This window comes from Bactrocera neohumeralis, chromosome 3, assembly GCF_024586455.1.
Source record: "Bactrocera neohumeralis isolate Rockhampton chromosome 3, APGP_CSIRO_Bneo_wtdbg2-racon-allhic-juicebox.fasta_v2, whole genome shotgun sequence".
Taxonomy (NCBI): Eukaryota; Metazoa; Arthropoda; class Insecta; order Diptera; family Tephritidae; genus Bactrocera; species Bactrocera neohumeralis.
The window spans coordinates 74,459,538-74,531,626 of record NC_065920.1 but is presented as its reverse complement, the minus strand read 5'-3'; the positions used below and the strand labels follow the sequence as shown (position 1 = coordinate 74,531,626).

Sequence of the window (72,089 nt, the reverse complement as noted above, 5' to 3'; positions counted from 1 at the left end):
GCGCCTACAAATATGCCAAAGTGCAGCACGACAGCGGCTGCACCGCGGATGGCTCATCGAAAAAATAGGAGCGAATTGAATAAATGACCAACTAAAACGGAATTATGCTAGCACACCCACACACACACGAACACACAGAAGGATCGTGGAGGGGTATTGAAAAAATTGTAGGCCAATTTTGTGGCGGTGTATGTGTGCGGCATAGCGGGAGTGACGCGGTCAGGTGGCGCTCACTAGAAAATGTGTCGTAGCTGTGCCCGAGTGCCAGCGCTGATGCGTTGCGGTGCACCCAATTCAATTAAAAATATTTCCCACTCGCCCTTTTTGGCAGCGCGCAGCGGCGCTGCTGTCGCCATTGTCGCTCAAACGAAAATTCCATATCGGTAAAGGTGCGCGGCCGATACAACACCAGCAATATTTGAAAACGCAAATGCAGGCGGATACACGCGCCGCTACACAAAAATTGTGGCAGCGCGGACTCACCCGTACACACGCGCGTATTTTTGCAGTAGCGGAATTTGAATATCAGCAAAACTAAAACTCAGCGCAAAAAAAGATAACAACAAAGCGCGCGTTAAAACACACACACACATGCGCGCATACATCCACACACGCATGCACTCGGCGGCACTAAAATGCCATTTGCCAAGTGATGTGTCCAACCATATTTATTTATTTCATTTTTTTGTTGTTGTTATTAGCATTTACTCGCGTTTTTGTTGTTGTAATTGTATTTTAATTTTTTGTGCGCGCTCTTTGTTTTTATTTGCCTGCCATTTTATTTGCATTTTATTTTATATTTTTTGCATGCACATTTAATGCGTGCACTAATACACAGGCAAATGAGCGCATGCCAGTGCACACAATCAACAGCAGTTGCAATAAATTATATCTCTGTATGTGTGTGTGTGTAAATGTTGTAGATTCCACCAACACGCGCGCGCTCGACCAGCTCGCACAATTAGAGCGTGTTGGAGGTGCCGGCGCCGCGCAGCAATGAGGCAAAGAACAAAAAAGTCAGTAGGCGTGAAACGAGCCAACACACACAGAGGCACACAAACAGGACTTTTTTGCTGCAATTCACACAGAGGGACGAACGCGCGCAATGGCAGTCAGCAATTTGGCATACATGCAAGCACCTAAGCATCCGCGTATGCACTATTACCCCCCAATGTCCGCGCAGATTTGCGCGATGGGTCACATGGCGTGCTGTTTTGGTAGCTGGAGTCGCGATTTGTGTGCCAAGCAAACATTTGGTCGGAATACTATAGAGGAGAAAGTACATTTGGAAATTCCACTAGCTGAAAAGGCTTAATTTGTCTCTTGTCGTTTGAGAGATCAACTTATAATACATCTGGAAGTGTTTATGAGATTTAATTGTGGTTTTAGGTTGAATAAACCTGAAGCCCCGTCTTTTTTTTCGAATACGTATTTTTCACAGGAAAGTTGATGCACTGAGTAAAGATTACAATCAGAGACACTTCAGAAATTCAGAAATCAGAAGTTTCTTTATTGAAAATTGTTTCAAACAAACCTGGAAAGAGCTGAGAGCCAACTCTGATTTTTGTTTCCTTCTATCTTTACACGATTGGGTATCCAAGTTGTAATACTCTGAAGAAAAAGTCGAAGAGCCAAAAAATATATGCATATGTAAATAATCAGCGTGACGAGCTGAGCCGATATCGACATGTCCGTCAGTATATACGCGAATTGGTTTCTCAGGTTTTGAGATATCGATCTGAAATTAGCCAAACGTTCTTTTCTTCCTTTATAGTATAACATATAGCTGCAATACAAACTGACCGATCAAAGTCAAGACAAACCATTTATGTTATAAGAAATGCACCTTTAAAGGGCATTATAGCTTCCGTACAGCCGAAAATCTGTCGAAAACTCTTGAACTGAAATGTCGCTAAATCGTAAAAACAACTTTTGGGGGAATATAAGAAAATCGGCTAACTAGCTTTCATAGAAAATAGATCACATGAGAATCAGCCAGAGAGCCTAACTAAAACTAATTTAAATGATTAAGGACAATTTTTCCAAAGTCTGGTTAGCAGCCACCGTCACTTAAGTTTTGATTATAAAGAAGGTTCTTTACCGAAATAAGAAGTCTTGGCTTAGTTAACCAGAACTTAACTGATAGATGGATGCTAATCAGATATTTAGGAAGCGGACATAAGTGAACGGCGTTAGATTTATGTCAGACGCTTGGTTCTTACAATGAACACAATGCTGCTGGCTGTAAGTTTTCCACCAAACTTTAAACAAATTGCTGATTGGGCACACATATCAAATTCAATATATATAGATAAGTGCATGTGGGCATGTGTGCTTGCAACAAATGCAACGCCAAAAAAAGACAAATGCAAAAATTGCAAAACGAAATAAAAACGAATGCGCGCATAGACCTATGATGCACTAGCCCAGATTGCCATTGGCGCGCCGTGTTGGGGTAGGTTAGAAGTTGGGTTTTATGATCAGGTTTGCAAACCCAAACACACACACCCACACATATGCATGCTGACATTGCCACATAAATACAATGGAGGCCTACTCATGTAAGCATAATAAATAATAAAGTGCATTGAAACTGGCGAGCAACAACACTGACTCACTTATACACACAAACAAACATGGAAATTTACAAATTTTCATAAAAGTGCGCGCATATGTATATGTATGTATGTGTGCATGAAGTGGCTACAATTTGTTCGCACATTTTATGGCTGATCGGCAAATACGCAATAGGATTGGGAAAGCGCGAGCTAGAGCAACGTGTGGCTGCATTCGTGTGTGTGTGTGTTGGTGTAATGAGTGTAGTTGAAGCCATTTGATGTGCAATGTGAATAAAAATTTTGGGTTCAAAGCTGTAAGTGCTGGGCATGGCGTGATTGGAAATGAAATAAATGAAAAAGCGCTGCACAAATAAAAAGGCGCACGTTGCAGGCGGCGAGCAGCAAGCGGGCGGCGGGTGGCCACATAGATGGCAGCGGTGCAAACAAAATGTGTTTGCGCGCATAAAAAATAGTAGGTATATATACAAAAATGTGAAGCACCTAAGCGCACATGTAATTGTAGTGAAGTGCATTTCGCGCGCGACACACACACATACATATATATTTAAGCAAATGTGACTGCCTGGTGTGGCATCAGTTTGGTGCACCACTCACGCGCGTGTGTGTGCGTGCGCCCAGTTTGGCTTGATTTGGCTGGGTTTGGCATGACAGGCCCACAAAAAATCAACGCTGATAAATAAAATAAGCAAATAATTGCGAAAGCATTAAAAGGCAGGCGAAAAAAGTTGAAATAATATAAAAACAGGCTGCACAAATGTATTTCGACATACAAGCATATGTATGCATGCAGCAGAGTCACATTCAAAACGCACTCGAACCTAAGCGTTTAGCCGCAAATTGGTGTATGTTAAGCGCCCACACACTCACACTCACACTCGCACACACACACACAGCGGCCGGAGCACAAAATGTGTCCGTTTTTTGTTGCGTGCGTCCCAAGCATCGAGGGAGGAGCCTAAAGGTACACTACAAATCACAAAATGAGATGGCACTATAGCGTGCGAGTGGGACACACAACACTTGACCATGCCTGCCGCGTGCATGTACGGGCGTGTGTTTGCGCGACTGTGCCTATTCCTGTGGCTGTATTGGTGGCCCCGTTTCGCATAGGTGTCGTGCTTTCGTTATACACAATTTTTAATTAATAGACCACGTAACTGATCTACCGCAATCTATCGCTCAACTGAGTATCAGTTGCTTTTTTCTAAATTATATTACGCAAGAAGGTTTGCAAAAATCGTCGCTAATTGCTTCTGATGCCTATTAATGCGCGTGTGCCTTAAGAATCAGTATTTGTTGATCAGAAGACAATTTGTCGACTTAAAAAGTCACAGTTGTGGATTGTGTTGAAAGGGTTGAACACCCTGATTTTGTGGCAAAATATGATCAAGTTATTTAAGAATTTTAGAGACCATCGCGAGCTTTAGAATTTTTAGCCCAAAAGTATGCTTCTCTTTTAGTTACTGTGGTCATTAAAGGAAAGAAATACGTAAATACGTTGGAGACTCTGAAACATTTCTCCTGCCTATAACTTACAGTGTATGTGGGAAGATATTCATGCTAAGTGACTTTCCAAAAAAAACCACTTCTATTTTTATAGATAATATATTGGCAGTACGATTGATAGTCAAAAGGTTTGTAAGGAAACTTCAGGTTCATATAAAAAAATGTTTTCTGGTAAAAAAATCCGTTTTTTTAGGTTTGAAGGTTTCATGGAGGCCAAATATTGAAGAGAGAACAAGAAAGGCCGCGGTTGCCTTATAATGCTGTAAAAGAGCTATAGAGAAAAGGTATTTTGGTCCTACGAAAGCATAGTCTAGCCAGTAATGTTCTGTGATGTATTTGTCTGAACCTTCAACATATTCAAAGAACGGATCTCACCGGCATCTTTTCCTTATAAAGAGCTAGCCGTCAATCTCAGCTTTAGGTTCTTGGACCATTGTAATGAATGTTCTTAAGGTTGCACTGCGGCTACTACCATTAAGTGCGGCTTCTTTCAGGGAGGTGAGTATTCACTTCGACGGCAGAGCGACAATACCAGTGCTGAGCTCGATAACTGAGCGCTTAAAGCTAGTCAAGGCATTAATGAACTTTACCAACTGCATAGCCGATGAGCTAGGGGGAACACTATTCCTCCGCTCACATCGGAACGGGAACAAGTTGGATCTTCTTTTTGTAGCTTTTTGTTCCAATGGACTTTAAGTTCTCTTAGCAGGGGCTGGTCGACCTTATGGCATAGAGTAGAACACAGGAGATATACATTCGGTACCCAGAAGACATAGCCGAAACTAACATTAACCATCTTAACAAGTTTGTCGATTTGTAAAGGTCTTATGATCTATTATACAAGTATAGAAGTTCAAGGTACCACAAGTGATCGACGTTCTAAGCTGTTCAAGTGAGATCCCTGTTAGATTTGAACTTTTATATTTAGCATAGTTAGAATGATCCAAGTTTAGAATGAGCCAGTTTTATACGAAAGGTTGTTGCCATTTCGGAGGCAGTTTCATAAAACTACTTTCATTGAAACCTTTGGAACCTGGAACCACTGATTTGCCCAAACTTCTCTTCAGACGAATTTTCCATAAGTAAAAGTATTCAGCGTAAACAGGAACAAATACTAGACATATAGGTCCAGGCCCGAACGATAAGGAGGATGAATACTAATCTCTCAACTAAGCTCTCGAAGTTCCCAGCGAATCACTATCGAGGCGTGTGAACTTTGCGTGCGAACTTTATCATGGCGGAGTCCTCTACTACTCTTAGCAGGGTTGGTTTGGCCACAATGAAAGGTGTCCCAATTGGTGTCTAGCACAGGTTCAAACCAATTAACTAATTTTAATTCTAACTGCTTGCAGAGGGTGCTTCTTAAGTATTATTTAGAACATACGCTTTATGTCAACCTTGCAGAGGTAAAATGATGGATTATTTGAAAACAGAGTATGACTGAAATTCTCGGATCAGTGAGAAGCTCAATTCCCACTGTGATGCAATAAGTTATGTAAAAGGCCGCAAAATTGCCAGAAGATCTGTTTTCTTTCTTTGCTTTTCAAATATACTACAGGAAAATTACGAAGAGATCATATATGTTATAACTCTTTGTAAAGAGTTGATTTGTCCATGATCTACACATTATATTGTGCTTCAGCGATCCTTACTTTACAGTACTACATCATCGGTTCGCTAATTCTTCCGAGAATTGATCAGTAATAACAGCTAAAACTGGGCACTCCATATTGTGATATTGTGGGTGTTTAAATTTCGTATAAGGCCGTGCCGAATTGCATTACTAAAAAGAATCCAGCAATTACTGTTAAAAAAAAAATATTTTTCATTTTTTGAGGAAGAATTTGAATCTTCTGTTTCGTGTTTCTCTCTAACTTTTTGTAGAAGATGTTTTCTGTACTAGTAGATTCCAGCACTAGGAAATTCTTCAAATGGCTGTCTTCGGATCGAAAATTTCGAAACCAAATGGATCATGTTGTTATAGATAAACGACATGTATCCAATGTCCCCGACGTGCGTACGCTCCGAGAACCTAACATCGACTCGGACTATTATCTTGTTGTAGCGAAGATACGCGCCCACCTCTGTACAGCAAAGCACGCCCGTCAACAAACACAAGGTAGGTGCAACGTCGAAAAGCTACTATCACAACCGACAGCGAAACGCTTTTCTGTTCGACTTGCACTCCTGCTCTCTGAGTTATGGAGGGAAAACTTATTCTGTCTGCTAAACGGTAGTTAAAGAGTAACATCTGAAGATGGCGAACGCGATTCCTCAATCGATGACGATGGAATAGATGTTCCATTGCCCGATTATGATGAAGTTTGGAAGCAATTATCCGCCTGAAGAACAGCTATTCTTCGCAATCAGCTTCTTCGCAATATATGGTCGGACGAAAGCATCTTCAATGATTGCAACCTAAGGGTGCTCAATCCACAAAAATGATCTACTTCAACTACCGTGGAATAAACCTACTTAACATCGCATATAAGGTGTTATCGAGCGTATTGTGTGAAACACTGAAGCCCACCGTCAATAAACTGATTGGATCTTATGAGTGTGACTTTAGACCCTGACATCTACTATCGACCAGGTTTTCACCATGCGCCAAAAATTGGAAAAGACCTTCGAAAGGAAGATCGACATACACCACCTTTTCGTCGCTTTTAAAGCCGTCTACGACAGCACGAAAAGGAATTGCCTCTATACCGCTATGTCTGAAAAGCTAATACGGCTGTGTAAACTGACGTTGAGCAACACCAAAATCACCGCCAGCCAACAAAATATTAGCGTCAAAATCCAACGCAAAATCATTTTTACCAACAGGTGCTGCTTTGGAATGAGTAAGCTATTGAAAAGTAAAGTCCTCTCCCGACGAACAAAGACCAAACTCTCCAAGTCATCATCATTCCAGTCCTGCAATATAGTGCGGAGGCATGGACAATGACATCATCTGATGAGTTGGTCTAAGGAGTGTTCGAGACAAAGGTTTTGCGGAAGATGTACGAGATATACGGTGACATTAGACTTAGTTCAGCGCATCAAGGACAGCGGCAGGGCTGGCTAGGTCATGTTAGCCGGACGGATGGGACACTCCAACTGTGAATCTGTTTTATTCAGTAACCGCCGGTGGAAGCAAAGGAAGAGGAAAACATCACTTCCGTTGGAGAGATTATCTAATTGGCGCCGAACAGCGAAAATTAAGAACGACAGGCGCGTTGTTTCTAAAATCGGCTATAACCGCGGAAGAAGAAAAATATATCAAAAATCAGTCTAAGTGGTCAGCTTTTCTTTGTCACAAAATTTCTTACAAAATGGCATTACTTCATCGGTTCGACAAAACCGCACTTTCTTCATCTTTTAATTTCTTTTTCTCCCTGATTTTAACCTTAAACATACCAATAACGCCTCAATCATTGTTAATGCTTTTCGAAGATATTTTTGGATATAGTACCTGTATATTTCTTGAACATCCTAAAATACGTGCGTTATAAATTTGCAAGCCAGCTGTTTGTCAATTTGTGATATTTGGTAGCTTCGGTTCACTGCTTGTAACGTCAATTGGACCCTGACGTGACATGATGGCGCAATTTACCTTCATTAGTACGTTTCGACCAATTTACGGATAGCTTGTACACCCACTACCTATTCTGATGGTTATCAAAACCTAAATATTCTATCCTATACGACTATTTGTGTGAGCGTCTTCTCGGTTATGATAGTTTTTTTTGGTTAGAAGTTGAGGCAGTACGACTTGTAACTACACAATCCGTGTCATATCTATGGAGTCGTGCTAAGTTAGCCGTTAATAACACAACTCTTCGAAGCATTTTAAATTGGGTGGAGAACGCTTCTGAATCGCCTTATTTTGCTTCAGTATACTCTAATAAGAGCGGACAACTAACCATATTTCATGATGAAAACAATATTATTTCCCCAAATAAAAAAATCCCCCTTTATTAAAAAGAAAATTCTAAGAATACCTGACTTTGCTACTACGAAGATAAGGTTCAAAAGCGTTGACGATGCATTCACCAACGAAGTCATAACCGATCTCATAGAGTATTCGATAGAAAGATTCTTCTGAAGGTTTATGGAACTTTAACATCTGAAACTGTGAATAAGGTTGAACGGGGTTGAACTGTTTTTGGTATACAAATTTACTGGAGCTCCGATATTTTTAAATGATCTGACCACATCAATTAGATATATTTCGGTCCTTTAAAGAAAACCGTATTCATCATGCAATTATGCTGCTGCTGTAACACTTTATAGTTGGATACAAATGCTTATTTTGGCTTTGAAGAGAGAGTACTGTAAATTCACTGAATTCTAAAACAGTCTATTGTATGTAATCAGATCGGACCCGTATTTTTATTTGGCCAAGGGCTCTAAACTTGGCAGCACTAGATTGATTTCTGTCTCTACACTAACTACTTTACCCTGCAAGTCAAAACTGGCGTGGCTATAACAACACTGTAGAGGTTGTGTTTATTTTAGCAGTTATCATTAACCGTCTGCATCTGCGTCTCGTTCATAATATACGCCGTACACGCCATGGATTCATTGTTTACTTGGTTCATCTTCAACATTGTCGCACACTTTCGCGCGCTGCAGAGTGTACTGGACACTGTGGCTGCGGCCATGTTCAGTGCAGAAGGCTACGATAGCAGAATCACTCGAACTTTGCGCTATCAAGGTCGCATCATTGAGTTATCAGTGGAATTTGACGAATTCTACACGCCCAAAGTGTCCATTGAAATCTTCGTTAGCTATTTGAAACTCTGCTTCAGCGTTTATAATCTCATCAATCTTAGTGACATATCTAGTTTCCCGCGAAGGTTTTTGTTGCAACGTAACCTTAGAGAATCTCTTTTACGCAGATTTTTATCAGTAGTGAGTTGTATTTCCGGCTATTTATGGAAGATAATAGGTGGGCGAGCGAATCGATTTAAATACAGTTGGACGAACCTACAATCTAACGTTGTATAAGCATTCATTAAGCATTTTATAATACTGGAGTTAGAAGGTGGTGTATTTTAGAGAGAAGTTAGAGAGAGACCATTTTGGAAACTTAAATCTCTTCATATTGTGTGGAAGAGATGAACAGGTTTGAAAAGAAATCACCTGACTCTAAGATGTTCTCTCTGAATCATTGTGTTGCTGGAGAAGTTTATCGAAGTTCAAAAGTCATTAAAAATATGTGCAACTTCCGAAATATCGCCAAGAAACTATCGACCGATAGTTGCCATTTTTTTCTTATACAAAATCCTTTAGAAGTTGTTCTACAATATCTTCTTCATCTACCTCTTTACTACTTCTATAATACAAAGTAAACAGGACTTCCTGGTGCCGCCCTCGCCATCTCTATGTCGACTGGTGCGTTAGAATCTGCTATCTTTATTGATTGTCCAGTGAGAATTTCATGACACTTCATTGATTGGAAGTTAAGTTATTGCGTTTTAAGTGTCAGTATGTTTCTGTTATCGTTGCGAAAATGAGCTTCGAACAAAGAGCCAACCTTAAATTTTGTTTTGAAATAGCAGAGTGCACGCGTGGTTTCAACGTTTTGAAAGTGGCCGTGAAGACATAATTGACAATCAACATGTGGGCCAATCAAAATCCTTGATCACCGGAAATTCCATCGAAAATTGACTGACGAGCAAAAATTGCTCAGAATCCAACATTCGAAGGACGATTATTTGACCAAAAATCACATTTTGACCATTCCTTTTGGGAAAAATGCATTTGCCCATGAAAGGAAAGCGTTATGCAGACTGGCGACCATACCGGCCAACGAACAAAAACACTCGTTCGACATGATTTAGGACCGTGCAAAAAGCCGTATTGAAGCAGAAGGAGACTATTTTAAATAAAATAAACTGCTTTTGCAAAAAAAAAAACCATTTGTTCTGTTTCTGTTTTTTTTTTTTAATCCGGTTTACTTTGGAAAGCACCTTGTATTCATTATATGGTCCACTAGCATGTCTGCAAATTAGACAGGGATCTGTTTGCACTCTTGCCAGAGTTCTTGTGTGACTTCTTTTGATGTTCTGTATGTCTATGTGCGGCCATTCACTCCCGTTTCTCTGTTAAAAATTTTTTCATCGAGACTCAGCCATACGTAAAACACATTTAGCCATTAAATATCTACAAGTATACAGCGGCATTTGTGTTTAATTCCTCTCTACTGGAGTCTAATTGTGGGGTGGTGTCTTTTCTGGTTACTTCATTTGCTTCAGAGTTACCAGAATATCCCTATGTTCTGGAATCTCTTGCAGATACATCGTGAAACAAGTTGTTAGATCCACTAATAGATCAATACTTTATTTCACTACATTCGATGAAATCCTAAGAGAAAATTATAATCCGCTTTACTATCTATATGTATATATTTTTCTCGACACCTCCTTTGTCGGAACCAAAAGTTTTCTTTAGTCACTGATACCTACGTTTGGAACACACCGCAGTGGTCTGTGGTGCTTAGAGGGCGATTCTGGGATCTAATTTTGCTAAAAAAATATCTCACCTCCCACTTGATTATTGAACTCGTCCTACGGATACTTAACTCTTTATCCAGAGACCAAATTTCAATTTGGTTTTACTCATTATTTGTATAACAAAAAAATTTTTATATGAATTAAAATATGTATGTATGTTGAGACTCAGAATATAACAACCTGTTAAAATTACACTAAGAAAATAATGTCAGGAGAAGTAAGTTGAAAAGTCCCTGGCCTACCATAGTAAAACACTTTTGTAGGTAGAATTTTTTTTTTATTCAACATAGAAACCCTTGATAGGTAATACACTGATTTAAACGATTAGTACGATTTGTCTTTTGCTTCAAAAGAGACCTCAGTTTCGACGATAACCTCTTCACTTGACGAAAGTTTCTTCCCATCGGGCAGTCTTTCTGAGAATAGGAAACAGTCGCTGGGGGTCAGATCTGGAGAATCCTGTGAATGTGGAGGCAATTCAAAGCCCAATTCTTGAGTTTTTACCCATCGTTTTCACTGATTTGTGACTCGGTGCATTGTCTTCGTAAAACAGCACTTTCTTTTTTTCAAATGCGACCGCTTGCCGCCGATTTCGTCCTTCAGACAGTGCAATAACGCTACGTAATAGTCGCTGTTGATGGTTCTTCCTTTCTCAAGGTAGTCAATACAAATTATTCCATGCGCATCCCAAATGCCATAACCTTGCCATCCGACTTTTGCGTTGTTGCACGTTTATTACGTTTGAACGTCTTAAAACACTCCTTCCAATCATCAACTCGTGTTTGTTTTTGGTCAAAAGTTCACTTCACTTCACAAAAAGCCGTATTTTATGGACATGCGAAATTATTTTTTATCCAATTTTTTCACGATAACAAAAGCTGCTTCTCTCAAAATGATATAAGTCACAATCTAATGATCCGACATAGCTGTCAAATTAACTAAATATCGAATGGATTTAATTGTAGTAGCATCATCTTTGTGGCAGGCCGGGGACTTTTTACTCGACCTGTTATTCAGCACAGTATCTCAGCTTAATAAATGTGGTCGGACCAAAAATAGGTATGACAAGTTTCTCGATTCAGCTTGATTTCCCTTTGAATGTGGAGAAAAAAAGTTCCTGGTTCACAATTCTGATAGCCGACGGCATTTATTCAATTTGTCAAACCACTTTAAATACTTTTTCTATAATTTCGGAATATAAATATATATGTAGAAGGTAACATTTGAAATTATACAGCAAATAAAGAAAAAAAATTACAAATTACATCAGAACAAAAGTGGTAACATAACCGACCAAAGTTGGTATTAAAAAGCAGTTACAGTGGCAACGCGCACACACGTCAACACATAAACATCCACGCGCCTATTGTTCTTGCAGGCTACACATACGTACGCCTACGCACCGTGTACCAAAAACAAAAGCATAATTGAACGTCGCACCTCTATGCCTATGCTTAGCACGCCAATCGACGCGCTGCTTGGCGCAATGTTGCATGCAACACCATTGCTCTCTGTCTATTTGTTGCCACCGCGCTCACAAACTGCCCAACGACTTGCAACAGCCACCCATGCGGCATAAAATGCAAAGCAGCGGTCAGTCAGAAGCGCGCCGAAAATCAACAAACACAAAAACAAGAACAAGAACAAGAACAAAAGCAAAATAATATCAAAGCGTAAAAAACGCAAAAGCGAAAAAGCATGATTTTTCAAATAACAGCCTACAATTGAAGCGCTGCCCCCCGTAGTTGCAAGTTGCATAGCGACCCACAACTAACCCGAACTGCCACACAACCAAACATACAACTCACGCAAAGTAAAAAAAAAAAACAACAAACACACAACGACACAACAAAAAATCTATTTTTGCTAAACGAATTTATATGACGCGCCTGGGCCACACACAAACCCGCCGCGCGCTCTTGACCCATTCTCACATGCGGAATTGGAGCATGTCCCCACTTCACACCACAGGCAAACGGCCAGCAACTCGACAACAAACAACAAAAATTGCTAAGCGCTGCGGCATCATGAGCGCCAGCACGTGCTACATTTGATTCTCATCGTTATCTTCATCATCACTAGCGCAATCATGGTAATAGTTCGTCCTTTACGCCTTCGCACATAGTGCGCACCTTTCGTGGCGGCGTCAGCTGTTGGCTAACTCTCAACTAACCAACGTTAGCACAACATAGCGCACAAATGCCTAGCACACCACCTCACACCTTGCTCAGTGTGGCAGTGTTGCCACCTAAATCTGCTGCGCCGCGCTCACACGAACGCTGTGCTTGCTCATTTCCCCCGCGCTCATGCTAATGTGGTACTATTTTTTCCATTTGGCTTTTCCAATTTTATTTTCATTTTAAACATTTTCCACCCAAACTCCAACAACACATTGCCTGCATTGCCTATGCCCTATGTGCGTTGTTTTTTATCAAGCACGCAATCCTTTACTCATCATCAGTCACACTGGTGCCCGTGCGCCACAACTCTCTAACCCAAGCGTGAAAAAAGTGAGTATATCGACACCACCTTCCGTGCCGTGCTCATCACAAACGACGTCCATGGCGCGGTTGTCCGCCAAACGGCGCGCCAACAACACCAACTTTTTTCCATACTTTTTTCGTATCCGAAATGCCGACTCCGGCCCCAACCGTCGTGAGTTTTTGCTTTTATTTTTTATGCTCATATTTTCCACTTTTTATTCGGCGCTGCCGCCGCACGCACACGCAACTGTTTGTGCTTTATGCGATGCTCTACTCCACCTCCTTTTCATATGGCCGACCTCCTCTACGTTCGCTTAATCCAACCCTCGCAATTTCCCAGTCACTCTGTTTCGGCCGCGTACTCATACCACGGCTCTCACACACAACTACCTTCCCACTCCATGCATTTCACATTGTTCGACACAAACCCCGTACCATACTCGCCGTATCATCATCATCATCAACAACGTTCGCTAACTATCCGTGTGTTCGTTTCCTCATACCACTCACTGCCACATCAATTCCGCCCAGCTGTCCCAATGCTGACACAGCTCGTACGGCGCGCCAAACCTCATCGACATTACGCCGCATACACGCGGCGCACAAAACTCAGCTGTTTCGAGTGGTGCCATCGGCAGTTGCATAGTCGTCCCCAACTCTGCACAGCTGCAGCCCAACACTGGTGCTGGCATTGACTCAGCCGCAGCGTCGTTCGCGCTAACTGCCCGATCCGCACCAATTCGTGCCGATAACAGCAACCCTACGCCAGCTTTTGGCATAACGACGCGCACACAATACGCCTGCCTACCGTACCTACCCCAAAAGTCATACGCGCGTCAGTTGTCGCAGCAGTGGTCTACTACACCCCATCCGCCCAGCGCCACATACGGCGCGACCTACGTAGTCGCATCGTTTTGTCTGCCTTCCCACAAACAAAAATTTATGCTTTGCCGACGCACTGTTGCACGCACCAACATTTCGTCGTTTACACGAAAAACTGCCGTTTTGCCGTCCATGCTGTCGCCCATCAGTTCGCCAATGCGTTCGGTGCACAAATTTCATTAAACTGTTTTCACTTCACTTCGTTCGTCACTTTGACATTTTGTCGCTTATCGCCGTTTCTGTGTTTTTATCCAGCTGTACTTACCTCCATCGACACAGCGCTCGCCCGTCTTCGCTCTACAAAGGCAGCTTGCGTACCCCACATACCGCACGCTCGCCGCTCGACTCCACTTCGCAATGTTTACAACCACTTGGCGCGCGCCAACGACCAGCCTACTTCATTCATTGTTGCACATTTTTTCCGTTTCTCTTGTGCGTTTCTCATTCTCACGACGTCACACACAGGCCGCCTTATCGTCAATTTTCTTTTACGTTCATCCCACTCAGCCAGCATGCAGCGTCATCAACGGCACATACAGACAAATACATTACCGTTATGTTGTGGAGTCCTTAGCAAAACTCACTTCACACACATCACACTCGCTCTCTCGCTGCTGCGCCCGATCTTCGGTGTTTTTGGCGTCCTTCGCCCACTCTGTGCGCATGCCCATTACTACTGGTCGTCTCTTTCTGCTATATCCTTTCGCTTCTTCCTTTTTCGCAAGCGGCGCGGGGTAGACGACGACGACGACAGACACCACAGCTCAGCTATGCTCAGCTCGTTGCTAACTCTCATATGTTGTTGGGCCGGTTGGCGTGCTAGTTGGGGTTGACGTGCAGCAGCTAGGTAGTGCGACGGTGTGGTGCGGCTTTGGCGGCGGCACATTCCGTTTTATCAAAAGTTAAAACTCAATCGCTTGTTTCTGTTTTGGTCAGTCAGCAGTTGTTATCCGGTGGCGTTAGGTCTCTCGTCGTAGTCAGAACAGCGTCGTACACGAGGCGAGCAGAAAACGTGTGCTAACGGAGCATGACAAGCTAATTAGCAACCAAAAAAAAGTGGCGAAGTAACACCAAAGAAAATGTGAAAAAATATTTTATAAAATTAAAAAAAAAATTAAAAAAGTTTTGAAGAAACACCTAACTCAAAGTGAATGAATTTGTCTCAGAGACGCAAACAAAGTGTTGCCAAAAAGTGAACGCTGACAGTTGCTTGACAGTAGGAGTTCCAAAAACCGTTACTTTCGTTTACTTTTGAAAAAGTGGCAAATTTTTGCTAAAAATTTAAAAATAACAAATAAAATATAGCGCTTACAAAAACAACAAAGAGCAGTTCGTCAGTGTGTGTAGACAGTGTTTGTGCATTTACCGCTAATTGCAACAGTTCTTGCTCCAGCTACAGCCTTGCAGAGATTACCAACGCATCCAAAGGCATTAAAAATAAAAACTTCTAAGAATTGTGACACACGCACACGCGCGCACAATTCTTCGTACGCTTAGCGCAATTTAATTAGCACATCGTATTGCCAACGTTTAGCCGTTGCATTTTGTTTTTCCTTTAACGGTATTTCCTGTAGTCCAAAGCCGGCGTTCAGCGCATAAAAATTATCCAAAATTCCGAAGAATCCGAGAAAAACACCAAAACAGTCGACACGTACAGCGTCGTCAACCGGTACCGGTGGCAGCAGTGGTGGTGGCACCACTAAAATGGCATCGAAACGCAAAGCATCGGTGCTGCTGCATAAGGTAGGTGACTACTTGAACGCAATTTTCTAAAAAAGTCAAGAAAAAGTCGAGAAAATAATGCATGAAAGTTGGGGGGCTGTTAGAAAAGGCTTAAGGAAGTAACGGAGTTGCCATGACGGCGAAAAATTACTTTAAAATGAAAATATATACACTTTCCTTGTTGTTGTTGTTGTAGCGACAGAATTGATCATTATATGCGCTACAATATAATGTAGTTATCACGATTGGGTGGTCTACGTAATCGGATTTTTTTTTTCGGTCAAGAACTGGCAACTTGGTAGATTACTACCGCAGCACTTTCAATTCATGTGGTTTGGTTTGAACTTTGGTTATGCGAAGATTCTGTTAGAAGACTAGTTTTCCCTAGATTCTATTAGAAGAAACTTATATCTTAAAAGCTAAGTTGGCATGATCTGTGGTTTACGAAAAGAATTATGCCCGAAAAGACTACAAAAAATGAACTTAGTAACATTTTATGCTCCAATATGTCATTATCTCTTGAGATTAGTAAAGAAGCAAACAATTGTTTTGTTGTTGTTGTTATTGTTGTTGCAGCGGCAGAATTCTGCCGATTTGATAGTCTTTTGGCAGATAAAAATTCGGGTCCGTACCGATTACATAGACCCGAATGTCGTGGGTACAATTTTTGTCATAAATCGGTCACTCAACTTCAATAAGTATTCCACTCCTCAGATTAATACTAGTTTCTACTAACAATAATTGGAAAAACAAACCCACCACTGTAGAGAAATAATTTTTAATTGATCTATTAATGAATAGTATTTCACAGTTTTAATTAATGGATCAAACTTTCATATCAGTGCCTCTTATGATATCATATTGTCAAGAAAGGACTAAAAGAAATTATTTCTAGCGCATGAACTATAATTTCATGACCCAAATCATTGTACCATAACGCAAAAAAAATCATTTAAAATTTTCCAAAAAAGAACAAAATTTTGTATAGCAATCAAATCTGACAGTAAATCCAGTGACATCTATCTAAATTCTAAACCTTCCTTCATAGCGGAATGTAACCATGCAAAAATTTACATAGAAATCAATAGTCTTTGATAACAACAAAATAATATAATATTCTAGGACAGAAATATATATATTTATACCCTAGATTGAATACCCTGATTGATAAAACCAGTGAAATTAAATTTATTTGTCGGAAACATTAAACCAATTGAGCCCTTATTTCTATGAAAGCATAATAATCATCTTCTTATTCTTTCAAACCGGATAATAATCAGTGAAATTTATAAATATTTCCATTTGTTTTTCTTTTTAAATTAAATCGGCGAAATCTGGTAAAAATCTAAGTAAGAACTGTTGGCCTGCGGTACCAAACTCTATAGATTTTCTTTACGATTAATAGGAAGCTATTCTTATATGCTTAATTCTGAGAATTGGACAAATAATCGAAAAAAGATATAAATGAATTCCTTATTTTGAAATTTAATCGACAATATCTGGTAAAGTTTTAAGCAATATCGGTGGTTTTTCACGGACCAGAGAAGTTTTTTTAGGATTAATAAGTACATAGGATGCAATTCTTAGAAATTATGGCTGATTCCAAGAAGTTCTTAATTTTGCCCTTAGTTTTGACTTTAAAATAAATCCGACAAGATCTACTTGTAAAAAAAATCTTATCAAAGGTCTAAGAGCCCGGAAGATCAAAATCCAGACAGAAACTTTGTTTCCAGAGGACTTGAAATATAATCAAAGGAATATACCTATAATATCAACGAAAGTTATACATTTATATCCTAGATTGGCAGACCATATCATATAAGCAGTGAAATTCCATTTGTGTTTCTGAAATCTGAAATCTGAAATCTATCGAGACGTTATTTCTATAAACCTGATCCAAAGGATAGAAAAATTATTAATGGTTTATACTATATAACTCATTTTCTTATTTCTCATTTTGAAATTAAAACGAAAATATCTGATTAAAATCTAACCAAGATCTGTGGCCTGAAATCGAGTAATTTTGTTTAGGCTTAAAAAGTGCGACGTCATTCTTATATGTTCAATCCAAAGAATTTAAATATGAGTCGAAGAAATTCATTGTTATATTTATCCTTTATAATCCATTCTAAAATTAACCCGACAAGATTTGGTAAAAATCATATTAAAATTTGCGGTCAAGTAAGATCAGAATGGAGAGTTTTTTGTTCAGGATTAATAGGTGAGTTAATAGTTTTATATGTAAAGTATAGAGAAATGAAGAAGAATCGAAGTTACATATTAGTATTTACTTCATTTTTTATTTTATCATTACAATTAAGCCAAGAAGATCTGGTTAAAATATATTCAAGAATCAAGATGTAGGGAATTTAAACAGCAAAATGCAGCGATTTTGCTTCCAAAGAACTTGAAGAGGAATCGATGGAATATAACTAATTAATATTTACTTCAGTCTTTATTACGAGTCCCGAGAATACAAGAGCGTGCTAGTCGTTCTTCCTTTTCGCTTCTCCCAGCAGGTACTGCGTTAAATACTCCCTGAGCTGGAGTGTTTTCATCCATTCCGAGTCTACTATTTTCGGAAAATATTGAAACAAAGCCTTTCAATTGTGAAGTTCAAAATCCAAGGTATTTGGATTATTAGTTTCAATTGATTTTAGAGAGAAATAATTCGAATGGATTAATAACTCATAAGTATTAGGTGGACAGAAAGTTATTTTAAAAATTGGTTTCGATTTGAATACCAGAAAACTTTGGGTATCGTTGGAACATATTCAATGAATTTAAATTAAAAACTTTTCGTAGAAGAATTTTCGGTGCTAGCCGTGCTATCGGTTTATACCTCTTTTTTTACGTTCTATATACCATAACAGGTTATCTCATTGGGTCGAAAACGGTGTCACTAAAATTGCGCCGCTTCGTGGTTAGGTTATAAAAGGAAATCTCAATAAACCGAACCTCAGTGCTTCTTGATTTCTACTGCAATATTTCCGCTCTTATGCACACATTAGACATTTCTAGGTACTTTCCGGGTATTCTTGTGGTATTTAATTACCAATATCGCCTCAGGATGGGGCAACGATTTGAAGACAAATAACATATTTGCAAGCATTGAGCATATTTATGTCATTCTGGTTATTCTGTAGCAAGTTCTTCTAAAGGTATCTAAGAACTTGATTTTATACTAACTCTTTCAACATGATTGTATTCAAAAGCGAACTCACCCCCATATTTTTCTCGAAGTTTACCAGAAACTTTAGCCTCAGTTAAATTCGTGCACATTCCAGAAAGCTTCTGCTTAGAACTGTGCGCTCGTGCAAAAGGCACAAGCTAGTCCAGTGCCATAACTCTCGTACATTCCAAAACCTTAGGCCTACACAACATGTATTTTGACAGCAATTTCCAACAAAACTAATGCCTAATCAATTTCGTAGCAAGCGCTTCAAACCAACGCCACAAGCAACAAGAAAAACACTGAGTGAAAACAAAAACAAAACATCGAAAAATGAAAAATGGAAAGAAGTTATGAGGGGTAGCACCCCACTTGCCGATTCATGGTTTATTGTTTTTAGCAGAAACTTTTTTTGCGCCTCACACAGCAGTTACAGGAGACACAGAGACCGGCAACGGACGCAGGGGACGCTCGACGTACGAAAACTTACTAATTCCCTATGAAAAAGAGATGAACGAAATGCTGCCGGAGAAGGACTGCAAAGCATAACTTCTTCAATAGAATGTTTTCGGCTCCGCTCAAGACACGAAACAAGCAAAGCAAGTAAGGCGAGTAAGGCAAGCAATAGCAACAGCAACAGCAACAACACACGCACACACTTACACAGATAACTAGAATGTAGAAAGCGGCATAAACGAAATCAAAAAAGTTGCAAATAAGAAAAATGAAAGTACGCAGTGAAGGGTCCGTACGGCTGCTAGTAAGGCGAATAGAAGACCAAACAAGCAGCCAGGCAGAGGGGTGGCGGTCGAGCAGTGTGCTGGGGAGTGAGAAAAAAGTTAATCATGCCTTTTGCACAATAAATCCCATTTTGCAATGTACCAAATATAATGGATGGATAGATGACCCCATAGACGGACAGACAAAGTTGGTAGCGTTTGCCGAGCGGCAAGGCGAGTGTGCGGCGTGTGTGCACGGCATGAGCAGGAGCGAGGGCAGGATATGAGGAGGGCGGGTAAAAGACCATCAAACTTAGTAAAGTATGTACCCCAACACACACACACACACACATGCACACAAACACACTCGCAAACAGTGAGACCCACGACAAGACGTTGCAGCAACTAATGATACGAGCAGACGTATACACACGTGTTTGTATGTATGTATATATGGTGTCAGCATAGTGTTGGCACACTGACATACGCCTCCTTATATGCTTAGGTATATGCATATGTACTGAAGCGCGCTTTTAGGGGCTATACGTCCTGCTTTACAAATGCGCACACGTTTAGTGCGCTGAGTAATGGGGTTGTTGGGCTGATTAGGTTTCCAATTGCCAAGCGACGGGGGAGGTGTAGTAAGAACAGAAAGAAATAGCAACAAGAACAACAACAGCAAGCAATAAGGAGCGCACAACCGGACCGGCGAATGTGCCTTGTGCTTCTAAGTTGTGTAGATATATATTTATTTGGCTGCTGTTGTTGTTGCTTGTTCCTGTTACTTGCGGCTGCCCAACTCCGTTTTGCCCATTTTTCGCTTCTTCATCAAGAACTACGTTCTGCAGCTGGCGCTCCGGTGACTCGCAGGCGAACACGTTATGTCTTTGACGTAAGCTTTGCCGCCGCCAACTGTGGCGTCACTTGATTTGCGTTTGTTTCGAGCGATATGTGGCACAGTGGGCTATAGTTGATGAACATTTTTTTTCGAAAACAAATAAAAAATAATATATGTATTTTGTCAAAAAAAAATATTTTGTTTAGAAAAACGCTTCCACCAACTTTTTAATTTTCAATTTTTATTTATAAGAAAATTAATATTAAATTTTTGACAGAAATGTTTTATAAATACATAAAGATTGGTTATATATTCAAAATAACAAAAAAAAACTAAAAAAATATACTTTTTCAAAATTTTTCTAAAATGATTAAAATTTCTAATAAAAATTATTTATTTATATATTTTGAAATTCCAAAATAAATCAATTTAAATTTGTTTTTTAACGATTTTTCTAATAAAATTATATTTTTATTCTCAAAAATCACAAAAAAATACAAAAATGATTTATTAAATTTTTTTTACGATTTTTCTAGTAAGATTAACATTCCTATGAAAAATTTATTGTTTTTATAATAAAATTTTTTTTATAAAAAAAAAATGTTTTAATTTAAATATATTTTTCTTATATGATTAATAATGCTGTTAAAAATAATTATTTTTTGTTTATTTAAAAAATTTTTTTTTTAATTAAAAAAAATGCAAAAAAAAATTTGAAAGATTTTATCACCCTTCGCCTACTGTGCCATCACGAATGTGCCCGCCTCTAACGTGTTGTAAGTAATTCATCAAACTGGACATTGGCCAGAAAAGTTGATGACGATTGATGAAGGGTAGGGGCATGGTAGCAGCTTCTTGGGTGGCTTTGAGCGTAGCATTAGTGTGGGCTATGCTACTACTACAACCAGCCCCAAGAAGCTACACAAAAAGGAAATTTATTGGTTTTGTGTGGGGGTAGAATGGGTGGTAAGACAAGCTAAAGTGCCTTCGGTGCTGGTCATCGCGCATTCATTGAATACTTGGTGTAAGCGCGCCGGCAGCGAGGGAAATAAATTTACATATGTACTAAATATACACGTATATCAGCTATTGGGAGTATATAGCGCGGCACTGAGTTTATTCACACACGCCACAATGTATGCGTGTGGCTTGGGTCAGAAATTTATAAGGTAACGCTTAGAAAAGGGGGTAAGATGTTTGTGAGTGCGCTATGATATTGTATTGGTGGCATTGCTCAAAGCATTTGTACCCAAAAGTAATCTAATATATATAATTCTAATATATTTTTGTGTGACTATAAATATGACTGAATTTTAACTAAAGGTTTTGGGGCTCCATTGCTTTAATTAAGTATTCATTTATATATTTCGTTTATGAAGCGTAGGTTTTCATGATATATGTTTATATTGCAACAATTTTCTACAATTATAGAGCCTGGTACTGTAATGATTTTTGAGTTTTCGTAATTTTAGAAATGTGAAAACTAGTTCTTTTCTTCACTTTTGTTGGTATTTCAGAGAATATTCCATTACACCACAAACACAACTAATTTTTCCTCAGTATTTGAGATATCGTTCTGAAATTTCGCGCAAGTTCCTTTCTCGCCAAGAACCTACATATTTGTTGGTGCTTGTATGAAAGAATTTTTTGATTTTACGAGATATCTTCACCAAATTCTGCATGAATATAGCTTATGGCTGTCATACAAGCTTAGTGATCGGAAGGAAGTGCTTGTATGAAAAAGTTTTTGATGTGACGAGATATCTCTGCCAAATTCGGCATGAATTATTGTCCACGACAATGTTGGAATCTCCGAAGAAATTGTTCTGTTCGAGTCAATACACCATATAGCTACCACAAAAACCAGCCGATCGAGCTCAAGTTCTTGTATAAAAAACTTTTTTATTTGAAGAGATATCTTCACCAAATTTGGCTTGCATTATTATCTAAGGAAATTGTATAATCTCCGAAGAAATTGTTCAGATTGGAGAACATTAGCATATGGTTGTCATACAAACTTATCGAAAACTGATAAAAAAATACAGCTGTAAACTAGCACGAGTATGATTAAAACTTACTTAGATAATTTATAAACTGGCTGAGAATTACAAAAGTATTGTAAATTAGCGACATAATTAATTTTTACGGGTAGAGAACCATTTACGCAAAAAAAAACGGCATCTTCTACGATGCCCAGATATTAGCATATATAGTTTCAGTGGCAAGTCAACCTTTTGTTACTTAACTTTACCCTTTTATAAACTTGTTTTCTCAAAGTTATGCTTACTCACCCCACGCCACGCATAACTGCACTTTAATTTTGCCCAAACTATTTAAAATTGTTCAATATTTAAACACTCGCTACAAGTCTCCTTCAATAACTTTGTATTATATGTGAGTTAAATTAGCTGAGACTGGGTTCCATCAAGCTTCCAACCGTTTAAGACATATTTGAAACGCAACTTTGACGACGGTTCAACAGGAGACAAGCCAGGCACAAGCACATAGTAGCAGTATACCCACCGCCCCCCAAAGTATGCAACGCACACAATCAAGCACATTTTCATTTGAACCCTTTTCGTTGGCGAAAATGACTAGAAATTGCTAAGAATTTTACTCAAGCCTCAGCGTTAGTGGCTTGGGTAGACTTGCTACAACGCACTACGAAGGATGCTTAGAAATTGTAGCGTATAAAAAAAAATAATTTCTCAACAGAGTAAAAGCTTAGAACTTGCCAGAATTGAAGGAAATGGAAGGTGAACGCAACGCCAGCAATATTTGATGTGCCAAGATGCCGTGGAGGCGAGCAGACGCACCCCAGCCGATGGCAACGCTACGAGTTTAAGGAATCATTAATATGCGAGCACATAGCTACACACGCACACACTGTTGGTGGTGTCGAGGAAGACCCAAAAACTCACAGCTTCACATGTGTGGGTGCGTGTGTGTGTATTTTTCGTAAGAAAGTCGCCTGCGGGCTGTGCCAAAGCATGCCCCAAACTGCCGAAATACGGAGGCAACTGCAAAAATAGAAATCGTCTTGTGTATATACACACACACATACAATTGCTTGGTATGTAAAAGGAGGCATTTTCGAAATTTTACGACAACACATAAGACTGGATGTGTGAAGGAGGTTGAGTGCAACATACTCACATGCATGCACACGTACATACATGTATGAGTACTTTTGCGGCGTCTGGACGCCAAATATGTCTGTCTAACCCGCCAGCATCCGAGGTACGGCCTTGTAAGACACATTACTGCGCTCATCTGTATATATATATGCATACATATAAACAAAGATAAGCGTATAGACGAACATATAAAAGATGCTGGCGCACAAATATGAATGCATATATGTATGTATGCCAAGGCATGTGTGTGTCTCATGTGGCAAGCTGTATAGTGTTTTCGTAATCTATACGTTCAGCGCCAGCAAAATGAGGCAGCAAACTCATGCTACAGCGACAAAAACCAAACCCAAACAGCCACCCAGCGAACGTCTTCTTGTCAAATTCACACACACACACAACCAACATTTATGCTTACACCTGCTCATACCAGCGCCACACAACCTTGCAACCCAGCCACCGCCGCCGCCGCTTTCATTGTGCTTGCAACACAACAGTCTCAAGCAGGCACGATTTAACTCACAGCCCAGCAAACCCACTTCCTTCTCCCCACATGAGTTGGTGTGTGTGTTGCACATATCCTTACTTGGGTATACCTAACACAAATTGCTTTTTACACACCTCCGTTTCGCAAGCTGTGCTCCTTCTAATCAAAACGAAGTTTCGGTATAAGAAAATCCGAAGCAAAATTCTATGCCAACCGCACCACTTCAGACACATACGAAATGAGTATATGTAAACGCATATGTGTGTGCTATGCATGGGACCTGCTTAAAACGACTTTAGAGCACCATTTTCCAGCAGTCGCCAAACACATTCGTACATCTATAGAGGGGTGCCTACGTCTCCCACCTTTCTAACGTTTCTTCCATACTTGTTTCGCTTGGCACTGACACTGACACACATACGTTAGGGTGTTTGTAACGCCAGTCAGCAAAATATTCGCAAAGTCGTACGCTCTTCATATGAACCGGCACATAAGTTCAATAGGAAAAGTTGAGAGGGATATGAGCAAGGCGTAGGTAGTCTGCAAAGGCTCAGTAGATGGTTCACGTGTGGTAAAGAGTAAAGAAATTTTGGAAAATAAGGCAAGAGACATTTTGATATTACTACAATTTGTAGTTAAAGTTTGAAAATAGTTTCTAAATTGAAGCTGTACATATTAACAATATTTCGTAAATCTGTTGAGAATTACAGTTCTCCGAGTTGATCAAACGAAAAAAATTAGTTTCAAATTTTAAATACGTCATAGCAGACGTTCAGGTAGTAAAGATATGTAATGGCAAGCTACTATAACTAATTCCTTTATGTGAAAATATAACGAACCTGTAGTCCGAAACCGCAACGAACCTGCATTTATTACTTACCAAAGAAACAGGGTTAGATCTTCGAAATAATAGCCTTTGGTTGGATAAAATCCGGTGAATTCAGGTATCGTATTACCTATTGTTTTGGGTGTTGGCCTTGAGGTCTTTGCACTCTCGATCTTTACATACCAACTGAGTCTATCCGAACACCTGCAAGGGTTCTGTTAAGTGCACCGCACTACCACAGCACTTAGTGTCATAAACGCCCAGATAGCTCGTGACCTCGTGACCTCAACAAGAGGTCCCCTGTTAGGGGACTGTCTTCCTCGCGTTGGACTTGTCAGAAGATTTAGACAGAGTTAACCTCACAACTTCGCATGATGACTTCGGACAAAGAACGCTCCATGCAGAACTGAAGATGTTGACAATGAACTCTCTGAGCAGTCGTTGATTATCGGTAATATTTCGTGATGAACAATCGGAATTACGAAGAAGTAAACAGAAGGTTCCGCACGATGGTGTCCTCCGATCGCTACGTTTAACCAATACATTTCTTAACTCCCGCAGCTACCAGAATATTGGAATTGATGGCATGTGTGCAAAAGTGAGCGCCTATATTCTTGAACTTTAACGCTCTTTCACAGCAAGAAGCCTAAAATACCCTCCCATTCGATTCCCATCAAGCATTAGCTTCATTTATGCTCCTGCAAAGGAGCAGACTATACTTCTCTGCAAGCAACTTCGTCTTGGGTATCTTCGCAGAAACTCTCCCTGCAGTCCCTGGTTTGAAGCGGAGCGGTCTCCTAGGAACATGAGAACGGACCCGAAACCGACCAAACTTCGGATGAGAACAATTTCCGACAGGCACTAAACGGCATTCAGTGACCCCCCGCAGTGAATGGTGTATTTAGAGCCCAAACATCATCTCTTGCAGAACAAGGGCTTGAGTTGACGCGTGAAACAAGAGTGAGCCTAGCACAACTTCGTTCTGGTATTATAGTAGGATAAACTACATGTCCCCAGCATGCAATGCGTCCTTGCAAGACGCTAATCACTTTTTTGCATTTCAGTTCGTTCTTTAAATCATATTTTTCCAAGCGATTTCATATTTGCCCCCATTCCATTCCACACCGTTGTGTTTCGTTTTAATACATTTTCATTAAGTTTCGTGCATCTTTTACTCACCAAAACTTTTTTAGGAAACTTTGGCACCAAAACTACAGAAACATTTGAGCCTACAACCACGTTACCACAAGTCCCCCTGGGTATGGAGGTATGGAAATAACTTGTGCCTTCATTTATTTCCCCCGAACCCAACTCGGCATGAATTGAACTGTAAGAAACTCCTTCCAAACTAAATTTACTTTCCATCACAAATGAAACTAACCAACGTGCACGCGCTCCACTCCAACTACTCAGGCACCCATGTCAATGTCGAAACAACCGACTCACATACACAGGCACTCAAACAACGACGCGTCCAAAAGCAATACAAGTCGACTCGGTGTCGCAAACAAACAAAAACAATGCCGGCTGAAGAGTAGGAACACAACAGGCACATGGAGCGCTGTGGTGTGGGGCGCTAGTGGCTGGTGGGTGTGGGGCTTGGTGGCGTTGCTGTAACGCAAGGCTACATTAGAGGCGATGAGTTTAAGAACATTGAAACCAAAAGACAAAGACAAAGCTCGAGAGAAGACGGCAATGCCAACGACGTTGGTGACGACGAACGGGCGCAATTAGAAGTTTGGGTTGCGTTGCGGCGGCAACAACAACGATAGTTGAAAGGAAACTGCTGGCAATAAAAGCTGTCGGCGTAGTTGGGCGGGGTGCCAAGGATGCTAGCCGGCGTGTACATCTTATAAATTTCGACATTTTTGGGTAATTTTCTACCATTTCGTCTAAGTCGTTTTGTAGAATATTTTGTCTGCCTTCAAGTCCTTCCAGCAGTGCCGTTTCCAAGCGGCTGTTCTGCTTTGTTTGTAGGTTTATGAAAAAAAAACCAGCAATGGCAACTAAGTCTACGGTTTTCAGCAAGATTGTCGTTTTGTTTGGCTTTTTGTTGCTGTTTGCTATGCTTACCAGCTTTCGTGCTGCTTTTATGTTGGCTGCTGCTGCCACCTTAGCTCATCAGCTCGTCATTTGCCGTAGTGCGTAACTCTTATTGCTCTTTAATGTCGTCTGCTGATACATTTATTATGTTGCTTTTGGTTGGAGTCTTGCTTTGTAGCTCTCATGTACTATAGGTACGTACGCACGTTTGTTGCAAGGAAACGAGAGCTGGTTGAGCCGCAGGCGAGATCAAAACTTTTAAAAACCCAATAGAATCGAAATTATTATTAATTACTTCCCGTTTTTTTAATGTGGGTTCAAAATATCTTAAAATCCAATCTTAGAGAGCCTTGTTCTAAGCTGGTTTTAGAGTTTTGGAAGGTTTGATTGTGAGCAGTATATCTTCAAGTATACAATATTATGTCAAATTATATATTGTTTATGATCAACTAGCAGGTTCCTCTATATAAAAAATATGTTCTAGGATATTGCACCGCTACATTGGACAATGATCCATGCCAAATTTCGCGAAGATATTTCGAGCAGACTAAACTATGACTTGAAAAAATAATCTATACCAAATTTCGTAAAGAGATCTTGTAAAATAAAAAAAATTACATACGAGAACTTGACTTTGACCGTTCGGTTAGTATGACAGCTGAATGCTATAGTTGTCCTATATCGGTGGCACTGAGAAATGGACTGCCTTGTGAGGAGAAAAGGACGTGTGCAAAATTTCAGATCGATATCTCAAAAACTGAAAGACGAGTATATACAGACAGACGGATACGGCTAAGCACGTCAAGCTGATCATTTAGATATATGTGTTTTAGGGTATCCGACGTTTCTTTCTGGGTGTTCTAAACACCTGTTCAGGGTGTAAAGTTAAGATAGTCATTGAATGTAAGAACTTACGTCTGTATAAAATCCTTAGTACTTTTCTCAATAACTAACGGAGGTTAAGGTAAAACTCCGTTGATCTTCGAATCAATAAAGCCCGAATATTTATTACCCCTACGAAACCACTCTCGCTGTTGTTTTTATTAGAATTATCAGGACTTATACACTAACAAAGACCATGTAATTTTGCTTCATAGTCGAGAAATTGAGGTTATGTTATGTTGGTTATGTTAGGTTGAGGTTATGTTAGGTTCATTCGATTGAGATTAAGATAGATGGTTCTAAATATTATCTTTTAAATTAGATATCATTGGTTTTGATAGAAATAATTTCAGAACTACTTCCGCAAAAAAAAGCCCAGTTGAGGTAATGTTAAGACAAACAAGCTTGCTTAAGGTTAAGTTGCATTTCAATACCGTGAGACTTTGAAGATCCTCATACAAATGCCTCGGAGAGCTTCAACTCCCACTATAGAAGTTTCTGTTCAATTGGATATACATATATAGGTATAATAAAAACTGAAAGGAAATCCTACTATAAGACATCGAACATCACTCCATAATATAGCAAAGCTGCTTATAGATCTGAGGTGTACTAAGTCTTGGAAGATCTCAATATATCTTGACTTCTCGTTTATATATCAACCACGTTTTGCCACATACATATAACACATCTTAGTCATATGTGTTTCTTCAATTTGCTTTATGCCCTTTTTATACTCCGTTCAGTTACATAATTATATATCTGTTACGCCTGCATCAAACTTTTCTTAATATGAGTCTTAATATACAAACAGACATTAGCCGGAGGATACGCTTAAGCCATTGCTGCTAACCCCTCGTCTATCTTCTTTTTCTGCTGTGCAAACTTTTCGATCAATGTGTCACCTTTCACCCGTACATCACGCATCACATACACACCCACACACATAAACTCATTTCCTAACCCAAAATTCCTGGAAATCATATATGCCGACAAATTGTAGATATCCATGTGAGCGTTTGTGTAGGCGATGTCGTCTTTCATTTGCGCCCAAAGAGATCCATCACAAAATAGTTAAGTCGATGTGCTTCTACAAGGTTACCAACGTATCCCCTTTTACCAAGCTTCTGCTAAGCGCGCACAAACACACAAGCAATCATTTGTTCGTTTTCCACATGCGTTCGCCATTTACTTTTTTCTTTGTTGCCGCTCTTTGCCTTCGTCTTGCCTTCGTCTTGGCTTCTATTACGGTTTTATTTCATGCTCCAATACAAACCCACTCGTCCCTTACGCTTTTACGTTATTGCTTCTGCTTTCTTGTTGCTGGCTTTTTTATGCTTTTTCTTGCTTGCTTTACGGTCTTCTCGATTTTCTTCTCCGGCGTCTTTATGTGTTCTACCACCAACCTCATCAAGCGTCATCGTCGTCTTCGTCGTTGTTAGATGAAATGTATGGACGGTCTGACAGGCATCTAGAGGCGAACGCACACCCCGACAAACGTGCCCAAGTAGCCCCCACTCCATTTATACAAAGCACCGAACATAAACCGAATGTCCAATGTTTGTTTTCGCTTTACTCCCTACATCATAAGCACTGGGATAAGAAAAAGAAAAGACATAAAAAGGACTACAACAAACAAAAAGGCACACGCCAACCTTGTTGCTGCCCATCAAGTAACAGTCATCCTTGCCTTTATTCTGACCATCAGCTAGCAAACGCCGGAGTTTGTTACAAAACACACTGTCATTGCCGCCGACAAGCAGCAACCAACAAACACATAGCGGTCTATTCATGCCAAGAAAGCTCACAAAGCATACTACCACCCCACATAATGGAAGTGAGCGCAAGGGTAACAAGCGAAGCTCAAAATGGAAAACGAGACTGCGAGTTGACGAAGGCACAGAAGGCTTATGACGCGCACAGCTACTAATGCCCCGTTGGGCGCGAAGCAACCGTACGAACCCTTACCGGGTACTTCGAACTTAATTTCGCAAGATTGTAACAAAGTTGACGCCGTCCCACACACACGCACACACCGTACAGATATCAATGTGGCAAGCTTAGTCCAAACACTGGATGCGCAGGTGGCGAGGTCTGGTGTGGTTGAGGAGCACGGTAACAGCAACGGCCTGATTTCATCAACACACCCATACACACACAGACACACACACACTGTGTGCTGTGGTGAGCAAAGTCTTGCCAGGGCAGCAGCGCACAGCCGTCCAATCAGTCCGAATTTCTTGCCTCCGCTCGCAACACGCGCTTCCTTCACACACTCACAAACACATTCCGCCATAGCGTCAAGTTTCTTCAGTATTTCTAACTGTTCCATACCGTATTGGATTGTCAATTTTTTCGGCGGTTGGAGGCTTCTTATTGTCTTTGCCTCAATACAAGGCAAGAAAAATAACAAACGAGGCACAGCAAAGCGCACAAAGAAAACCCTGCACACTCGACGCTGTTCCGGTGTGGGTGTGAAGGCAGCTTAAGGCACACCAAACTTACATCAGCAACAACAGCATGCTGCTATACAAGCAACCATATCCCTAGACCCAACCAAGTAATCGTCTTTTTATCCATTTGTCTATTCCGCACCCGACTGACAGTTTCTAACTCGACCATTACTTGGCCGCTCCCCAACGACCCACCCCATACCACAACGCTCATTTCTAGCAGCCCTTCGCAAATCCATCTTCATTCTGGTTTCTTTTTTCGTTTTTTTTGCTCCTTTGCAGCTTGTTGTTGGAACTTTACGTGGCTGTACGTGTGCTCGACAAAAACTTGAGGGTAAAAATTATTTCTTTTGAAATGGCAGAAGATTTAATTTTTTCTCTGACTCTATGTTGGCTGCAAGTCGTATATGTATAGCCAGTTCAGGCGTACCCTTCGTCAATTTCATTACTTTGTTGGACGGCGCCAGCGTTTTGGCTGGACACTGTTATTAACCGTTAGACGAAAAGTATGTAGTATTCCATGGTTGGTTGGTCAGTACGCTGTAGTGTGGTCGTGACGTGCACTACGGGGAGTTGAAGGTGCTTAGTTACATCAGGAAATCAGTTTGCCAGCTATTGGAGGGTGAGGTAAGACGGTCTCACTGCATTTGGTAACCAAGGACTTAGTTGGGACTGTAAAAGATATGGAGGGAAAATAAAATAGCTACATATTCATTGATGTTTTTTTCCTCTTTCTATTAAAAAGTTTTAATATCTATTGGTGTAGCTGTTCGGAAGGCGCACTCTTCTTACCGGTAATATATATACTATCAAGGAATGCAAAATGAGGACGAAACTCACCTGAAGAAAACCATTTCAAAATGAAACAGGGATACGAATGAGAATGAAACTCGGACAGAAAAATTCAAAATGAAACAGAAGTAACATAATGTACCAAGGCGTGAGGACCCTGAACAAAAACCTTGAGATCTATACAATTAGGAATCAATTACCTAATACATGTATGAAATATAACATATAACACATACCCAAATCCATCAGAATGGGAACGAACAGAGTTTCCACTGTTTTCGTGCACTCGGGCGCTAGACCTTTAAGCTTCCCCCGAGCTTAGTAATCGTGGTTTAGCGAAAGATTTCTGGCAGAGAGTGGAGCGAAAAATATCTATTGAACTGCTTGATCTTAGTAAGCACACTTCACAGGAATGATAGTCGTCGATAGATACTGTCCAGTTGACAGTCACTCGGTGAGGCTAAGGAAAGGAGGACGCAACATGTCAAAATTGCAATGAGGAAGATGAGGTCGAAACATTTGGTTGTAGTTGCTATTAACCGCCTTAAGAAATTTGTGGCAGTCTCTAGGTATTTTTTCGATATGCGAAACTCAAAACTTGGACTTCAGGGCATCACAACGGACAACCATCTCTAGCAGTCCAAGTGGGATCACTCCTGGCTTTACCATAAATCAGCCTTTATAGGCTTTATTTAATCTAACTTCGAGATCAGGCAAAGGATCCTCGAATTACCATAAAAGACAAGCGATTTCTTATTCACTAGCTGAATGGAATAAGCAATATTGGTGAGTTACGAATTCACAAGTAGCAAAAGATGAGGAAAATACCGTGGAGGCAACAACTTAATTATTGTTATTATTTTAAGTTCCAAATCAAGATCTGATACAAGTAGCCTGTTCTAATAACAAAATTCTAACCTCATAAGGCTGGCTTCGACTCTTCTTAATAATAATTTCATATTTCTCGATCGTTAGTAGATTTTTTGGTCGCAACACTGATCCTTCACTTAACTCAAACATAAAGAGCTCGGCAAATGTTTAGTAAGAGAGACCTGTACTCGTACAACTACAACAATTAAAGAAACCCTTTTCTCAGTTGCTTGAGTTCAACACAGAAACTTCGAAATGATTTAATCAATGGTTAGACTGCGTGACTGCAAGCAAAAAGACGGCTACACAAGAACTGACAATAGTCAGTTAACGAGCTCAGATGTGGTCGAAAAGCAAAACTGACAAAGGCAACGAAAAGGGAACGAGCACTTAGGGATACCGAAACAATCTCAAGTGATGGTTGAGTGACTGTAATAATCCGCGCATTAGACCAACAAGAGGGAATGTGAAACCAAAACGAACGAGAAAAAAATTTACGCAAAATGGAAAAGTAACAAAAGAAGAAGAAGAATGTAGAGAAAACAAAGCTGTAAATGATAAGGCTGAAGAACTAAAAGCGAGAAGGAGGCTTTGGTTAATATTTGGCGATGATTTTTTAATTAAGATAGAGGAGAGAGGTTTGAGTACCACTGTTGGTTTGACAACTTTTGGAGATTAGCAGCGACGGCGGTTGGATTTCGTTATGAGTTCGTCTAAGAATTGTGCTTAGTCACTCATTTTACAAAGCAACTTGTATTGGCAGCTGAACATGTGTGCAATAAGCCGCACTACACCCCCTCGCACAGCTGGACCCCCGGTTAACAATGTAGTAAAGTGATATTTTATAGTGAACTGTGCACTTTAGTACATTAAAAGTTCGCTCGGGGCTGCTGACATACTAAACGCTAACGGAGTGGGGACGTACATGGCTTTCTATTTTTTATAGCTTGCGTATGTGGCCAATCCTCCGCTGGTGCGCAAGCCAATCGTACATGGTGCACCATTATATTCATCACTAAATTCTAACTTCTTCATTTGTGTCCCCCCCTTGCATGCGGCCACTTGTTTGAAGGGGGTTTTCCTTGATAGCTGCTATTGTAATTTTCGTTGCTGGCAACTCGAAGACTGCATACTTTTAATCAAAAATTCTCTTCCTCCACCACAATGGCTGGCTGATGCTTATTTCTTTCCACTCCTTTTCCATTGTTGGCAATGGGGCAAAAGCAATAATTTTCTACCCCATTTTTTCTTGTTTCCCTTTTTATATTTTTTTTTCCTTTCTACTGAAGTTCAACTCATCAACACGCTCAGTCTCGAAAACACTAACCCCAGCGCACAAAACTTACGCCGTTTTAGTGGGAGCAGGTCTCTACGTATGTGTGTGGTGCATGTCCTCCAAATACGTTTGCACCGCCATCACCCTTTTGGCTTAGGCTGTGGCAAGTGTGTGAAGACTGCAAGCGCATTCGTTGCAGCGCCAGTCGCTACAAAGTTGTGTGGGCGGCATTTCGCTAGTGCGCTGTACAGCGCAGAATTTAGTTCGTTCGCAGCCACATTCCTTGTCCTACAACTGCACCGAACCGTCGACTGTGCAACATTTTCGCTTAGCTGCACATTGCAACATAAAAAAAGCGAGCACTGAGTAGCAAAGTAATGAAAAAATACGCCAGCTAACGCCAAGGCAACAGTGTGTCTACAACTTTGCTGGTGTCGGTCCCTTAACTAAGCCACGGCACCCTTTCTCCACCCGCAAAGCAACTTTGCGTTTTCCTTATTTATCCGTTTATCGTTACATTCACATCGGGGTGTGCACCAGCGCTAGCGTCGGCAACATCGCCAAGTCTTGTCTTTGATGCGTCCGTCTGTCTGTCTAACCCTCTATCCATTTGTCCGTCCGCGCGCCCGCCCATTGACCATTGCTGCAGTGGCTGTGCGCTTGTGGCATGCTTAATGTTTGCCTTGCCTTCTTTCGAGTCGAGTCGAGTCGAGTTGAGTCGCCATAACTAAGCGCTCACTCGCCGACACACGCGGCTACAAGTAGTGGCCGGACATTGTTTGTTAGAGCTAGAGACGTGCAGTTGGCATGTTTGGCAACATTTTTTCCATTTTATTTCTTCCCTCCAACGACCTTCCGTGGCTGCTCTATGCGCTGGTTAGTCGTTCACGTCGCGTTCCGTGTGCCAAATGTCTCTAGTCGCTGCAAGCACACCCAATTCCTGGAAAAATAATAACTAACTGCGGTAACCGCACTGTATACTAGTTGCAAATGCGGTGTTGCTTGGTGGAGGAAGGGGAACGAACCCCTTTTGATTGTGCCCCATTCGCCAGCGCGTTATTGGCACATGTCAATGCCGGTTGGCTGCGGCGAAGCTTAGCTTTTTTCGCTTATCATTTTGAAATGCTTTCATAAAACAAAAATATGTATTATAGGACGTGTGCGCTTCTTAAGATTTGTAGTTGAGGAGTTTGACGTCAAAAGACGAATTTTAGTTTCGCTAAGGGGCTACGAAGCATTTCCGTTTTCGATCGTTGCCAGATACTAATATATACAAAAGAGTTTGGTTTCGAGAAGGCAAGTGAAATCTTCCACGTAATAGATGATATTTGAAGGAGTCCGGTCTCTATCCCGCAGCTAAATGGTTACCGTTGTCAGACGCTTTATAAATACTTAGCTCGCGTCTTCTGATGAGCTTGGAGGTCTCTAAAGTCTGTATGGTCCGGGAATGTTCAATGGGTAACCCGTACTGAGATATTCATGGATTCATTCTTGATTAACGCAAATCTGAAGTTAAGAAAAGCAGGAATTGTCTGCCTGCGGTCTTCCCTAGGCAATCTGAGTTCTAAATCGGTTCAAATCCTTATGTCCCGCAAATTTGGGATATCATATTTGAGCTTTCAGCTTTGGGATATCATATTCGATCGACCAAAAGTGTCCGGCTGCAGTTTTCCTTAGGCAGCCTGAGTCTTAAGTCAGTTCAAATCTTCACGTCCCACAATTTTGGGATATCACATTTGAACTTTCAGTTTTGGTATATCATATTCAAGCTTCCAGGAAGTCATGTAACTCTTATACACTACAACTAAACTCAAAAATAGTTAGATTTGCTTCTATTTTCCTTGTACTACATTCCCTACTACTTATGGATACATCAAGTACCGTTAAGCTTATTATAAATACCGTTTCTTCTGATTACTCTGCAAATAATCTCTTACCGGTTCGCTGGCAATGACTACACTGTAAAACTAGACGGTAACGCGCCGAACCCCCTTTTTTATCAGCGAATCCACATTTTTTGTACCTCCAAGCGCTTATACATATTCATAGTCGAATCTAGCATTCATTTGCGCGCTTACAATGTTGTTGATGAAGAGCTGACTAGCCCGCGCGTTGACGTTGAGAAAGGGAAGTCAAGCTTGCGCTTGAGTAGAGTGGTCGTGACGCCATTGAAGACGACTGCAATAGCCAAAGCGCTGTCGGCGTCGCAATGTACCACGTCTCGACAGTGCAGTCGAAAGTTTGTCTTGTGATTTTATTACTTTTTCCTGCCACACAACAGCTCACACGCCTCCGACTGCCGCTGCTGCTCGGGTACTGATGCTTAACCACTGACTTCTAATTTCGACTTTTTTCCCATTACTCGGTGTTTTATTTTTCCTGCGCTGCCGTCATCATCATCATCGCCGCCGCCGAGTTGCTAGCGCGCGACTTTTGTACATATTTATTGCTACAAAATGTTGCAGCCACACATTGTTGCAAGTACGGCGGCGGGGGTGTACGTACGAGCACATACATGAGCTTCTCATATTTTTATGTTTCTTCTTTTTTTGCTTTAGCTTTTGCTTTTACGATTTTGTATGCTACCTCTCCAGCAGCAGACAATCCACCAATTCGTTGCTATCCGGTTTGTGAATGATGTTGGCGTTGTCCGCTGCTCGAAGTGTATTTTCTGTGCCCCTTGCACATACGTGTGTATGTGTGTGTGTCGGCAAGCTCCTTGCTTAGCTATCCAGGTATGTTGGTTAGACATTGCGTACTTTTTATGTGTTTTCCATTCCGTCTTTTCCATTTTACAATTTTTTTCTGTATTGGCGCCTCGTGAGCTACACACTCACCATTTACACACACGCGCACACACAGCGCAACCCACATCAATTCATGTCAATCTCTAACGCCTGTTTGTCGGCATTTGTGTGGCCTGAGTGTCCCAAACCCTTCGCCGTATAGTATTCAGCGCCGCTTTGCTATCCATTTTCACATTTGCCGCGCGCCAAAGCAAGAAAGTTTTTATCCCTTTTCGGTTGCAAAATGATGTGCCTCCTTGACTTAACCTTTCTTTTCTGCTACCATACTTCCTTCCTTCTTGCCTGGCAGCCTGCCTGCTTACCCGCATTCCCTGCCATTCGTTTTACAACACTACCATCTCGGGCATAAATGCCGAAAAAAGGTTCCATGCATTGTGTGCGTTCCAACTCGTTGTGACCCCATCTGACCAAGCGCCAACATAGCCGCTGTCGTCATCATCGTCCCTGACAGGGACAGCCAACAGTCGCTAAACAGATAAAAATGCTCCTCTACTAAGGCCCTCACTCCCAGTTGGCACTCTCTAAACACCCACTCTAACTCACATACAGGCGCATACACATACTTGTACGGTCGCAAACATATGAGTCGTAGTGTGCCTCGTTTGAGCGTAGAAAGTTTTCTGGTCCTTTGGAAGATAAGCGTTCTAGCAGACAGATGACTTGTAACAAAATGAAAAGGGATTTGATGCGAAAAAATTGTGCACAGAGAAAAAGGTCTGTATATGAATACAGAGATAAAAGCATGAAAAGAGGTGGAATTGTAAATTGCGGAGAAGTGATATGTAGGGTAGGGGCTTTTGGGTCTTAAAAAATCGCTAAAAGTACCGTTCAAATATTTTTTTTGTATTTTTGCACTTCGTTTTAACTGAAAAGTCGTGCTGTGCTTTGTTAATGAAAATGAAAAAAGGTAACTTTTCAACTTTCAAGTCGTCACATGACCTTTATTAAATTCGACTTGTCGGTGGAGCGCAAAACGGAGCATACTTTTTCATTAAGAAGTTATGGCAGATCTGTAAAAAGTAATCATAATCACACTTAATTATGAATATCACTGATTAATTTACTTTTTAAACCCGCAAATGTACAAAGTATAAATCTACGCAAATCCTGACAAAGATTTTTAGTGTAATGAGTATTTCACTGTGGCTAGAGTTAACCTTGTGAGCAAGCGCTCCGAATATTGAAATCTGAAACAATGTATCACAATGTACATATGTGTTATCAATCGCGAGGGTTTCTAACGAATTTATATTTGGAAAACCGCTTCTTATAAGTTTTGCTTCACCCGCCCTATATACCAGACCTTGTCTCTTCTGACTACGATTTGGTCTAAACGATGCGGTGTGTCCTCTTTGAAATATGGTTCACATCAGAATCTCGAAAATTGATCTTATCTCGCTATAAAATATATTAACATAAGAAATATTATTAACAGATCAATTGAAAACTTCTCGCCCAACTATAATACAGCATATGTATTTCTTTTGCAAAATTCGTTTTTTATTTAATATAGTTCCCTTCAAGGATGATACACTGATTATATGACGATTTGTCATTTGCTTCGAAATAGGCCTCAGTTTCTGCTATCACCTGTTCATTCGACGAAAATTTCTTCGCATCGTGTATACTTTTGTGATCTGAGAACAGTAAATAGTAAACTGAAGGCCAGATCTGGAGATCACGGGGAATGCAGAACCAATACAAAGCCCAATTCATGGATTTTTGCCATCGTTTTCACTGACTTGTGACTCGGTGTATTGTCGTGCTGAAACCGCACTTTTTTCGCGACCCTTTTTCGACGATTTCGTATTTCAAATGATCCAGTAACGTTATGTAATAGTCGCTGTTTATGGTTCTTCCTTTCAAAGGTAGTCAATGAAAATTTATACTTGACAGACATCACAACCTTTTCAGCCAGTTGCTTTGGAGCGGGTTCTTCGTGTGCTGTCCACTCAGACGACCATCAATTGGACTTCGGAGTGAAATAATGAGACCTTGATACATCCATTGTCACAAAGCGATACAAAAAATCGGATCCAAACACTGCCCCAAATCATCAACTACTCTCGAATCATTCAAACTTGAGAAACCACTTTTCAATGGTTGATCTCCTGGAGAAGAATCCAAGTAATGTTAACCAGTCGAAGCCTTTAACAGTATTTGCTGAAATATCTTATCAACACGCGAAATTTCCTTCATAAGATCGATTAGACGCAGACATTTGGTATAACCAAACTCTTTTAAAGACATATGATTCCTCCAAAGAAAGTTTACAACTATACTTCATTGATGGCATAACGGAAATGATACACCAGTTTTATACCCAAAGCGTTAGCCGAAACGTGTTGAGTCGATCCATGAAAGATTATGAGATGCTCTGCTAACTTTCTAATGCCAAACCACTCTTCTTTTCAATTAATCGGTGTTATCTTCATTAACAGAGGAAAATGGTCGAAACTCACGTGATAAGTTTTCGATGACTTCACTACTTTCACTGAATGCTTTATGGCGGTCAAATACTTGTGTTCGTAATAAAGTAGACTATCCACAACGCTTCTGCAATATTTTCAACGATATCGTAGTTTTTCGATTTATTTTCATCGTGGTTGATGGGAGGTGTTACTCTATGGGTCTGCCGTTATTCACGTCCCTTAAGAACTAGGTATTGTACAATATTTTATATAAGATGGTTAAGAATCACAAATGAATTTCTTTAGCGAACGAAACTGACGAAATTTTGAGTGATCGGTTATGGGAAATAAGAACAAATTTTTTTGAAGAAATTTTTGAATCTGCAAAAACTAAAATCAATATGAAAATCCACAATGGTGATTTAAATATTGTATACATATACTTACACTGTTTATAGATTTGAGCTATATGAATACTTGTTCGATGGAATGGAAAATTTATGTATATAAGCTCAAGTTTAAAGAACAACATGTATGTAAGGTCATATTTTATTGCAAACGAGACGACTTGAATACTAGACGAAAATATTCTACAAGCAAACTGATGAATTATACCATTGCGACAATACAACAAACGAAATCATAAGGCATCGCAAGAATAGCCACACGCATAAAATTTCGACGAAACAGCACTAGTTGGCCAGCTCTATTATTACCACCACGCTTGTCTCTATCCTCCGATTTTTTTTTTTGGTTTTCTGCAGCGCCTTCATCATTGTCGCGCATAGGCGTTAAACTTTTGCGCCAAGCCGCACCCTACAACCCGCACGAAAGTTTCCCCAATACAAATTATAATATTTTTTCATTTGGCATAACGCTGCGCCGTAGCCCGGTGCTTTTCTATGAATCTACGTCATCTCCATCTGTCCGCACTGTTGCATTTAGTACCATAGCTACGCGGTCCCGTTGTGGTTCGTCGCTGGAATTAGTCTCTGTTTATGGCTGTGCAATGGTAGATGATGGAAGTAGGTGGCGTAGCAGTGGATCATTAGTCTCAAGAAGGGGGTGAGGCATACATTACGGCGCCAGCTTCAACGCTTTGGCGACGCACCCATGTTCGTGTTCCGCTGCGGCGTTTCTATGCCTTGTTGTCCTTCAGCAGTCGGCACAAGTTACTCCTTATTTCATTGGCATTTTTTTGTCTTTTTCGCTACTCCCGTTTGTGTTTCGCTAACCAAGGCTTCGCTATGCTTGAATGGTTTTGAAGTGGGGTGAAAAATTTCCCCAAAGACTAGGTTTGTGCGGGGTTAGTCTGGTTTGTGGTATAGTGAGGTCCTATTTTGAATAAGCTGCATGTTGGTGGGAGTATAATTGTGACCAGTTACTACTCTTTTTTCATACTACTAATATCGCTAAAGAACCTACATACACACCCATTTATTAGTAAAACTGCGAAACTAAAATCAAATATTATTTCTTGACTTTGAGAAATGAAAGTAAAGCCTTGAGTCCCTTAGTTCCAGCTAAGATTCTCCGAAGTCTGATGATTCTTCCGCCATGCGATCATCATTATCGAACCATTTCCAGTAAGTTTTAATAATATAAGCTTCTCATAGACTCCAACGTAGATGAGGATCTCTATGCATATATCGCAAACCTTCCAATGGAAACTTCTCGGAGCTACTTGCTTGCAGTGTCGTTGTTAATCACACATCAGTACATTATCATGAATGCACAGCTCGAACGCAAACCGTCCCATGGCCCATTCTGGACGTGACTACTGGCAGCAAAACTTTTCACCGTAGCTGTTACAGCAACAACAAGCAGAGAAAAATAAAAACGTGGCAAAACCAAGGATGGTAAATGTTTTTAAAAGGTTAGCCGCCATACCACAAACATGCTGAGCACCTACCTTCCCATTCTGGCCGTCCTTCTCCTGCAGTTCTTGTAACGTATTTGTCCCATTTTTGTAATTTCTCTTTTCTCTAGCATTTTTTTGTGTTTAGAAAAAAATGCGTGGCACATTAGCGACTTAGGGACGTGGAAAATTTGTCTGCGCACCCAAGTATGTTGATGCCACTGCATGGCATCTGTGAGGTTCTCAGTATGTTTGTTGTTTATGTCTCATACTCTTACTTATTCGATGAGTTTGTGCTCATACGTTCATATGTACAGTTAAAAAAGTGTGTGCTTCTACACTTTGACATTTGTGGGTTGCGTTAGAGTCGTGCAAAGTTCAGAGTCCCCACTGACAGTTATCAGTTTCCCCCACTATTGCTCTGACGGTTCACCTTCACGAACTTGACAAACACATGCTTGAAGAGTTTTTTTTTAAAAATGTTTCTGATTGTATCGTTGTGCTCGAAAGGTGTAGGTGGGTGCCTTAAAATGCGCCTAGATATTCCACTCCTTCCTACAAGCCTATCCCAACATGTTTATGCAAATGAGGATGGCTGATTAAAATAGAAAGATAATTTTTCTCTGTAACCTCTCAATTTTTATATTCGCAACTGCTTTTCCTTTCCCAATGCTTAACGTTTCAAATTTAGCTCCCTCAACTACCTTTTCCTTTCCCCTGCTACTACCAGTGGTCCCATCAACGCAATTCCAAGTTAGATATCATTTTCTGAAAGTTTGAAAGTTGATCTCTTTCCAACTTCTTACTAAAGGCTTGTAGATGGAAAATTTAACAAGAATAAGGACCCTAGGAGAAATATATTGTTCGATTGAGAGATAAGGAGTCGTCCGATTTTAGATTTTAGATCTCGTCTGGTATTAAAAGGCTGTTGGAGCTATTCTCCATTTCTGAAAAAGCAGTGATCTTAAGATGTTTCGAAAATGGAGGACGGAGTTGGTGCGGGGAAACACTGTTCAGAGTTAGACTTAAACCGGCTTTTTAAGCTGCCAGGCTGCTGCAAGATATTTAAGTAGAGGTCTTTGCTACGTAGATAGCCTCAAATGTATCAGTAGACAACTCCAGATGTTAGTGGACAGTCAAGCAACAAGGAAAGCCGAGCAACAGTGGAGAGTGTCGCCATAAAAAAGCGACTTTATTTCTGGGTGCCAGGTCGTAAAGGCATAAATAGTGGACGAGATTTGCAAAAGTGGTATACAGCTATCATCCAAAAACTCGTTCGATATTGGAAAACTCATACATTGTCTATTCGGTGATCTATTGGAGTCTATTGGACGATCTGGGCAGGAACAGGACAAGGTAAATCAAAGTGCAGTGGCACGATCCAGAGTGTACAAAACTGCAAAGTCATGTGTAAAACGGTGGTTCGGAAATAAACAAAGTTTTTACTATCACTCGATTGAAAAGGCTACAGGAACATAATTGGAATATTTTTGGTTACAGTATGGTGGCGCCACACGTCTCCAGTATAGACTGACAGATCGAGAAGACTACAGAAAATGCCGAGATCAATACACCAGGAAAACAACTGAGCTTCTCCGGTGCACCTACTCGGCATTGGCAAGCCTACACTATAAGCATTTGGAGGTCACACGGTATGGGAAACTGGAAGAGATATCGTTAGTAAGGCCACAGAGTCTGTTGAAATTCGCGCCAAAAACAAGCACCCTAAAGGATGACTACCCTCATGGACTTCGTTAGGACACTCTATCTGATATAGAAAAGGAGCAAAACTACTCTATAGCTGGGTCCTTAGCTTACCAAAATAACCTAACCTAACCTAAACTAAGTGGCCTTAAGATCGACTAATATGTTCAGAGCCAAATTCTAATTCAGAGGGAGTGCAAAGACTTAATGTGTGTATATAAATGACCGTGATAATGAATGATTCCTTCAAGGAAGCTATAAGGTTACTGCTTCTCACCAACTAGAGTCTAATTTTTAAGAACTTAGACAATATATCATACAGTGATTGATTCTTGGGATAATCGAGAGCTCTCTCATGAAACAAATTAAACGTCAGACACCTTATAAAAGATATACAATATATAAGTGACGAGCTGTATCGATTAAGCCATGGCCTCCGTCAACCTCTTTATTTATATGTGAACTAGCCCTCAGTTTTGGAGATATGGAGACGAAATTTTGCACACGTTATTTTCTTTCCAAGAAGCTGCTTATTTATCGGAACTGCCGATATTGGTCCATTATAAGATAAAGCTGTCATACAAACTGAAAGATCGGAATAAAAGGATTGTATAGAAAACTTTTTTATTTGTTAAGATATCTTCATGAAATTCAGCATAGATAATTGCCAAAGATAGCGCCAACATTTTCAAATCTGTTATTCAGATCGGATAACTATAGCAGATAGCTGTCATAACTGAATGCTCAAAATCGAGTTATTGTTTTAAAAACTATTTTATTTGTGGAGAGTATAACAGCTGCGGTGTAATCGAAGTCAACATTTTATCTACTTTTTGTATGAAAATTAAATAAAATATTTGGGTTTAAATTTGAAGCGCGCTGCAATATTACCACACTTTCTTTGGGTGCCACATAAAATAGCCTTTCGTACACACATAAACGGCATAGTTCAACGAACTATGTATGCTGTCACAGCTGCGTACCCTGCTGCACCCCTGCTTGTCACGCAAATCCATATGCAGGGTGTTACTTTAAGCCCTTCAGTGCGATTCAACAATTCAAGCATGAAGCCCATCAACCGAACAGCCAAACAGCCAAACAGCCAAAGCCAAACATCCAAACAGCCGAACAAACAACTGGAATTGAATTTTGAACATAACTGCGATGGCTGGAATTATTAGACCTACACAAAAAGTAGCTCAAACCAATAGCAAGGCCCCAACGACACCAGCGCACCTACATACATATGTACACACCCCTGGCGTGCGCTTTTGTACCCCTGGAAACTGTTGGTGGCGACCAGCCACAGCCCAACTCGTGCCGCAGCAATTCTTTTTGGCGCCGCAGCATTTCCAATAAAATTTAGTTTTATAGATTTTCGGTGCGTTAAGTATTTTTTTTTTGTTTTCGTACAAAAAGTGTGTGTGAGTCAGGGGTGCGCAAGTACTCTCTACACACATGTTGATTTTTTCTATATATATTTTGTATGCAATGTCTTTTGTTCGTGTTGTTTTTGAGTTTTGTAGCAGCAAATGCTCTGAAAAAATTCGAAAAGTATAGGAAATATATAAAAATTCTGACTACGCGTGTCCTGTCAAACATTTTTTGTTTTAGTATTTTTGGGTGTTGAAAAACGATCGCGTCAAAGTTGTCGGATTTACTTTTTCCGCAAAAAACAATACTTTTTTCGTACCAAAAATTGTACTATTTGTAACGGACTTTTTTAATGCATATTCTCATTGATTTTTATCTGAAAATGCATATTATGCACACATAGTCAGTCAAATAATGGGGGCTCAAAGTACATATGTAAATATTTTTTGGTGTTTCAAAAAGGCACACGGCTGCGCCCTGTTTTAGCGCTGCTGGTGATTTGTAAAAAACACCAAAATAAATATTCAGTGTATATTTTGAGTAAAGAAGTTTTTTAAATTTTTTTAAATTACTTTTTTATGAAAATGATAATAAATATAAAATATTTCGGTTTTTATACATATCTATGCACTTTGTATACAGGCTAAATAAAACTAATACATAATTTTTCTGATTACACAGGCGAAATATTTTAAAATTCATTAAAAATGTAAAACACGTTTTTTGTATCGCTTTGTTTCATTTTTATTAATTATTACCATTATTTTTTCATTTTGAATCCAGAATTAATTGAAAATTCTTAAAAAAAATGTATAGAAAAAATCACAAATATGAACAAAATCCCTAAAATATATTTTTGTGGATGTGGTATATACTACATAGCTTATATAAAAATGCTTTTGCCATATGTGCACCTATGAAAGAAATTTGATATACCGTACTGACAGGTTTAGGTGTAGCATGTACACAACGAACTTTTCAAACTAAAGTTTTAATACTAAGAAACACATATTTTAACGCCTTTTTACTAATTTTAATTTTTCCTAATATTTAGTGTTTTCAAAATTTTAAATAGGTGGCAACATCTTCCAAATTTAAATTTAACTGTCACTAAGAGAAATGCTTTTTTGTGCTAAAAGTTTTATATTTTATGTTAAAAAATATAATTTTGAGTAATTTTTAAATTTTCAACAGGTGGCAGCATTTTGAGCAAGTTCAAATTTCCCAACGAGAGATATTTTATATCTTAATGTTTTGACGTTTTTTACAAAGCGTAATATTTTATTAATTTTTACTCTTTTCAAAATTTTAATTTAACTGTCACCGAAAGCAATTCTTTTTACTTCAAAAAGTTTTATGTTTTAATCACAAAATTTAATTTTTTAGAAATTTTCAAATTTTTAGAGAGGTGGCAGCAATTCCCAAAGTTCAACTGTCATTGAGCGAATTTTTTTTTTATTATATTTTGACGTTTTTTACAAAGCGTAATATTTTATTAATTTTCACTCTTTACAAAATTTTAAACAGGTGGCAACGTCTCCCAAATTTAAGTATTTAAGTATTTATTTAACTATCACTGAGAGAAATGCTTTAAATTTTTAAAAGTTCTATGTTTTTATTACAAAATCTAGATTGTTTAATAATATTTAAATTTTAAACAGGTGGCAGCATTTCCCAAAACTACGTTGAACTGTTACTGAGAGAAAATTTTTATTACTTAATATTTTGACGTATTTTTAAAAAATGTTATTTTTCGTAATATTTACTGCTTGCAAAATTTTAAACTGGTGGCAACATTTTCCAAAGTTAAGTCGTCTTAAGTCACACTAGTTTAACAGTGATTCTAAATATTTAATACAATGTTATAATTGATGTTATACAATTTATTGAATTAAAATTTTACAAACAGTTGGCAACACTTTCTCTCAAAGTTATATTTTACTATGTTTTTAAACCATTTTGGCTTGATGGCCACCCTAAGAACACAATATATTGTAATAATACATCCTACACAATTGATTGAAATTTAAACTTTTACTAACAGGTGGTAACATTTTTTAAAAATATTTGAAGCTATACATTTTAACATTTAACATTTTTCAAAGAAAATTACTCCCATAATGCTCTAATGCATTTTTCTATAAATTTAATTTAATAATATATATTTATATACGAAACTGCCTATTCAGACTTAGTTAGTTAGCAAGTGTTAGAGAGTTAAGCAATTTTATCTAAATGTGATTTCGAAAAGGGTGCCAAGCCCAATAAATTTTTCATTTATAAAATTTTCTACATTTATTTATTTGACAAAAAATTTCAATTTGCGCTGGTTTTTGGACTGCAAGCTTAACACAAATCAATTTCGTCGCTTACGTGACTTATTAACTTCCTAAAGAAGCATAATTTTATGGTTCTCACTAGTCTTGATTCCTGCTAAATATTGTGAAAATGTCATGAGTTTGACCAAACACTATTAAAAAATCCAGAGAAATCCTGACGTTCTAAGATAGGATCACAAGGCATGTGGATAATTCCGGACAGCCTCATCGTTACTCAAACTCTCCCATCCAGCTTTAGTAGTTTCTTTTGTTCTTTTTAGATATGAAGACATGGAATAGTGTTGTGTTTGAAACCTTATGGTATCGGAAACAAAATCAAACTTTTTACTTTTTTTGCCACAAATAGAAAAGGAGGTTTCGTCAGAAATGAAATTGATAATTTACAGTTTAATCTACCTACACTTAAAACTCTGTCTGTACCCATAAGGGTAAATAAATTTTTTTTTCTATTCTTTTATTCATGAGCATACGGTTTTCCGCTCTCCTGCCTCTAAGAAAGTAAGTCCGTAAGTCTTACTTCCATCAAATACAACCATTTCCCCTACTTTCTCAACGGAGACTCTTAACTTCTAAAAGAAACAGTTTCTAACATCGCAGTCTCAAATTGACTATTGTAATCATTAGCCGCCTGACTACCTACATAAGAACTTCCCAATCAAAAACTACTTGAGGTACTTGCGGGTCAGTATTGAGTTGTGTGAACTGGCATTAGCCTGATGGAATAAAACTTCTCGGATATTCGTCAGCTGTTGACTGGATCTGAACTAATGGAATTAAAATAAGGTTGTTTTAGTATGGAGTAATTATGTTTCTAACGCTACATACCATACATGCATATTATAATCTTATATTTATACCACTGAAATAATCTATTGACGAAACAATGTATTTATATCTATTATACCTTAAATAAATTTTAATAAAACCGTAAAATAACCGCAATATAACCGATATATGGCCGTAATATAGCTGAAATATAATCGCAATATAACCAAATATCACCGCAAAATAACCGTAATTTAACCAAAATATAACCGCTTTCAATATACAGTTTGCTCTCTATATTCGCATTATAATATCGTCCTGCCATACTTAGCGGGCAGCTGAGTAGCTTCAAATGACCTTGAACTTGCGTGTGACACTTTTCTAACAACTATCTTTCAAGCGTCCCCAACTTACAACTAATCCGGCACCTACACACATACATACTTGTACTGCATTCTGCCACGCCGCATGTTTACGACTTATTAGTCAGCCATTTAATTGTAATGGACACTTTGCAACAATTCCAAATCGTTTAATTATTGGCCAAACATACATTATTGCAATGAATAAATATTTACCAACACACAGACAGGCAAATTATATGTCACTAGCTGTGTGTGTGAGTTGAAAATTATTTGTTACATAATATGGCGTTTTGTTATTGATTCAACCATGTGACTGAATGGCAGTGCAGAGGAAAGCGACCACCAGGCCACTATGTACGTGTGTGGCAGGCCACATTTGACTTGCAACAAGCATTTAGTAGCCGACGCTGCTACAGCGTATTAACTACACAAATTGTGCCAGTTAATAATGCACACACACACACGCATGCAGATATGGAGGCAGACAATTATGCCTGCTGCTCCGCATAAATGTATGCATGATTATGTCCAAATGAGCATGAGCGTTTGTTGGCTGGCGTGCATGTGTCTTGTGAGCCAGACTCGCGTGCCACATCATTTGCATATGCTTGTATGCGTCTGTGTGTGGGTGATTGCAGCCAGTTGCATGCAGCCACTAGGCTTTGCACTTTTCACTCAATGCATTCCAATTCATTGCGTGCCGCAAATTGTGGCACACCATGACTGCTGCTGGCGGACAGACGTCTGTAGAGACAATGACGCAACTATGTAGGCTACAGTGACAGTAAAGCGTTATAGCAGATCTCATGCACGATGTTTTCCGCAAGTGTGTGAGAGTGTGTGTGCAGCACGCTTGCGGTGCTTGTCACACTTTTGTTTTGGCGTCATCGCGGCAAAGATAATCGAGTTTGTTGTTGTAAATAATTTTTGTTATTGTTGTTGCAAACACTTGCATGGATACACTTTAGCTATTATGATACTTAGCCGGCTAACCACGCTGCCGTTTGCGGCTGCCACACTTCTCTAACGGTGCCACCGTCTACAAGCGTCAACGGTAACGAACTGTTGTTGTTATTTTTATTTAAATAGCTATTGCTATGCGCATAATTATTTACTGCCACTTACCGTTATTAATGTTGTTGTTCTTGCTCATTTTGTTGTTGTTATTGTTGTAACTGCTGATAATGACTATCAAATAGTGCCATCAATTTGCTTGTCTCCGGTTATGTTGCTTTTGTCTTTGTCGTGCCTCATCACCTACGCTGCTGCCAACACCTACGTTGCCTGGGAATGCCACACGTTGCACGCACACATTCGCGATCAAACTTCATTGTTGCTGCCTGCTTACGGTACATTCTCAGATGCTTATCCCATATGGAAGTGTGATTGATTTGGCAACAACACAAACAGCACACCATCTAATGCAGCAACTACAACAACAGCAGTGCGCATTTGCCGCACTTGCCTCATCACCTCATCTTGAGCCGCGAGGCATTGGCATCAATGCACTAATGCTGATTTGACTAGATTTGCATATGAATTTTCATGATGACATCCGCACAGGCAGACACGCACAACAACAACAACGGCAGCAGCAACAACAATAAAGCCACATAAGCGCACAATCACACCCGCTAGAGGCGCAGTCAGACAGCCAGCAAGCCACACTCCACGTGTCTAACGAACAGACGGACACCCAACACTTATGCACAATTGTTGCACTAGCGCTTGAGTTGCAGGCAGCAGTGCGTGTTTGTTGCGTTGTTTGTCTACACGTGTTTTGTGGCTGCCACAGCGTGCGGCGGCGGTGGCAATGGCGGCAACACTGCCATTCATTTTGTGGCGTCCCTCGGCAGTTAAGTGAAATCTATGCTTGCCGCACACATACGAACATGCAGCACTTGTTGTTTTTGTTGTTGCTTTCACGACAGTGTTGCACTTGAAGTGCGTCGGCTTGGCCTTATGCTTGCCAGCTCGGCAAGTGCCACACCGCCACGACTCCACACTTCGGCTGCGCCACCAGAAATGAATGCAACAATCGGCAACACGAATCGTGGCCACAGTGGTGTGGTGCTCATAAATTGTGAACTAGATTTTATTATTTAAAAAATAAAGTTATCTGAAAGGTCTCTGAATTTTAGGAATCACCGATGGACTCAGCCAAGTAATGCTAAGATTTCCAAGTAATTTTAATGCAAAAAAATGTATTAGATTTTGTATAATGGTTTGAGGTTCTATGATGTAGACTGCCGAACAAGACCCTTCTCTAAAAACCTTATGTTCTAGTTCTTAACGAAATTATCTGTAGAGAAGGACTGCTAGGCAATATTTTAAATGGGACAATTGAAAAGTCACCAGCATACCTTTGTAAAACACATTTGTTTGTAAATTCTTGTTTTCATTTCAAAGGTTATACGCTTTTATCGACCTTCCAAATTCTGGATACCAGTTTCGGCGATCACCTCTTCATTCGACGAACATTTCTTCCCATCGAGCATTATTTTGAAATCAGAGAACAAGAAGAAAATAATATACCTTGATGCTATGGATATTCGGCTTTGATGTAGATTTAACTGGTTGGCTGGGTTTCTCATATGATATTTTGTGTTTCCGATTGTCATAATGAATCCATTTTCCATCACCAGTCACAAAACGATTTAAAAATTACTTTTTTATGTAACCTTTAAGCAGAATCGTCTTTCAACATCTCTTGGCGTCAATTCATATAACAGCCAATTTCCTTACTTTTGTGAGTACCCGGATGGTTTTAAACAATTTGTAACGACTGTTTGAGTGATTCCCAAAGATTGTGCGAACTTTTTTTTGTTTTTCAACAATTTTCTGGTTTCTCAGTTCCTCTTTGAAAAGGTATGCTTTTAATTACCTTTTTCCTTTTATTTTTGGTAATGGGAAGCCTTGAAGCCTCTTACTACCGACGGTTCTTTGCTGCACCTGAAAATCGTATCTAAATCTAACTTATTCACTAAATAACCCTTCTAGCACTTATTGAATATAGCTCTATAAGAGTTTTTCGCGGATACTGGATAATTACGTCTTTTCATCCTCCACAGCTCATTTTAACCCACTGTGCCATATACGCTCGGCGGCGAGTGCGCTGTTTCAAATGTTTTGTTTGCGGTTATTTTTAAGCGCATTCTATAATTTTCTCCCTCATTTCTTTTATTCACGTGATAGAATAGGCATTTCTTGCTGTGGTTGTTGCGGTTAGAGCTATTGCTCCATTTTCTTTTGCTCTTGCAGACTTTTTCGCTGTTGCAACACATTGCAGTGCGCAGTGCGCTTGCTTATGTGGCAACAATGAGCATTGCATGGCCTAGTATAACCATTCGGCGCACAGACTATCACTTATGCCTTCATATTTACAATTATAAGCAGACATGTGAGCGGTTTCACACAAATCTACGAGCGCAGATAGGAAATCGTATTTTTTCACTCCTCACCTGCTTCTATACAAATAATACGCGCTTCCATTAATGCAGATGCCGTAGTTTTCAATGCGTTTTGTTGCAGAGACCCATGTGGCAACGAGAACTTTGCAACTTCTAGGCGCTAATGCAATAACCCATTATCTTTATACGCAGCTGTGGGTTACTATAGCGAGCGATTTGAATCTGAGACCCTGTTTGATCCGTTGTTTGTTCGCATGCACGATTACAAGTTTTTATTTACCCTTAATTATGTAGGTACGCGAAGTATGTACATATGTATTTATTATGTTTGAATGCGGTATATTTATGCGTACATTGCGCAGCGACTTTTATGTTTGTGAGTTCCATTTTTCACTTGTTTTTATAATGCATAGCGCAAAATGCGTATCATTCTTTGATAGAGGCGAAATAAATGCCCAGTCGGAAAAATTTTAGTCAATAATCAGTAACAATTTAATGAATACCTTGTTTTATGATTTTTTTAACCGGCTAAAATTGTGGGAAAATTTAGAGATTTTTTTGTTTTCTAAAAAAGTCTTATACATTTTTTTGCTGGTAACTCGCTGAAAACGTAGCCGCCAGGAAAAAATTAATTAAATAATTTTTTAACCGCTAAAATATTACCCTTTCAGAATTTAAAGATTTTTGTTGATAATTTTGATGATGTACCCAGTAGGAATTTTTTTTTTTCGATTTTTATTTGAATACACACTATTTTTTAAGACGCTAAAGTAATAATATAAATACTCACTTGGAAAAACCCCAGTAGGAAAAATTTAGAGATTTTTTTCCTGAAAAAGTTTTATAATTTTTTTTATTGATAACCCGCTAGAAAAATTTTAATAATTTTTTAGCCCGCTGAAATAAAACCCAGTAAGAAATTCAGCATTTGTTTTGATAACCCACTAAAGATATATCCAGTAGGAACAGTTTTTTTGCTTCAAAATTCATTAAAAGTTTCACCATGTGATAGAAAATTATTACTCAATGTCTTTATTTTTTTGAAAAAGTTTTTTTTTGTAAAAATTAAAAAACAGTTTACAAAATTTTACGAAAAAAAAAAATTACAAAATTTTACAAGCAAAATTTAAAAAATTTAAAAGTGAATGAAAAAAATAACTTTTTCAATATCCGAAAATCGGTTTTTTATAAAAAAAAAACAAATTCTTACATTTTCATCATTGAAAAAAACATTTTTGGTTTTTGGTAAAAATTTTCCGTTTTTGAAAAAAAAAAAAATTTTCCAGCCTTTTTTAATTCTGCCAAGAAAGACACATGATTCTTTCTCTTATAGCCTAAAGAACCGCTGTGTAAATTTTACAGCTCATCTGAGGTGTGACCTAATCGGAAGTATATTTTAGTTAAGATATTTTGTAAAATTTCGGAAGATATGATAAATTTAATAATCTATATATGTATGTTCTCAGCACAATCTAATCTATCTCTAATTCATTATGGAATAATTACACAACTCAACAAATGAGAACATTTTTTTTGCGGCGATAAGAAATTTGTGGGCATTTGAAGAATCTTGATTACAAATTTTAGTTCAAAAATTTTCCACCATGCAAAGTTATTTTTGTGATTTTAGTAAATGGTGGAGGCTTGACTGGTGGTTTGGACTACAAGACAAAAAATCTTACATGTTAAAAAATATATACTATCATTTTCGATTTTGGCAACCAACAAGACAGTCTTTAACAACACAGCCTCCGCTACAGAAGTGCCAATTACAAAAAAACGTTATAACAACAACCTCAAATTCAAACTAACCAGCCCAACTAATTAAGAAAATTACATGCCTACACTTTAAACACGTGCAAAGTTATGCAAAAACAAAAGCAAAATATAATAAATATATGAAAATATGAAAAAAATTATGCGCTGATAACAAAAAAGCAAGCAGACAAACAAAGTGAGCAGCGAGCGAGCGGAAAATGCTCATTTCGTTCCGCAACGTTAAGCTATTTGATTGTACTCACATTGAATTGTGGCATTGCCTACATTTGGGGGCACAGCCAGCCAGCCAGCAACAGCAGCGGCAACAGCGGCAACAGCGGCGGCAGCATTGCAACGGCTGTCTGCATTGTAGGGTGTTTGGTCGTGGCAATTTTTATAATAACCGCATGTATTTTTGCATTTGCTGCTGTTGTTGTTGTCGTTGGTAATTTCCGCGCCATTCAGACATTAAAGCGCAAATTTTAAGCCAGATCTGTGAATGCACCCGCTTTGGCTACGAATGAGCGCAGCAGTGAATGCGTGTGCGTTGCTGAGTGGAAGTGTGTGCGTGTGTGTGTGTGCGGCACAATGCGTTGGCGCAAATAATAAATAATGACCGCATTGTTGCAGCGAACGCATTGTGCGTCAAACGTCACAGTTTCATTTACCATACGCATTGTTGTTGTTGTTGTTGTTGCTTTATTGTATTATTTTCTCTCTTGTTATTATTTTTATTCTAGCGTCACCGCCGCCACACAGCTATTGTTCCAACAATTTTTCCAAATGCAATGCGTTGCCAATTGCTGAGTTTCCGCCGTTCGCTTTTTTTCATACCGTTACGTATTCTTCACAGCTGATTTTGTTTTTGTTTTTGTCTACGGCACTCAACGCCATCAGCCATACTCACACACTCACATAACGCACAAGCACAGCGAGCCACTTATTCAGTCAGTCAGTTAGTCATCGAGTTAGGCAGCTGTTAGTTTGCCAATGTTGCGGCGCCTGTAAATATGCAACGCATAAGCAGGCACAACATGCGGTTGTTCGCAGTTGTGTATGTGTGTGCGCTGGTGCGTGTGTTTAGAAAATTATGTGAAAAGAAAGTGCATAAAATGAAAATGCAAATGAAAATGTGCCGGCGCAATGTGGGCATGTATGTCTGTGTGTGTGTGTGTGTCTGTGTGTGGAACTGTGGCGGATGAGGCAATCGGAAAAATTATAACGTCTATTGCTTATTATGTTGGCGTTGGAGTGCCATACAGAAATTCAAAAATAAATGTGTGTGCGTGTGAGTGCGTGTAGCGCCACCACTGTGCAGTAGTGGCGGCACTTGGGCTGCAAAGTTATGCGCCATTCTAGTATTTCCATGCATTTGCAACTTGAACTATTGAAGCGCCTTGAGTATTGAACTACTTGTACATGATTTAGTGCTATATGCAGCGCGTCATTTGTTAAACCCAAGTGCTCTTTGGTGTTATACTTTGGAGTAGTGGATAGCGGTTTTAGAAACGCTTTTAAGGCTTAGGAATGCAAAGTAACTAAATTAAGAAATTTTTAAGAATTTTTTCAAATAAAAGAATATTTTATTAAACTAAACTTAAGCATGTGAAAATTCAAGCATAACAAATTTCTATGTTAATGAGAGCTATATGCCAATAATTCATAAATCATTTGAGAATTACAAAACAAAAAACAATTTTCAAAGAAATGGCAATAAAGGGTCTACCAACAACAACGACGTGTTGTTAAAATTATAGAAAATGTTAAAATTTAGTGAAATTAGGCTATGTATTTTTCTTAAGCAGGTAATTTCAAACCATGTGCATATGAACGAAATGTCAGCCAGGTGGTCTTCAGGACTCGGTGTAGCATTTCGGCTGGAACTTCAGCTAAAGTGCGCTGTATGTTGTCTTGGAACTGCTCGACCATTGCCGGTTGATTGGCGTAAGCCTCTCATTTAACGATCCCCCTTAGAGACAATAATCAAAAGGCGTTAAATCGCATGATGTTGGTGAACTAGGTCATTTCTCGAAAATAAAGCGTCGACAAACTTTGCACGAAATTCGTCTAGGTTTAGACATGTAAAATGAAGCGGCGGTCCGTCCTGTTAGAACTAAAGATTGTCCGCGACAAATTTTGAGAAAAACCAGCATTGTGTTATAACGCTCGCTATTTATGATATTAAAGGTCTCATTTCGAAAGAAATAAGGTCCGATGATGTCGCCATATCATAATCCGATTAAACGATCAATTTTGGATATGCAATTGCGCTTCCTGAATGTCAGGATTTCTTCCACCAACTTTGATTTACACCAATAATAACAATTTTGTTTGTTGACGAAGTCATTAAACCAAAAATGAGCCTCATTTGAGAAGATGATTTTTTTATGAACTTGAATTTGGGAATTTTTGGGAGAATGTGAATTTGTGTAATATTCTTGAAAAATTTCCAGGCGTTGCACAAAAGTGCAACGTGACATGAGGAAATGACAAGCCTTACTGCATACACTGTCAAATTCTACACGAATACGTAAATGAACATGACCGCCACGAGCTGTCAAAATTATGTCATTCCTATTGCTAGACGTTGTATATATGTACATATTACTGAAGACTTGCTTGTTTATAAACAGACTTTTTCAGAAGGATGAGAAGTTACATACAAATGCCTAGAAACTTTCTTCTCAATTATCCAATTTTTCTGAACTGAGCTTGAAACTTTTAGATGTCATATCGTAGGCCTTAAGAGTTGGCTAGAATCAATGTTAGCCGCTTCAAAACATGGAGATATAAATACCTCTCCACTATCCAGTTTTCACTTGGCTCAGATTCAACAGATATCATAGCTTCTATAGACCTTAGAAGTGACTAAATTTAATATTAGCTGACACAACAGAATTTTTATTAACTAAAAGGACATTTTCGATGAATTGAATAAAGGTGTGAAGGCTCTGATAATGATCCATGAGGGTCTTTTGATCGATATTTAAATCTAAGCTGAACTAATACTTAAAATTTTGGGTACAATAATGTAGTTAATAATCCATAAGCCGTTCGTGAATTACAAGAAGCTAATAATTTTCAATGAAATAGAAATAGTTAAGTGAATTTTTCAGTTAAGTGTTTCTGTAGATTTGCAATTCCGAGGCATTTTTGTATCGACTGTCCAGCTTTCGCAAAATTCGTATTACGCAAACATCTTAGACGTCAAAACTCCAGAAGAGCTTGAGTCGCTTTAAGATGTATGTGATCACCTCTACCCTTATTTTTAGTAAGTGGAGGTCGCTTGTTCAATACCAAGTAGTTTATGGTAACACAAAAGGCCGATGTTATGACTATGCAAGTTCTATCTACATGATTTTCGTCTCAGAAATAAATCCGGAAGCTTAAGCTAAACAAATACTTACATTTTTTAGGCCGATAGTGTAATTAACAATTTAAGAATCGTTCGAGATTTCCAAGAAAATTTTCATGTTTTTGAGATCCGTACAAATTAAAACATAAATAGTATCAACCGAAGCTTTAATAACTGAATATTTTGAGAATTGCAAAAGGCAAATTATATTTTCTTTAAAGCACAATATTTTATGAGTTTCGCGCTTTTCAGCAATGTTAGTGAAATCCTGCTTAATTGTAGCATCACTTTATGGCTTTGGGTCAATAATGAATTGATAAAGACAATTACGAAAGTTTTTATTCAAAGGTTTGGACAAACATATCGAAGACATTATCGACTTCTGGTTTATTAGTTACTCGATTCAGATTTAGTAAGATTTCAAAGAAGCTACTAATTTGTCGGAAGCGCCGATATTGGACCACTATAGTATATACCTGTCATATAGCGTATAGCTGTCGTAAAAACTGAACGATCAGAATCATGTCATTGTATGGAAAACTTTTTTATTTGACGAGATGTTCTCACGGAATTTGGTATGTATTATTTTTCAAGGCAACAGTGGAATCTCTGAAGAAATTGTTCAGATCGGCTAACCAAAGCTTATAGCTGCCATACAAACTGAACGATGAAAATAATTTCATTGTATGAAAAACTGTTTTGCTTGACGAGATATCTTCATGAAATGTTGTACATTTTATTGTCCCAGATTATAGGACTTTATCTGAAGAAATTGTTCAGATCGGACAACTATAACATATAGCTGTCATACAAAGGGACAGTTAAAAATCAAAATTAAGATGTTTTTATAACCTTTCACGCTTAAAGAGGTATACCAGGGAGGGTAAGTAAACCATAGCTTTAGTGCAGCCGGAGAAAGCGTTCGGTTTTGCGTTTTTTCGACCTAATAGAGCGTCTTTTACATATATACAAATACTTCATATACTTAACCTATAATTGTTTTGTGATCAAATTTAAGAGCGCTGCTAGTGTTCTAAGTCCTCACAAAACTTCTGAGGAAAATTTGAGTACTTTTAATTTACAAAAAATATACTACTTTGTGAAAATGCAAAACAAATTTTCGCAATAGGCGAGCAATTAAAGAAGTCAAACATGCCGCTTTAGCAACTATGGCACTCATACGCACTGTTGGCCAGCAAGCGACCGCAGGCAATGCACTAACCAGCTACGGGCATTGCATTACACAGTTCACCATGCATTTTCCCTGTGCACCGATTTGGAGACAACACAGCAGTGTGGAGGTCGATTTGTACTCAATTCGCAGGAGTGTGCGTGGCGCTGTGTCGGGGTGAGTGCGTGAGTGCGTGAGCCACGGTTGAACCATTTAAAAATGCGTGCATCAACGCGTTGTTGTTGACTAGCACAGTGGCTATGCGGTGACGAGTGACGGGCAATGCTATTGGGAAGCAGCCATCACCAGCATATCATAAGCTTAAAATAAATGAGGATGAGTGCTTGTAAGCAGGATATGCAACAGCCTTACATGCAGCATATGTGCGTGCTTATGCATGTGAGTGTGCTTGTGCATGTTCATATGTATGTGTGTGTGTGTATTTTGCGTGCCATAATAACCATCTACTTTTATTTTTTTATGTACATAGCAGAGCGCACACAGGCGTAATTGTGCCGCGCGCGCGAATGGGTAAAAAATAAATTAAAACATCGACAAAAATACAGTGCCACTCTGGCAAGCGTGGCAACAACTTAAACAAAAATAACAATAAACACTGTGTCTGTCATGGCACAATATTTGCGCCGTCACACATACAAACATAAATAAAGTCGTTATATGTTTGGCGCGACGGTGTGGCATCAATCGGCGTGTGGGCAACGGCATTCATTGCAACGACATACGCACGATCGGCGGGCGGGCGACGCAGTCTGTTGCCAGTGCGTGGTATATACGAAAAAAGACCAAAAAAGCTCCGCCTATAAAAACTTTTGCACCAATGCTGGTTGTCTGTTTTTCTCTTTTTTCCATGCGTATGCCAGCCACGCGCTCGCTTGCTTGCCACACTGGCGTACACGATTTTTGTTGCACGCAACGCGAATTACATGGCTGCTAGTATGCGTGTGTGTGTGTGTTTTTTACTCATTTATTTTATAATATTTTTTGCCGTGCTTTATTTTTCGCAAATTGCAACCTGCTTTCCGCTGGCATAAAAAGGTCCAGGCTGCTGCTGGTTAGTGTCGCGCTGCTGCTGCTGCTGCTGCAGCAAACCCTTGTTGTTGTTTTAATGGCTGCTGCGCTGTGACTGTTGCATCCGCTTACAGCGAACGCGGCTGCGTTGCGCGTTAAGTTTCACACAATGCCACAACTCCAACGCTGCTTAACCCTTCCGCATGCAAACATATTGACTGCTTTTCCCGCTACTCAACGCATTTGTAAATACAAACACTCGCGCTCGCTTCACCACCAGCACCACCGTTAACTTGGCTGCTGTCCATGCTGTGACGTCTGGCAAATAAAAAACGACCACCAACACATATGCGACCGCGAAAAACTTGACCAGCAGCCAACCAAACTTTTGGCATGTTTCTTTTATCGCTTTCACGTTCACGACGATGCGTACTTTTTTATTGCCTGTTGTAGTCTACTTATAGGCGCAGCAATGTGCGTTGGCCATAAGAGTGAGACGTGCGCTGTTGCAGCAAACATTGTAAGAATTTTTCAAGTTGTTGAAGGTGGCGCTGGCAACGCTGGTAAATGGGTGTTCAGACATTAAGTATATACGCGAATTTTGGCTTGAAAGCGTATTAAGCGCACTCCTACATGTATGCCAAGTTATTATCTAGAAGTGATGTGGAACAAAGTTTAAGTATCTGATAGCTTACTTTGCGGCGATTTTACTTTTTTGGCTTTTAATATTTTCGTTTACCTCGACTTAAACGGCAATATTTCATATTTTGCGTTTGAGGTTAGGCTATTATATTAAATAGAGTATACCGTCACCTAAAATGCAAATCAACGTTTCATCAAAAACGTCGAAATTGAGTTTTTTATTGCTTACGGCTCACTAAATCATGTTACATACTACATATGTATATGTAGCAAAATATTTAAATTTCCGTTCTCAGATATAACCACTATATAACCATTTTATAACCATTACATAACCAATTTATAATCCATTTATAACCATTACATAACCGTTTTATTAACATTATGTACCCAATTTATAACCAAAACTCAAATTTTGTTTCAAACTCATTTTCCTTTACCTGTAAACTTATGAAAGCGATGTTACGTTATTTTGCATTTTAGGTGACGATATATACATCATGGAAGACAGATGAGAGAGGGAAAAGAAAAATTCCCGATATTTTCTTGACAGAGTGTATACTTATATTTTAAAAAATCTTCAAAATCAAACAAAAAAAATTGAGACCATGTACATAGATTTGCTTTAGAAAAGTGACATATTTTCAATATTTTGTTCTTTTTAATATATATGTATATTGCCATATTTGTTGCTTATCAGCCAATATTGTTTTCCTGTGGTATAAAAGGCCTCTCAAGTTCAATGTTCTTATTGCAAGAGACTTCGTTGTTTTACTGCCACATGCCTCACCTTTCTCCGAGCCTTATTTGCGTATGCACAAAGCACGGTATGCAGTAAATAAGCCCCATGCACTCCGAATGCAATTACATGGTTGCAATGTGGCTAAAGTAATAGATGTCCCGGTAAAAAACAAATCACAAAAATTGCGCACGGTTTTAGTTGTTAGTTAAAAAGCAAATAAATATACGCACGCTCTACAAATATATTGTATATGTGTATATGATATCATATATGTATATTAAATTTGTTGCATGTATACGCGCCGCTTGGTGTGCTCGCTCTACCACCTAGTGATCCCTAGTGTTACTAGATTTGCCCACATTGTTGCTGCTTTAATATTTTTTCGACAAGCGCACACGCACACTTACATATATTTATTTTTGATGCATTGAATTTTTTTTTGTGCGCCAGCAATTTTTGCATAGCACCCGGTCACAACGCCTCATCATGTGTCTGCCTCAAAGTTTGAATGTTTGATGATTTGTGTTGCGCCAGCTATGCGCCCTCCGAATTTCGGCTACCCTTATGCGCCTGTCAAATTAACAATGCACAAACGCATACAATCTAATGTGGGTATATATAACTAGCAGTTGAGTGCTTATGCACATGTTTGTATATGTGTGTGTGGGTATGTGCGTGGATGCATGGCATGCCACAAGCAAATAAAGTCAATCGACGCATTCGACCCACAAATAAAGCGAACAATTGTGTTAGTGTTTGCTTTTGTTGATTTTGCGAGCGCACAGTGGGTCGAACTTACGTTGAAAATAGTTGCGTATACCTGAGGGCTGAGTCCAAATACATCGCGTATGCCTTCAGGTGGTATATCTAAAAAATAAAAATCCTCAAAATATGTTATTTGGTAGTCATAAATGTAGGACTAGGTCTGAGGTGGTGGAAACAAATAGCTTTTCACAACGTTGCTTCTTCACTTATGTATGTCTCTATCGTCTTGATTCCACTTCCAAAATATAAAAGAAAATGTTAGCAGCAAATCTACACTAGCCTTCGCATCTACGCTAGCCTCTTCGGAGATTGTAAAGAAGTTTCAGACAATAATCGATGGCGAATTTCGTGAAAATATCTTGCCAAATACAAGACTTTTCTTCACAAGAACTTTATTTTCATCATTCAGTTTGTATAGCAGCTGTGTGCTATAGTGATCCGATCTGAACAATTTCTTCTGAGATTGTTTTATTGTCTTAGGTAATAACTTATACCAACTTTCATGCAGATATCTTGGTAAACGAAACACTTTTCCATACAAGCACTTGATTCCGATCGTTCAGTTTGTATGACAGCTATGTGGCATAGTTATCCCATATCGCCAGTTCAGACAAATGAAAGTCTTCTTTAAGAAAAAAAGATGTGTGCTTAATTTCAGAGCGATATGTCATAAACTGTGGAACTAGTTCGCGCATACATAAATAGGTGGGCATGGCTTAATCGACTCCGCTCTTCACACTGATCATTTGTGTATCCAACATCTTCTTCTAGAAGTTTCAAGCTTCGTGAAAAACATAATATAATATATAAGTAAAACAAACTTTAATTTAGTTTTTAGGGTGCTAATTTATATTGTTCAGGGTGTAAAAAACATCATTTTAACTTTATACCGCCAAATAGTTTAAGTGAATAACGATTTCTCTGTCCGTTCTAAAAATCGCAAAATTCAAATTTTCACAGAATTGTTGATCATTGAAATAACCGTTACTCAAATTAAAAATTTTATGTCATGAAGTAGTGAATTTCATTGCATTTGGTTTAGATAACTGAGGCCTGTCACACTTTAAAGCTCTTGAGAACCAGATGCAAATAATTCATAAACCGTTTGGGAATTACAAATAAAAGAATATTTGCTTAGAAAGGGATACAAATATGTGTTTCTGGATTTCATGAAAATCAGAAGCAAATAATATCTAAACATTATCAGAATTACAAATTAAAATTCATTTAAAAATGCATTACTAAAGCTTCAGGGTATTTTATTTTTTTAAAACTGAAAAGAGATCTTGATTAGTGATTCATAAGTCTTCTGGAAATTGCAAGCAAACGATAGTTTTTATGAAATGCGAACAAAAATATGGCATACGAAGCTTTACAGACATAAAAGATTATTATAATATTACAACTTTCCTTTCTCTACTAAATTTTTATAAACCACTTTTTATTTGAAGGTCTTTAGAAACCTAATTTTTTATAGTATTAGAACGAGATCGTGATTAATAATGCATAAATTCTAAGAAAGTCTTGATTGATGATTCATAAACCTTCTAAGAATTGCCAGAAAGCTATAGTTCCCATGAAAGGTAAACAAAAATGTGACAACCAAAGCTTGACAGACATTGAAGATAATTAGAATGAGACTGAAAATTCATTTTCTCCATTTTAGTTTTGTAAAGTACTTCTTATTAAAAGGTCCGTACGTGTCCACTGATTCGTTGTATTCACAATTAGATTTGCTTTCAACCATTTCATGCCTTCTATACCAACAAATAGGATATCTTTTCAGACGTTCCATAGATTGTGACTTTTGAATTTAAAAAATTCCGCATACGTGGCGTGTTGAAGAAATAAGGGGAATTTTTGTTTTTGTAAAGACATTTATTCATTCGTCTACTTTAAGTTGTCGCCTTGAAAATAGTCCGCATTCGACATTAAGTGCTTCTTTCAATCGTCGCAGCAATTCCAAAACTGGATTTTTGGGATAACCTTTGGCTCTTTTCGCGACTTTCAGCTACATATCTTGTAAAAGGTTTTCTTTATTTTTTGAAATAGTGAAAAATCACACGAAGCCATGTCTGGCAAATATGAAGGCTGGGGCTTTGTTACAGTATTGCTTTAGAAAAGATTTCACCAAAAAATTGTTTGATGAATTTCTTTTAACCAACAAATTCTTTATTGCATTTCTTTTGGCAAACGAAAATTGCCGAGCTCATAAAAATATGTATAATCTTAGCAGTGCATAAAATTGAAAATTTTGTCGCACTTCAGAGGGAAGTATATCAAACAAATAAAAAAAAATGGCAATTGTACTCACCGAACCCAAAAGTATTTTAAAATTATCCTTTTCTTTTCGTATACTTTCCTTTTATAACGCTTTTTATCACCTGCATGCCACTGTACATCCATTATCTACACACATAGTGCACTTTACATTAGTTGACATACATTTAGGCGCAGCAACACAGTGTTCATATTGAGCATTAGTGGGGGTGACGCCGTGGCAACATGTACAGTACCTGTCCAAAAAATTACGAACGAACAAAAAAATTATCCCGAGTTCTAACTTTAATCATTAATAAAAACATAATTATTTGGCGTATTTAAAAAAAAAATATTTTTTATATGCTATATACATTAAACTTAAATTATCTAATTTTTGTATTGAATAATATTCAATATTATTAAATTATATTAAAAATATTAGATTTTTGTTTTCGTACGTAATTTATTGGACAGGTACTGTATATAACATTGCTAACGGTGCCACGCTCATGACTTTGTGTCTGCATTCGGAACGATACATACACACATGAAGTGGCCGCGTCAAATTAGTTTTGAGTTCACTGCTACAAGCCACATTGCAGTGCTGAAAATTTCAAAATAAAATTAAGTTCGTTAAAAAACAAGTGTAAACAAATAATATGCGCGACTGCACGGCGACAGATATATGCCGTTATTTGCTTATCATTTTTGTTATACACGGCACTGCTTGCTTGCGCTCCTTCTCCTTCTACCGCTCACACTTTTTCTGCGTTGCTTGCCCATAGTTTGCCCACATTTTCCGTCGATCGTAAAACGTTTGTGTTTTAATTGTAATTTATTTTATTTTATTGCATAGACATTCAATTCATTTTAATTTAATTAATTTTATTTCGCTTTAAAAAGCTTTTTGTTGTTCCAGCTTATTTACTTATTTACTTTTTCCTTAGTGATATTGTGTGTGCGTTCAAGTAAAGCCAGTGCAGTGTTGCAATGTTGCTGCTAAAATGACACAAAACAAGGGTTTAATAAAAAATATAGTATACCATACACTATATCTATATATATATACATATATATACATATAATATAGAGTTATATATGTAAATATAATCTACACCGCTTGCCATGCTAAAAACGCTAGCCTGCATTTAGGCGCACAAACTGCCATTGGTTTGCTGATTTTGTTATTAGTATCTTTTTTTTGTAAAATGTCTGGTTTGTTTCGTTTCGACACGCAACTATAGCCAGCACACACACACACATCATACACATACAGCTACAAACCCATCAAACAGCGTTGCGCGTAATTTTACTTTATTTTGCATATTTTATGCCTTTGCCGCTACGCCATACAATACCGTTATATTTAAAATATAAAATAAAATTTATTTTAAATAAAAGTCTGTCAGCAGCGATGAGCACGGGTGGACAGCACAATATGTGCGTTCGCCCATACTCGAGTGAATGCTTGCATTTGCCTACATTTAGGCGCATAGCGCGGTGAAAGGCATGAGAAATTGCTACATATGCGCATAAAATGTATATATATTGTATTGAAATATATTTACAGTTACATGCTGTTGCATAAAAATCTGTTGTATGCATAAATAAATTAATGAAGGTGAGAGAATTAGTACTGTCCCCCTTTGCAGGCAGGTGAGCACTTTTTAGACTTCTAACTCCAGCGCGCATAGCTATATACCATAAACAGACAGACTAGTGTGCTACTAGTACTATTACACACAAACTGAGTTGTCCTTAACAACTGTGTGGGTACCGAGTACCAGTCGCGGTCACTCCTTTTCAATATTACTGAAGAACTCAACCCAGAGTCACGTATCCGTACATTATCATTTACTTTTTTAGAGTTATACAGTAACTTTTTATGTTCGCTTGTTTTAATGCTACTCAACTTAAAGGCTCAAAGCGGGTTTTTAACGTCATAGCCCGGTTCATATGTGTGTAGCAGGTATTTAAAAAAAATTGGCCAAACCTAATTGCAGTTAGTTTGCAACTTCAGCCACACCCTCGCCATATTTCCACATATAATTGCACTTTGCTGCGGTACATTTTCAATGATAATAGCAACAGTGTCAATCAGAAGCTTCAGTTTTTGCTTTGCCTACTTTTAGGTGGCGATCCTAGCTTAGAAGTCTCAGACAATTTTTAATAGGAACTAGTTAGTGTACTGGAGCGATATTTGGCATGGTTATTATCTAGGAGAATAATGCAATCAACAAAGAAATTGTTCGGATCGGATGAATTTGTCATATACTTGTAGTTGCCATACAAACTGAACGATCGAAATCACGAGCTTGTATGGAAAATTTTTTCATTTGAGGAGATATCTTTATGAAATTTGGCTTGGTTTATTTTTTAAGGCATTGGTGCGATCTCCGAAGAAATTGTTAAGATCGGACTACTATAGCATACAGCTGCCATACAAACTGATCGATTTGAATGAAGTACTTGTTAGGAACTTTTTATATTTATAAAGGTTATAATCATTAGTTATTTCATTCAACAGATATAAACGTTTTTTTTTTGTTTATCTTAAGGAATGCCGAAATATTGACTTCACATATTTTTGTTGAGATACTTGTATATCGATATCGATATCCGCCCCATCCACAAATTTTTCGATATCGATATACAAAGGAATATCCTTGTGTTCTGAACGAGGAAAGGATTAAAGGCGTCATTAGCTCTTTTCCTGTTCCATGTGCAATAATGAGTTTATCGAAACCTTAATAAAGTCTTTTATTATTTTCATTAAGTTCCATTAACTATACACAACATTCAATTTCACATTAAACTACCTCAGTCTAAGCGACGTAGCGTTTCACAAGTTCAAATAGTTGAAGGCATTACACTCAGAAGGAGGAAGCACACATATAACCATATAATTATTTGGTATTTATAGTGTGCCATTGAAAGTCTATCTTAAGCAGCAGACAACCCGCTACATCGAACATTTACTTCATTTATATTCGAAAATATGTTATAAGAAGAGTAGGAAACTAACTGCCGTTGTTGTTGTATCAGCTTCTTGGCTGACTAGAAAGCGATATCTTTACTGCACATAGTCAAATACCTGTACCGTTACGTAAAATTTTATTACGAGTATGCATTTGAATGTACGACAGTCTGCTTTTAGGCGCAACTACCGACCCATTAGAACTGAAAGCTATTTGTGACATTATTTGTTTTTAAGATGAAAGTGTTTGCAATTTGGCATTGGAAAACGTAAAGACGTTTCTTGGGAAATAGAAGCGCAATTGCTTAGAGGAAGGAGCAGCGGGTGAGGTAAGCAAGCAGTACTGACTCAACCCTCAAATTAAACTGCTAAAAAAACTTATAAGTCATTTTCATTGGAAATTTCCTGAGTAAGGGAATTTAGAAGATTTCATATTCAAAAAGATGTTATAGCCTTAGCAAAGCCGTCAGTTTCCAGAAATTTTCGAATGCGTGGAAAGTCGGTAGGGAAGATATATCCATTAAATAAAGTAATTTAAGGTTAAACGTTTGTATTTACATTTTCTAGCAAAACGCTTGAAGAAATTTTAAGGTTTTATAACTTTTTATGTATAAAAAATGATATTCTAAGTTTGTGGTGTGGTTTATATATATCTTCCAAGCATATCGAGCTTGCTCTGAGAATATGCGAGGTGCTTACAAATGAAGAAATACAAGTAGATCTTTCGATTATATTGAAATATATCAGTCCCCCATTTTTTCATTATGAATAAGTAGGTCAGGTCAGATCCAAGTAGGATTATACGTGGTCTCACGAATATCAACCTATTCACTTAACATAAGTAGGCTGAAATTTACCTAAAACCCTGAAAGTCATGAGATCACGAATAATCCCACTTGACTGCTAGATACGCTTGTCAGTTGTGACGCCCAGAAGTGCTAAGTACGGATCAAAAAGACCGGCGTATATCCACAAGTGCCTAAGTGTCTAGAGCCAGCAAAAAAACTGGCTGATATCTACTCCAGGCAATTCGTCGGGATCATAGATAGTATGGCAACCGAGATACTTCATCCTTAGTGTAATGAAAGCTGGAAAGTGGAGGATAAAGTATCGAGATGTTTCCACCTCATCTTTGGTAGATCTTATGGTCTGGCCTCTGTCAGGGAGCTCGAGGTATATAAGCAGCTTTACAATCGCAGTGGATGCATAACTCCCTCAAAGAAACCGCACTCCTTTGAAGTACATCTGCTGCTGATTTAATAGCTGTCATTTCTGCTTCAAAGACACTACAATGGTCTGGCAGTCTTCATCTTCAATCTATCCGTGAAAAAGTGCGCAGAGAAAAGCCACTAGAAGCAGTTTCCAACGCGTAGTGGTTCAAGTTATCAGGAATGCAATCGAAATGCGATAAGATCTGGGAATATCCCATTCTGGGACTCTTAATGTGACTGGCTTCCCCGAGTTTGATACGCTTTCGCCGGCTACGTTGAAGATAGCCATTTTATATTGAGGGCCATCGTTGATGTTGTACGTAGTGTACCGCTGATGACAAAGACAGCCGCTTGTTGGAGATGTTCTAGCAGTTTAGTACCCATGATTGGCTTTACTGAGCGCACTCCACCATACAAATACCATACAAATATATTATAGAACAGTATTACCTTAAATACGGTTTCGTAAAACCAAATCACAACTCTTGATGAGGGTCCCCACCGCTATCCGTTAGCTCCTTTACAGCAATATAAAGCAACCAATACCTTCCTCATCCTCTCCTCGACATTGTGCTTCTATGATAGCTTTTTATGAAAAGCTCCCAATGTTGGAAGGGTTACATCCGAGATTTTCGTGTCTATAGACATCTACCTATAAGCTAAGTATTAACGGAAAGAAAAAATAGAAGAACCACGCATACAGTTTCTCGTCTTATGAGAAATGGAGTGCAATGGATCTTAATATGCACCCTATCCCAAATCGAATAGCAAAGCTGGAAACTCTTTTGCAAGTCACTTAATTTCATTACGAACTTTTAGTAAATTAAATTTTCAACTCGAAATTTTTCTAAGAAATAGCTTTACCTTTGGTTTTTTCGAGCAGGCACCCTTCCTATTACCATTCATTCCAATTACTCGACTTTTATATTCCCAGTCCCATTTTAATCGCATCGATTTTCATTCACTTTATCTGTTTAATTGTGGTAGATAAAGTTAGCAAACCGCATTTTAAAGAAATATAAAAAAGCTGGCGCTTAGCTTTCAATTAAATCAATTTCTTGCCTTTACAGCACGTCTTCCTCTCGAGAGGAGCAAAGCCTGCCCGTGTCTGTGGCATGAGCCAGTAGGTAAAGGGTTGCATACAAAGCTTTAAGGGCGCACACTTTCGCCACTCTTTGTCTCCTTTCAATCATTCATGCGAGGAAATATAAGAAACTTTGTTTCCACTGACCCCCAGTATTTCAATAAACTGTACTATCTCAATTGTACCCCAAAGGGAGAAGCACTCAAGCATACTTTGATCCATACATATATAGACATGCTTGTATATTCATTTATGCAACGATTTAGCAGGCGAACATAGAGGTCCTGTATTTTTCGTGCATTTATACATACACTGCAGACGACAACTATATGCCACGCACACACACGTTCATATTCATTTGTATCCTTTGGAGTGCCTTAAGCCCTATTTTTGTTGGAGAGTGCACAAAAAGTTTCTGTGGTTCTTCTATTCATTTCTTAGATGCTACGTATGCCTTCTATGAATTAAAAAATACACACGTAAATGTAGGTGTGTGCGTGCATCTTGTTGTGTGTTAGTGTCCATTACTTGGCACGGCTATCTTTTGGTCATAAAAGTTTATAACCAACCCAAATGTGGGAGCGTGTGGGCAGGACTAATGAAGATTGCTTAACCGACAGTCGATGACTCGTGGCTGCTGACTTTAACTTTTGGCTAAGGGGCTACACCCATGATTGGCTGTCACACACAGTTAGCGGTCAGCGTGCATTGAAGCGAGACTATCTGCACTTTTACTTGATCTGACGAAGAAACGAAGAAGCTTCATTCTCCAAAAATTTTAACGGAAAATTAAAAGAAAATTTCAAAAGTCTGCGCTCAATGCAGACACGAACGATTCCAACAAAGTGTCTATATAAAAGAGTTTGTAAAACGAAACGTTCAGTTATAATGAATTGAGTAAACGAAATTTTTGGCCGAATAGTATGCGAAGCGCTAAATACCGGCGACGACTTCTGATGCTCAGCGTCTTTGGCAACAACTTACTAAAAACAAAACTGCTGCCTAGCAACAACTAATCACAGTTGTTTGGCAAAAGTTTCGCTTCTCTTGAGACTTTTGCGCGTTCAAAGTAGGCGCTGCTTAGCTCATGACGAAAATATTCCTCTCAAATCCCAACCAACACTTTAACCTCACTTTCTTTCTATACCACATTCACTTATTAATCATTGCGTTGCTATTTTCTTTGCTTTCAGGAGACCATCCCAGCTGCAGCGACCACAACCACCACGGACGCGACCGGCAATGGTGGCGGCAGTGTCACGGGCGGAGTTGTGGGTATTGGCGCCGCAGCGGGTTCGGTGGCTGGGAGCGTTGGCGGTGACAACAACACCGAAACGGATCCCTATGCCGGCTTAATGAAGGATGCCGACAAATTGAAACTGATGTTGTTGGCTTGGAATTATCAGAATTCAAATGCGGTACGCAATGGCACTGAGGGACCCGATTTGGGTGTAGTTGGCGGTTTGTGGGCACAATACCAGAATGCTTTGGCACAAAATGCGGCAAATAATAAAATGGACATATCCTTGTCGCCAGTGCCGCGCACAGATGTCACATCGCCCATGGAGGCGCAGGATGAGACGAACTCGTCGGGGCAGAAAGAGGAGGATGAAGGCTCTGAGGATGATTCGGATGATAAACTAGACGAAAAGTTGGCCACACATGACCCCGAACGGCTGAAGGCGTTCAATGTGCGTACCCTTTTTGTGTTTTGAAAGAAAGTGTGGCACTTACTAACTTGCTTTTTGTATTTTAGATGTTCGTGCGCTTGTTTGTGGATGAAAATCTGGATCGCATTGTGCCAATTTCCAAGCAGCCAAAAGAGAAAATTCAAGCAATCATTGATTCGTGTGCACGACAATTCCCCGAATTTAGCGATCGCTCACGCAAACGTATACGAACGTATCTGAAGTCGTGCCGACGGAACAAGAAAACACGCGAAGGCTGGGATAATACCGTAAGTCACCATTACTTATGCACTAAGACCATAATAAATGCACATTCTTTTATTTTTCCACAGACCCGTCCAACACCAGCTCACTTGACGTCCGTGCAGGCGGAGCAGATACTGGCAATCGCCTGCGAGAATGAGTCCATGAATGCCAAGCGTATGCGTATCGGCCTGGAGCCCATCACACATGCCATACCGGCGCCTGGTTCAGCCGTCGCCGCAGCTGCAGCAGCAGCGGCAGCAGCTGCCGCGGCCGCTGTGGCTGCCACCAGTTCCGCCACATCCGTGGGCGGTGTTGGCAATTCCACCATCACATCGGTTTCGGCTGGCGACGCCATCTCCACCGTCACAACGTCTACGCTGCCGTTTGTTGGCGGCGGTGGTGGCGGCTTCGCACGTTCCACACCCAACTCCGATGCCGCCGAACCACTGTCGTTGACACCAGCCGCTGCCGTTGCTGCTGCTGCCGCCGCCGCTGTGGCTGCTTCAACGGCTGGCGCTGGCGGTGGTAGCGGTGGCATTAATTCAGCGCGCAGCTCACCGCTGGCGTTGAGTTCGAACACAAGCGTAAGCGGCAGCACTAGTGGGCTGGATATAAAGCCGCTGACGGCTGTACTATCGAATGGCAATACGCCAACTAATGGTACGGTGGGTGGGCTGGCCGGTTTGCCTGCCACAAGTCCACTTTATCGGCCATCAGATTTCACTTCACCATCAGCAGCATCGCCATTTGTAGCTGCTGCCGCTGCGGCAGTGGCTGCCGGTCGCACGCCAACCTATCCCGGCTACTTTCCGGGTGTAGCAGGGCTTGGCAATGGTGAGTTTTACACGCCGCTTGCTTTTACTTAACGCTTCAATGTTTATTGTTTCTGCTTACAGTTGCTCCTACGGATCTCTCCATGAAACCATCGTCCACCAGCACGTGTGTTACACTCACCACCGCCCCAACCACCGTCAATACGAACAACAATATCGGCGTGATGGGTGTCGGCGCACCGAATCTAACAAGTTTGGTCGCCACTGGCGGTCTCTCCATCAACAATAACAATGCGCTCGTCACCGCCACACAGCAGCTACAACAGCTGCAACAACAGCAACAGCAGCAGCAACAACAACAACAGCAGCAACAGCAACAACAACAGCAGCAGCAACAGCAAGCAATCATGGCGACCGGCATGAATGCCAATCAAATGGTTGGCGGCTCAATGAACGATCCCAATGTGGCTGCGGCTGCTGCCGTACGCCCACCGCCCTTGTTGGCGCACAAACTGAGTCCCAACGAAATTACGGCAGCGCGTCAGGTAATCTCGGCGTATCGGGAGAGCGCAGCATTTCTGCTACGCACCGCCGATCAGGTCGAACAGCTGCTTGTGCAGCAACAGTAAATGACAAAATTGGCGAAGAGTTGCATTTTATTGTGTGGTGAATATGTGTGTGTGGTTAGTTTTGAGAATTGAGAGTTTTCATTTGTTTTAAATATTTTTAAAGGCATTAACTTTTGAGTTTAAGTAGACGAAGTAGCGTTTAATTTTTGCTCAGCAAAAACGAATTCATTTGCATGAATTTTTGAAGGCAGCATTTTCTATAGCAGACATAAACTCACCATAGACCTCTCTTAAGTGAGCAGGTTGTTCCTATTTTAACAGTAAACAACAAAACACTTATAATAGCAGTAACCAAAAACACAAAGAAATAGTCAAGTCAACAAAAAAGCAATGAAATAAAGTAAAAAATAGCCAAAGCCAAATGTTTAAATGCAAAACTATGTAATAAATAGATGTTCTACTTGCATTAATTTTCTTGAACTAGTATAGCAGCCAACAATACATAACACCGGACTTGTGTGACTAAACGAAAAACTTACGTCGGTCCAAGAATAACGGCTTCATTTAGAGCAATTCGGATTGAACTGCTGCGAGATTTCGCTTTAAGAATCTTAGGATATATCTATCTTCATTTAGAGCAATTCGGTTAGAACTTCTTCGAGATTTTTCTTTGAGCTCTGCAAACCAAGTTTTAAACGAGAATCTTATGTGGATATAACTATCTTAATTTCGAGTTGAATTGAGATTCATTGAGATTTCACATCCAACTCAACAAACTAGTAAATAATAGCCTCAGAGTTGTTGATCATTTTTATGTAAATTTTTTATAACTTAGGTTGAGAGCATAGTGGTGCGTTGAATAAAGCGTCTAAAGGTAGTCTAAGGAAAGTGAAATTATGAAAGTGGGACTATTCTGACTTCTACCTACTGTCATCACTATGTTCTCAGCCTTAAGGTTCAGTAATCAGATTAATAAAGTAGGTTTAATGTTTCTTAGCAGCATTCTCTGCTCTTAACAATTTTTTATAGCCTTCAAAAACCTTCTATAGCAATTTACACCCGATATTTATACAAAAATAATTCCAAATGTGAAATTTCGTAACTTTATTGAGAATTACAACCATGCTCATACTACGAGTGAAATGAAAAAAAAAATATAGAAATAAATTTTAGATAATCTCAACGCACTTAAATGTATTGAAAAGTATTTCTTCTATATATTCTCTTTCCAACTTGATCTTATAACGTCTAGAATAACGTTTAGTCACACAAGTCGGGCCAAAACATAAATAGAAAATACGTATTTACATTTAATGTGTAAATCTCACCCTTGAAAGTCAATACAAAATAATAGTAATAAAAACAACAATAGAAAAGAGTGGAACGCAAACGAAAATAGTCAAATACAAAAATCGAGCAAAGGCTCGCTAGTGTAAAATGTCACTTAAATGCGCATGAGATTATTGAATTTCCTCTCAATGTAAATTTGTATGCCAAATAATGCTTACTTTGTAATTTTTTATGCAATTTTAAGACTTGTTCCTATTAGTTTTTGAATGTGGCTCAATAATTGCTTCATAAATTAGACTTTTTTGTTTGACTTAGCGTTATTTGTAAGCT

The 72,089-nt window shown here is 39.1% G+C and overlaps 1 protein-coding gene across 1 annotated transcript; it reads left to right on the top strand.

The window, feature by feature from the left end:
* The first annotated feature begins 14,793 nt into the window (after window positions 1-14,793).
* Window positions 14,794-71,845, top strand: LOC126752997 (homeotic protein female sterile). The gene is made up of 5 exons (XM_050464092.1): window positions 14,794-15,693; window positions 68,387-68,884; window positions 68,950-69,150; window positions 69,214-69,961; window positions 70,024-71,845. Exons 1-5 carry the CDS (start codon window positions 15,655-15,657, stop codon window positions 70,527-70,529), a joined length of 1,992 nt encoding a protein of 663 aa, XP_050320049.1. The 5' UTR covers window positions 14,794-15,654; the 3' UTR covers window positions 70,530-71,845.
* Window positions 71,846-72,089: the final 244 nt, after the last annotated feature.

Bases quoted from the DNA above. Each gene is read 5' to 3' on its own strand.
- LOC126752997 (XM_050464092.1), top strand. From the start codon at position 15,655: ATGGCATCGAAACGCAAAGCATCGGTGCTGCTGCATAAG. The intron at 68,885-68,949 runs GTGCGTACCCTT...TTTGTATTTTAG, and splicing joins AACGGCTGAAGGCGTTCAAT to ATGTTCGTGCGCTTGTTTGT. The intron at 69,151-69,213 runs GTAAGTCACCAT...ATTTTTCCACAG, and splicing joins GCGAAGGCTGGGATAATACC to ACCCGTCCAACACCAGCTCA.